Source organism: Lutra lutra, chromosome 4, assembly GCF_902655055.1.
Source record: "Lutra lutra chromosome 4, mLutLut1.2, whole genome shotgun sequence".
NCBI classification, from domain to species: domain Eukaryota; kingdom Metazoa; phylum Chordata; class Mammalia; order Carnivora; family Mustelidae; genus Lutra; species Lutra lutra.
The window spans coordinates 164,333,941-164,404,765 of NC_062281.1; the positions used below are offsets into that span (position 1 = coordinate 164,333,941).

General features: G+C 50.5%; 1 protein-coding gene across 1 annotated transcript; it reads left to right on the forward strand.

Annotated features, from left to right (window-relative positions):
• The first annotated feature begins 27,429 nt into the window (after positions 1–27,429).
• SLC2A1 (solute carrier family 2 member 1) lies at positions 27,430–55,720 on the forward strand. The gene is made up of 10 exons (XM_047726072.1): positions 27,430–27,595; positions 39,266–39,361; positions 50,237–50,397; positions 50,546–50,786; positions 51,422–51,584; positions 51,682–51,869; positions 52,126–52,230; positions 52,694–52,795; positions 54,030–54,233; positions 54,644–55,720. Exons 1-10 carry the CDS (start codon positions 27,578–27,580, stop codon positions 54,842–54,844), a joined length of 1,479 nt encoding a protein of 492 aa, XP_047582028.1. The 5' UTR covers positions 27,430–27,577; the 3' UTR covers positions 54,845–55,720.
• Positions 55,721–70,825: the final 15,105 nt, after the last annotated feature.

Genomic DNA, 70,825 nt, shown 5'->3' on the forward strand with positions numbered 1-70,825 from the left:
GAGGACTCCGCCCCAGACCTCTAAGCGGAATTCGATGTACAATTACATCCAGGTACACAGTATGCGCTCCGGAATGTCTTATCTAAGAGCCAACCTAGATGGACCGGTCTCCGAGCGGCTTTTTACGCAAGATGGGCCTGTCTTGTCCTCATCAAAGGGAGGGGGAGGGTGGCGCCGGTGGAGGTTAGTGGGGAAACGGACGCCTTCTGAAGCTAGCTGTGTCCTCGTGCCCCCAGGACGCCCCGGTGTTCGCTCACAGTCCCGCGTGCACGTGTGTGTGGTCCCACAGACCCGCGCCCACCCCTGATCTCATACACGTACACGTCGGGTGGTGGGCCCCAGCAAGAGATCCGGCTGTCCAGAAGGGTTAGAGGATGAATCCCAGAAGGATCCTTTGCATTAGTCCTCCCAATTCCCTGCCCCCGGCCTCCACTCTCCCTTCACTTTGTCCTCGGTGCAGGGCAATCCAGGGGCAGATGGGGGAGAGGAATCTCTGGCTCACCGGAGATCAAAAGCAGTTTGAGAGGGAATGTTTTCTGGACCCAGAGCAGCTGCTCTCCCCCGCCACACCCAGGGAACATCCCCCATCAAAGCAGCTAAAGGGAAAGCCAGAGGACCACCCAGAGTAGATTTGCAGCAGGGCCCCTTCCATCTGGGGGAGGCACAGTCGTTGCTTCTGCCTTATCAGTACAGTGGGGAACAGGGCTGAGCCCTGGGATCTGGCCCCTCCACTTCTGCCTTTCTGCTTTGGACCTAATCTGCAGACCTACAGAGTGGGGCCCTTGTGTTCACAAATACCTCCCCCTGACAACCTGGCATAGAGCCCCTGTTCCTTGGAGAAGGTGCTCTGGGAGCAGCAAAGAGAAGGTTCAGAGAGGTCAGCTAGCCTGGTCTCCCTTAGGTCAGCCAGAAAGACGAGGAGACCAGGCCTCCCCACCCTGTCTGCCCCAGGTCCTGAGCCACGGTTGCAGACTGAAGTGCAGATCCAGGACAGCAGCCCAGGCGCAGGGTCCTGGATATTAGTGTCCAAAGAGAGAGGGAAACCTCCCCAGACAGACACAGGGCTACATACACAGAGAACTGAAAGAACGAGTAAGTGGATGATTGAGTGAATGTCCAAGGCCTTGAGTTTATCTGGGTTGAAAACCCTCAGTAGGTTGAGACTTTTTGTGGTTTGTCACTGCTCTGATCCTGGTGTGTGCTACAGCTCCCCAGGGGCTAGGGAAAACACTTGGATTCAGCCCCTCCACTCCTGTGGCCAAGGCCTGATGTCCACAGGTGGGCAAGCTGTGCTCTCGGAATATCCGGAGCTAGGGGTGTGTTGAGGGTCCGTCATCCCAGACAGAGAACTGTTCACAGGCCTCTGCAGTGCCTGGGTCACCTTCCTTCCTGTCCTCATCTCAGTGTCCCCAACAGCATAGGACAAACTGTGCCAGAAGACAAGGACCTGAAATGAAGGCCACTTCCCAGCTGCGTGGCCTTAGCAGTCATTTCTCTCTCTCTGAGGTTTAGTTTCCTTAACTGTAAAATGGAGGAGACAAAAATGCCTTCATTGCGTTCCTGAACGTGGGGTCACCTGCAGCTCTGCCCATCCCCCTCTGCACCCAGGGCTCTGAGTTCACAATGAACACCTTCCTACCCGCTCCTCCCTGTCTATCTAACTTCATACCCCCACTAGCAGTCCTCCGAGGGCAAGAATCAGGGCTCCCCCACCTCTCCGTGCCCTCTGTTACCCGGCGTTGCCCAACACATGGGCAAGCACCTGGCAGGGGAAGTAAGTGTTCCCTGAATAGCAGTGATGAGTGAAAGCACTGTTAGCCAGATAGCTTTGGTCGTGTGATAGTGTTTGAAGTCACAGAGCTTCAGGACTGAAATATATTTTACAAATGAACCGAATCCCCCATTTGACAGATGAAAAAACTGAGGTCCAGAATGTGAGATTGCCGGTGATCCTCTATGGAGGTTATCATGCTTGGACTTCAACTGAAAGTCTACTACTCCCCGGCTTGGGGTAAGGGGGAGAGAAAGCCTCTCCACAGGTAGTTCTCATCGGACTCTCCCCCCTCCCATCCCTACAGGGCTCCAGCCAGTGCAGACATGGGGAAGTCCAGCACTGTCGTCCTCCTTCAGTGACTGCCGACTTCAGGACGCCTGAGAGCAAGGAGCAGATCCGGGCTCTGGCGGGCTGGCGGTGGGGGCACCATGTTATAGGGGCTGGGAACTCTGAGTTGGTGATGAGGGAACAGAAGGCAAGCGGAGGACAAAGCAGAAGCCGACACCCCACAACCCCCACCCCCCATGGGATATATGTGACATTCCTCAGGCATTCCTGGCTGCCCTAAAGGAAAAAACAAATAGTTAACTTGTAGAGATCACAATCCTGCAAGACCTGAGTCTCCCTCAGTTTACAAAGGTCCTAGAACAAAGCATTTCTAGCAATAACTAGCTTCCAGAAGGAAATGTAGATAAAATTAAAATTCCGTATAACCCGCAGCCCATTGACAGTGAAGTGGGCAGAGTGTAATGTTGCTCCAGGAAGCTCCCAACTATCTTCATGTTAATGCCTTGCCAAGGGGAAAAACAACCTTAACTTGACAATGGCAAGGCCTCCGTTCTCCTGTGAGTCTCCATTAACATATGAAAATCCTTTTGAAACCTCCCTTTTCCTTACCTCCCCCAACCCCATAGTATATAATCAGTCACTCCTCACAACCGGGGTGCAGCAGCTATGTCTGCCCAGGGCCACCGTTTTGCACCAAAGACGTCTCAAGAATCCTTTCTTGGTCATTGGCACCAGACTCCACCCCACCGAGCCTTACCTATATTCCAAAACCTCATCAGCTGGTGGTGCCGGGGGTGCAGACTCCGTGCTGTGGTGTGTGCTGGGCAGAACTGGAGTCCTACTTCTGACTTCCGGCTGAGCCTGGGCAGGTGGAAGCAGTGTGGGCTTCAGGGGCGGACCAGCCTGACTTGGAATCTCCACTCTGACACTCATCAGCTGGATGAGTTAATAGGACAAGTCACTTCATCTGTTAATCCTCAGTATCCTCACCTGTCCCATAGAGTATTAATCTATAGTTGAGAAAATTCCATAAAGACATAAGTACAGGGGAGCCTGGGTGGCTCAGTGGGTTAAGCATCCACCTTCGGCTCAGGTCATGATCCCAGGGTCCTGGAATGGAGCCCCATGTTGGGCTCCTTGCTCAGCAGGGGCCCTGCTTCTTCCTCTCCCTCTGCTGCTTCCCCTGCTTGTGTCCTCTCTCTCTCAAATAAATAAAATAAAACCTTAAACAACAACAAAAAAAGTGTCGAATACTTAACCAACTGAGCCACCCAGGCGACTGTAAGCTAAGGATCATGAGAAGAGAAGCTTCTCTTGAATTGTCCAGGAGGCCCTAAATGCCATCACATCACAAGTGTCCTTATAAGAGAGAGACAGAGGAACAGAGAGAGGAGAAGACATACAGACCCAGGAGAAGGAGGTGTGAAGACAGGGGCAGAGACTGGAGTGCTGGGCCACCAAGCCAAGGAACAGAAGCTGGAAGAGGCAAGGAACAGAGTCTCAAAGGGGAGTGGAGCCCTAATGATCCCTTGCTTTCAGATTTCTGGCCTTCAGAATCATGAATGACTGCATTTCTATTGTTTCAAGCTCCCTAGTTTGTGGTCATTCATTATAGCAGCAGCAGGAAACCAACATAGGTCTCTTGGTTCTGGCTCCAACTTAGCCAGTCCCCTGTCTCTGGAACTTCTCATCTCTTAGCCAAACCTGGACCTAGAATCTCAGGCCCTAAAGCCTGATTCTGGGTGGGGTGGGACAGCTGCCACCCACAGTGTCTGCTGAGTCCTAACTGCCACCTGCTCCTTGGCCCTATATCCCTCTGTTGGACTGTACCACCAGTTTCTGGCCCCATCAGACCCCAGTGGGAGTGGGAAGTGGGCATGTGGGCAGGGGTCAAGTACTGGTTCATTGGGCAAAAAAAGAATTTGGGAAAATCAGGAGACCCATACTGCAATTTTGCCTCTATACGAACTTGGACCACAGTTTGCTCACCTGCCAGATTTGTGGATTGGAACACATGCCTTTCCTGAGCCTTTTAGCTGTGACTGTGAATGAGCAAGGAAAGGAGTAGGAGGGTTTGGGAAGGAGGATGAAGATAATGAATGCTGAACATAAAAATGTTCAGTTCTATAAATGAGGTTTGGGTTTCTCTCATGGATTGGATGATGAGCCATTCTGAGGTCACAAGTGACTCAAGGTTTACCAGGAGACAGGTCTGTAGAAAAGGCATTTGCACCATCACAGGACCCACCCAGCCACACTTCTTTCAAGGTAGATCACTCTGTCCCCAATCTTACAGATACACGTAGACCCAGGGACTTTGACCCCGTAGACAGAACCAACCGGAAGGAAGAAGGGGGATGTGACCAGAAGGCTGCCTGGCAACCAGTGACATGGAGGGATAAGATGAGACAGGCAAAAGCAGACTGTCACACTTGGGAACTTAAAGAAGGAAACACTGGAAAACATGGTAGGAAAATGGAAACAAAGGAGTCATGGTTGGGATAAGTCCACAGAGCTGAACCTGTTCAAGCCAGTGGCTGAAATAAAGTATTAAAAGGAAGTGAGTTAGGGGGCCCTGGGTGGCTCAGTGGGTTAAGCCTCTCCCTTCAGCTCAGGTCATGATCTCAGGGTCCTGGGATGGAGCCCCACATCGGCCCCTCTGCTCAGCAGGGAGCCTGCTTCCCCCTCTCTCTCTGCCTGCCTCTCTGCCTACTTGTGATTTCTCTCTCTCTGTCAAATAAATAAATAAAATCTTAAAAAAAAAAGAAAGAAAGAAAGGAAGTGAATTAGTGGGCAGAATAAAGTGAAGCAAAGCCGGGTGCTAGTTGGGTTGTTGAGTTAGTGTTGAGATGTGAAAGTTAAAGTCCACACACTCCCACTGCTGGTCATCCTAAAGTATTAAGAGAGACCACAGACTCAGAATTAGAAAGAACGTGGTTTATTAAAAAGGCACTGCTAGAAAGAAGGAGGAACATGCCTGCCAACCAGACACTGAGGACAGCCTCCTAGTTTCTGAACACATCACTAAACCTGAGTTTAGTAAGGTCACAGGATACAAAGCCAACGTTCTAAATTCAGTCAGATTTCTTTCTTTCTTTTTATTTTATTTATTGGGGCACCCGGAGGGCTCAGTTAGTGAAGCATCTGTCTTCAGCTCAGGTCATGATCCCAGGGTCCTGGGATTGAGCTCCCTGTTGTACTCTCTCCTCAGGGGGAGCCTACTTCTCCCTCTGCTGGCCACTCCCCTTGCTCGTGCTTGTTCTCTTGCTCTCTCTTTCTGTCAAATAAATAAATCTTTTTAAAAAGAGAGAGAGAGATTTCATTTATTTATTTGAGAGAGAGTGAGAGCCAGAGAGATCACAGAGGGAGAGGGAGAAGCAGACCTGCCACTGAGCAGAGCCTGATGTGGGGCTCCATCCCAGGACCCTGAGATCATGACCTGAGCCAAAGGCAGATGCTTAGCCAACTAAGCCACCCAGGCACCCTCCATCAGATTTTTATATAGTGGCAATAAACAACTAAAAACTGAAATTTTAGAAACCTCTTGAAGTTGCTTCAAGGGGTGCCCAGCTAGTGGGCAGTCAGTGGAATGCACAACTCTTGCTCTCTTGGGGTTGTGACTTCAAGCCGCACATTGGGTGTAGAGATTAGTCCAAATAAAATCTTTAAATAAATAAATAGAAATTAAAAAATAAAATTGCATCAGAAAATCAAATAGTATTACATTTAACAGAATAGATGCAAGATGTGTGTATTAGTTATCTATTGCTGTGTAACAAATGATCCCAGACTTAGTGGTTTAAAACAACAGACATTTGTTGTTTTATTTCAGTTTCCATTTCAGTTTCCACAGATTAGGAAATCAGGAGCACTTTAGCTGGATGGCTCTGCCTCTGAGTCTCTCCTAGGCTGTACCCCAGATGTTGGACACAGCTGCTTCATCTGAAGCTTGCTGTGGCTGTCATCAGGTGGAACCCTCCATAGGACTGCTTACAACATAAGCTGGCTTCTCCCAGAGTGAATGATCTAAGAAAGAATGGCCCTATAGGAAAGCCACACTATTTTTTTTATGATCTGATCTCCACTGTCCCGCACTGTGACTTCTGCTTTATTCTCTCACTAGAACAAGTCCAGTCACACTCGAGGGGAGGTGAATTAGTTTCCACCTTCGGAAGGAAGGTGTATTAAATAATTTCTGAATGTTTATTTAGTTAGTTAGTTAAGATTCTATTTATTTATTTGACAGAGAGAAACACAGCAAGAGAGGGAACCCAGGCAGGGGGAGTGGGAGAGCGAGGAGCAGGCTTCCCATCGAGAAGGGATCCTGATGCAGGGCTTGATCCCAGGACCCTGAGATCATGACCTGAGCTGAAGGCAGACGCTTAACAACAGAGCTACCCAGGCGCCTCCATGAATGTATTTTTTTAAACCACCACAGCCAGTATGCTGTAAACAACAAAACACTGCTGACTAAAATTTTTAAATGCAAAGATAAAGTGTGTTTGTGGATGAAAAGACCTGACATTAAATCGATCTTGGACTGATCTATAGATTCAGTACAATCTCAGTCAAAACCAGCAGGATGTCTCTGTAGACATTAACAAGCTGGGCACCTGGGTGGCTCAGTTGGTTCAGCATCTTAGTGGTCTCAGTGTTTCTTAACCTGGGACAGTTTTCTCCAGGAAATATTTGGCAATGTCTGGAGACATTTTTGGTTGTCACAACTGGAGGGCTGATGCTTCTGAATTAGTGGGTAAAGGGCAGGAATCTGCTCAATATTCTGTAATACACAGGACAGCCTCCCCCTACAAAAAATTATCTGGCCCCAAATAACAATAGTACTGGAATTAAGAAACCCTGAGCTTGGGGTGCCTGGGTGGCGCAGTCCTTAAGTGTCTGCCTTCAGCTCAGGTCATAATCCCAGGGTCCTGGGATCAAGACCAGCATCCTGCTCCGTGCTCAGTGCGGAGCCTGCTTCTCTCTCTCCAGCTCCCCCTGCTTGTGTTCCCTCTCTTACTGTGTCTTTCTCTGTCAAATTAAAAAAAAAGAAAGAAAGAAACCCTGAGCTAAGCAAAGATTTCTTAGATAGGACACAAAAGTCAGAAACCATAAAAGGGAAAAAAAAAAAAAACCCTGATAAATTAGATTTTAAAATGAAAAACTTCTGCTCTTTAAAAGAGCAGAATCATCATTAAAGGGGAACCTGGGTGGCTTAGGTTAGGTGTCCAACTCTTGATCTCAGCTCAGGTTTTTTTGTTTTGTTTTGTTTTAAGAGTTTATAGCATGTGAGAGAGAGATCATGAGCAGGGAGAAGGGGTAGAGAGAAGCAGACTCACGGTTGAGCAGGGAGGCCCGATGAAGGACTCGATTCCAGAACCCTGGGATCATGACCTGAGCTGAAGGCAGAGGCTTTAACTCACTAAGCCACCCAGGCGCCTCAGCAACCACTTATTTTAATGGACAAAAGAGTTGATCAGACACTTCACCAAAGAAGATACACAAATGGCCAATAAGCACACAAAAAGAAACTCAACATCATTAGTCATTAGAGAAACATAAACTTAAATCACGATGAAATGCCACTACACATCCATAAGAATGACTAAAAATAAAAAAGGGCAAGAATGTGGACAGCTAGAACTCCCCTACACGGCTGGTGGGAATGTGAAATGGTGCAACTTTGGAAAACAGTTCGGCGATTTCTTGTAAAGATAAATATACACTTACATTACATCCATGCCATTCCTTTCTTAGGTATTTATCCAAGAGATGTTTACCGAGAGATATCTACCCAAAGAGTTAATGAATGAATGTTCATAGCAACTTTATTCCCAATGGCCAAAAGCGGAAAAGAACCCAAATGCCAATTAACTGGTAAGTGGGTTAACAGTTGTGTATATACACATAACAGAATTTACTCATCAATAAAGAGAAACAAGCCACTACAGTTGTGATATATATATAAGAAAATGGATAAATTTCGAAATCATGCTGGATGAAAGAACAAAGACATAAAACAATTCATATTATATGATTCCGTTTATAAGAAACTCCAGGAAATTAAAAATTATAGTGACAGAAAGCAGATCAGTAGTTGCCAGAGGCTAGGAGTTGGGAGAGAGGACTGACTTCAAGGGGGCACAGGGAAATTTGGGGGTGATAGAAATGCACTATATCTCCATATATCAAGGAATAGATATATGTTTATCTCTATATATAGGAATTACACAACTGTATACATTTGTCAAGATTCATATTTTACACTTGAAACTGGAGAATTTCACTGTGTGTAAATAGTGCCTAAATAAACCTATTTTTTAAAAATACTGGCTTCTTTTTATACATAAGGCCACCTCCCAGATTGGTTTTGTGGTTAGCAGTGGGAGAGGGGCCGCACAGCTCCGGAGTAGGAAAAATGAACCTTGGGAAGTTTAGCCAGGAAGGGGAAAGGCACTTAGCACTTTCCTTAGCAAAACTTTTAAATTCGAAAGAAGTTCTAATATCATACGTTTGAATGAGTTTACTGTTTTTGTCTGGTATAATATATATGAGTAATAGGATTTGTCCAGTGGAGATTGTTATTAAAGATCTATAAAGGAATCACAGTTTGTCCAGTGAACAAATTATTTCAGGACCTCTTTGTTAGTCGAGATTACTGACATTCAGACCCTGACATGAAGTCCCACTGATTAGATAGGGACCACCCTCATCATTAGGGCCCTTCCCATATGTGGACCTCCCCAAGGCTCCCGGCTGTAGGGTCTTCATAAGAATGTCCTTGGCATTTCACTTAGTGCTAGTTGCACCATACATATCCTCATACTAATGTCCCTTCGTCCTTTGTTTCTTGCCCCTGAAAGCTCTTCACCAGAAAAGGATCAGAGTCGTAGTTTATAACTAAGGATTAGGTTGATTAAATTTAGGATTATGGGCATGGAAAGCCTAATTCACACTGCTCCTCCCAAGTGTGTCTACCACATAGGGAGTGGTGAGTATATATTGTTCAAATCAATGAATGAATGAAAACTGATTGAAATGGAAGGAAGCTGTTAGTTGGCTTCAGGTGGCTCAGATAACATCATGAAGGATAGAGAAGGGGTTGCTCTCCCTCTATCTCTCTGTGCTGACCTCTATCTACAGTGTCATTTGAAGGCTTCCCACCACTCACCACCCACCTCTGTTCTGCTAAAAGCCTCCTTGTGCTCCCCTGTGCTGTCCCATAAAGGGGAGTCTCCCTGGTTGCACCACGGAGAAGAAAAGCCACTTCTCCTTCTCAGGAATGCCAGAAGAAGTCTCCTTGCTTTCCACTGGCTCTGATTTGGTTTGGGGCCCAGTTCGGACCTTGGCTGTGGCTGTATGGGCTGGCTAAAACCAATCAGAACATATTCTTGGTGCTGGGGAGTGAGCTGCTTCCTGCAGTTGTCAGGGGAATGGGTGTTTGGTGGTCAAAAATGACAACTCTCACAAGGATGTCAGGGTCTGGATTAGAGCTCCCAAAAGGCTCCAGTGTAGACTGAGCAGTGAAAAGGCTGAGTTGTGTTTCTTTTAGATCAGGATAGGGAGGAAAAAGCATAACACTTTGTGCCCTGTGTTCTGCTTTTCAGGACTTTGCCTGAAAACAAAAAAGCTACCTACTAAAAGCTGTTCTTCACGGTGTTCTTCAGGTAGAAGAGTATAAGACCTCGTAAACATGTAGGGTTGGGGGAGAGGGAACAAATTTTTATGTATGTTATTGAGTTACGGTAGTAAAAATACTGTCTTTATATGGATAAAAATATGGAAAAATAAATATCACTAGGTGTGCTAGGATATTTAATGACATACGGGGATTGTTGGAAAGCAATTTAACAGCTTCAGTTTTCCACATATATCATCACAGTGTTTGCCTAATCATAAGAATACAGCAGAACAGGGGCGCCTGGGTGGCTCAATCAGTTAAGCGTCTGCCTTTGGCTCAAGTCATGATTCCAGGGTCTAGGGATTCAGCCCGGCATCTGGCTCCCTGCTCAGGAAGGAGTCTGCTTCTCCTTCTTCCTCTGCCTCTCCCTCTGCCTCTCGCCCTGCTCATGCTTGTGCTCTTGCTCTCTCTCTCTCAAATGAATAATAAAAAAATATTTTAAAAAATGTAAAAAAAAAAAAGAACACATCAGAACAGAGTTTGGGTTAGGTAAGGGATGAATGCTGGGGCTGGGGTGCAGTCAGATGACCTTTCCCTGAGAGAAATGGTTTAGCCTCTGCAAGCTTCGGTTTCCCCAGATGTAGGACAGAGGCAATAGCGACAGTGACACCTCACAAGTGGTCATGAGGGTTGAATGAACACTGTCTATCCTGTGTCGAGCACACAGTGGTTGGTACACACTAACCTCTCTCGGTATGCCCTCGCGGTTAGGAGGAGGACAGGGGAGAGATGCCTTGTAAAGCTAGGACTAGCTGTGACTGCACATAACTGGCATCAGATTTGCAAAGCGGCTTTATTGAGGTATAACTGACATGCAATAAACAGCACATGTTTCAATTATACAATCGGACAAGTTTTGAGGATGTATCCACCCTTGCAACCATCACCACCACCAAGATAAGTCCCCTATCACCCCCAAATGGTCCTATTCCCCTTGGAATCCCCCCTCTCATCCCTCCACCCTGCTCCATCCAGATAACCATGGGTCTGCTTTCTGTCAACACAGATTAGCTTGCATTTCCTAGAATTTCATGTAAATGGAATCATAGACATTATGTACTCTCTCTCTCCCTTTTCTGGCTTCTTCCATTCGACTTGTTTTGAGATCTTCCATGTTGGTGCATGTACTAATAGCTAGCTCGTGCTTTTTTATCGCTGAGTAGTACCCCATTATACGGCTATCTCACAATTACTTTCTCCAGTCCTCTGTCGGTGAACAAGTGGGTTGGTGCCAGTCTTTGGCCATGACCCAGAGTTGTTATGGGCTTTTGCTTACAAGTCTTTGGGTGGACATACGCTTTCGTACGTCTTCTGTAAATAGCTACCAGTACGATTGCTGGATTGTAATGTAAAAAAAGATATATCTATCTATCTAGATAGATAGATAGATCTTTTATCTATCTATCTGTCTATCTATCTATCTAGATAGATAGATAGATCTTTACAAGAAACTTCCTGGCAGTAAATGTGCCATTCCAGGTGTGCCCCTTTGCAGGTGGAGCCATTCCAGAGTTCAACCTCACAGGACCTCGGAGCCACGGGCAGGACAGACCCACTGCGGACTTCGGGTCCCCAGCTCGGCAGCAGGTAGTAATTAGAGTTAAGATGAGGAGGAGTCTGAGGGGCGCCTCATCTGAAGGGGGGGCCAAGCATGAGCAAGAAAAAATAGCCCCAGGTGCGCATGTAGCCCATCTTTCCAGGTAGCCATAAAATTGAGGTGGTTCGTGACAAAGTTTCAAGAGCCCGGAGTCCTCTGCTCTTTGCCGCGTAGCCTCTCCCTTCAGAATCAGGGCCCCGTGTGACACCCTGCCTGGCCCATGGGAACGCTTTCCCAGAGCTGGAGCTTGCCACGCCCACTGGAGTCCTGCGGCAGACCAGCCCAGTCTCTAGACACAAGACCGGGTTGCGTCTGCTGACCTTGAGACTATGGAAGCCCAGAGCCCGGGGGTTCCAGGAGCTCCTGGCCGCCTCAGCCTGTCTTCAACCTCAAGCCCTGGACACACCCAGCCGCCGTGAGTGGGGCCGGCTCTGCAGCCTGGGTCTGTCCCACGCTCCCCTCCATTCTTAATGCCCAGAGGTACTCACACCTATTGAGCCACCCATCTGTCTCCACCCTGGTTCAGTCTTGGTTTCTCCCACTTGAGCTATATATCTGGTCCTCTTCTGGCTGCTCTGCCTGGCCTTCCTTTCTCCAGCCCATTCCCTTAATCCATCTTCCACACATCATCATTCTAAGATGCAAATCTTTCTTTTTTTTTTTTTTTAAGATTATTTATTTATTTGACAGACAGAGAGATCACAAGTAGGCAGAGAGGCAGGCAGAGAGAGAGGAGGAAGCAGGCTCCCCGCTGAGCAGAGAGCCTGATGAGGGGCTCCATCCCAGGACCCTGGGATCATGACCTGAGTTGAAGACAGAGGCTTTAACCCACTGAGCCACCCAGGCGCCCCTAAGGTACAAATCTGACGAGGTCCCTCCTCTGCTCCCCATTGCCTATAGTGGAAAGCTCTAGTTCCTTAGCCTAGCATTCAAGGCCCTCCATGGACTGCGTCTCTGACCTTTCCAGCCTCCACTCCCTCCATCCCTTGAAACTTCCCTGGGCTCTAGCCATTGCAAACCATCTTTCACCACCTTTACACCTGCTGTTCCCACTGCTTGGTACGCTGTTTTTAAGTCCCTATTCCTTCATTAAGAACCAGCCCTCCCTCACGGGCGCCTGGGTGGCTCAGTGGGTTAAGCCGCTGCCTTCGGCTCAGGTCATGATCTCAGGGTCCTGGGATCGAGGTCCGCATCGGGCTCTCTGCTCAGCAGGGAGCCTGCTTCCCACCCCCCCTCTCTCTGCCTGCCTCTCCATCTACTTGTGATCTCTCTCTGTCAAATAAATAAATAAAATCTTTAAAAAAAAAAAAAAAGAATCAGCCCTCCCTTGGTTCCTTCCTCGGTTTCTGGCACCCTTTGCAAAACTTTACAGTGACAGGGTGCCTGGCTGGGTCAGTAGGTAAGAGCATGCGACTCCTGATCTCAGGGTTGTGAGTTCAAGCCCCAACCTTGGAGACAGAGATTATTTAAAACAAACAAACAAAACCCCTTCCCGATGGCAACAGCCACACTGTGTTAGAGTTGTTCCATTGTGTTTGTTGGCCCACCCAGCTGGGGTTTCCACATGCCTATAACTCCATCTTTAGTAGCCAGCACATGGTACCTATATGTCGAATGAACGAGGGAAGAAATGAATGAATGACAGAGTGAGTGAGTGGGACAGTGACCTGGCAGCATGCACGGTGGTGATGGTGTGGGTGGGTTGGAGCAGGCAAAGGATGGAGATGAACCAAAAGAACAGAAGGAAGACACGAGGAGACAGATCCAAGGGGGAGGGGAGGAAGTCTCCACAACGATGTTCCAACCCTATCTCTCTGCATGGGTCCATCCTGTAACCGGGCTGCGTGCTCTGAAATCCCCCAGAATCCCTGTCATTTCCTCATGTTTGTTATTTCTGCTACCTCTATGAGGAAATGCTCCTTGACCTCGCCCTTGAGAAGAGTTGCTCAGACCTTACCCAAGGCTGTTGGCTTCTTTGCACACTGGGAGGTGAGGAGGGGACAGCACAATTCACCCCTCCTCTGGGCACCAGGACCCTCCTGGCAGGGGTCCCATGGGGAGGACCTGAGGGCTGAGGGAGCAAGGCCTGAGCCATATGGGAGAGGAGGTTGGGCCTGTGGACAGGGAGAACCAGAAAGCCATGGGGTCTGGAGGCTGGGCCGCTGGGCCATGCTGCTGTCTCTGAGCACACCCCCCACCCCCACCCCCACCCCCACCCCAGGTGGGTTTCCTGTCCTAGTTCTCTTGTACTTAGCTACATTCCTGATGACAAAGCACTCACTCCATGCTCAGCCAGCGAAGGGAAGCAGGACTGACGGAAAGTTTTTTGTGGGGTATAAAGTATCTGCCTCATACGGTCTTCACCACTGTACCTTCAGGACCCAATACCATGCCTGGCACATGGTGAGGGAGCTCAAAACTCTGTCTGATGGATGGATGGATGGATGGATGGATGGACAGATGGAAAGTTGTCTTGCCTGGGACCAGAGGGCTATAGGGGAATAGCATCTCCATGGTCCATCCCTGTTGGCAAATGTGGCCAGGAGAGTGTGGGACCCCCTTGGAAAGGGGTAAGAGGCTGGGGGTCTGAGTCGGGGGGTCTCTTATGCTACCTCCCCACCTTCTCAAGCTCTCTGCTCCAATCGTAGAGTTCGGGGATTGGAATCTCAATGAGGCCTATCCCTGCTTGGAGAAACCCCTCCCCCACAGCAGAGGTCCCCATGCCTGGCTAAGCATAAGAACTTCAGGGCTGTGTTTCAGGGGAGGTTGAACCACAGTGATTCCTGGGTTCCACCTGAGATCCACTGCTCAGAATATTGCTGGATGGGACCACAAATTCTGTGTTTTTTAAAGTGTCCTGAGTGATTCTGCCATGTAGACAGGCATAGGAGTTCCCCCACCTACCGGATCAAGTTTAAACCCTCAAGTAAGGCATTCTGGGCCCTTTGCCATTGGGACCCAGTGCGCACGTGCACCCTCATACCTTGCCCTTCACCCCAAACACGTAGCCCAGTGAAATGGCGCCATGGTCCCCAGTCCTGTTCAGGCTCTCTCGTCACCTGAGCCTTCACTCAAACTCATCTCTCTTACCTGCCCCCCTCCGCTACCTGGGGAACTTCCATACATTCTCTGAAGCCCAGAAAATGCCACTTCTTTCCCCAGGAAGCCTTTCACACCCTTCTTCCAGCCAGCCAGGCAAAACTTCAATCTCCTTCCCACAGTCCCTCCCACCACCTAGACCATAGCACCTGTCACCCTGCTTAGTCATTATCTGATAATGTTTGCACCAGCAGCCTTGTTAAATCCTCCCAGACATCCTCTGAGGTAAAGGATGACAATGACAGTGGTGGCAGCAAGGACCAATTATGCAAAAAGCCTGCTGGAAGCCCTTAAATCCTCACAAGAGCCTGGTGAGGTAAGTACTGTTATTACCAGGCCCATAATACAGATGAGGAAACCAAAGCCCAGAGAGCCAAACACCCTTGCCCTGGGCCACACTGGATGTTGTAGAGCTGGGATCTAACCCAGGCAGAGCTCCACATACCACAGTCTAACCCACCACACATCAGCCCTTTTACACTTAAGGCTCAGGGAAGTATTTGCCCAAACTCACCATTCTCATAGGAAGCCCAGACATTCTTTGCACCTAGGAGCACCTGATTCCCGAACTCCACACTCCCACATGGCCCCTTTTTGGTAAGTAATTGCAAGCCAAGCCCCATTCCAGGCTCTCTTCCTCATCCCAGCACCCTCCCCCCGCCCCCCAAGGACCTGCCCTCTCTTCCTGGCCTGGCCTGCCCTCTCAGCTCACTCCTGCTCATCCTGCCCCACCTCAAGTTATGAGTTCCATGGAAGGAACGCCCAGCCCTTGCTGAGGCCACATCAGCTGGCAGGCTGAAGTCTGACATTGCTGGCAACTTTTCCTCCATGACTTCCCCGTCCAGCATTCTGGATCGAGCAGTCTGGGACAGTGGAGGAAGCAAGCCTCCTCCTCCTCTCCCTCGGCCTCAGTTTCTCCATCCATAAGGCAGACAGTGGCCTTGCCCTGGTTGTCTTCCAGGGCTGAGAAGAGGCTCTGGTGATCACAGGACAAGGGGCTTGTCAGGGCTGGTGGGCCAGCCCTGAGCACCTCACTCCTGGGCCTGGTTAGGAGGGCAGGATCCCCAGTCAGCCTGCAACCCTACACTGCCGCCCTGGCAGGTTACCTACCTTCCCTGTGCCCCAGCACCCCATTCAGCAAATGGGATCCCATGAGGACCTTTGCACACAAGCACTGTGGGAATGGACTGCAGAAAGGCACGGGGTACCTATAAAGGGTACCTAGACCAAGGCAATACCTCCAGACATAAACGGTAGTAATTCCTAAGAGCCCTGTCTCCTTCTGAGGGGCAAACAGACCAAAGCAGAATCACAGCTGGGAAGTCAGGCACCTTTGTAGACAAAAAAGTGGTAACGTACATGCAGTGGTAAACTTGGCTCTCTAAGGCGGTCCCCAGCCCAGCCATCCCACGCACTGAGAATGCTCTACCAGTCCAGCCGGGTGTCTGCAGGGCTTCACAGTCGTACTGGGTTAGCAGATGGTCTTCACGACGTGGCAGAGCTCTTTCATATGTCCTTTTCTCACCCAATTCTTTACAGAGCCTGTAAAAGGAGATTCCTTGGGCTTTGGTTCCAGGCTGGCCTGAGCTCATGTTTCCAGTTCTGCTACTTATGAGCTGCGTGATCTTGGGCAAGTTATTTCCCTCCTCTGGGCCTCACTTTGCCTCATCTGTAAAGTGGGCAGGTTACTCCCAACCTTTGAGGATCCCGTGAGAGTTACAGGTATCAGGCATAGAGAAGGTACGTAATCCTTAAAGCTCTATAACCCCCTTGTTCTAGATGAAGAAACTGAGGCTCAGAAAGCCTCCACTGCCTGCTCCACAACCAGAAAGAAGCAGGCTGGCTCTAGCTCATGAGCCCTGCTACCGCACAGCAGGGTGTCTCCCAGTTCACAAGTTTAGAGGTCATGAGGGATGGCTCTGGCTGTTCAAGGTCAAGGACACGGGGTCCCGCTTTACAGGCTTCTTATAACTCTCGTTTGTCAGAGTGGGCCAGGTCCAGACCTAATCATCAGGGCCCTCCGGAGTGGGTCAGAGGGGAAAGGACAGACCCAAGATGGCTGTGGCAGACGTGGCAGGTGTGACAGGTGAGGCCGTGCGCCCTGTGACTACTGGAAGACCCGCAGACACTGGGCCAGAAAGCAGAGCCCTTGCCCCAACCAACTGCACCGTGAGGACACAGTGACCTCATCTCTACCGTCAGGAGCTCAGCTATTAACACTGTTCCTTCTTAAGCCTCAGTCAGTGGACAGAAGCACATTGCATCGCACTGGCTTTGCGTCTGCTGATTTTATTAGGGCCACTTCTAGATAAAGCAAGTTATATTCAGCATGATTTGCATGGATACCAGCAGGCTTGATATGTTCTTTCCACACTGGGGTTTGTCCTCTTGGAACCCTCCTTATTGGCCCCAGCTCCAGTGCTGTAAGGAAGCCCAGGCTATGCTGCTGGAGACAGAGGAGAATGTGACACCGTGTGCTGAGGATGGCCCCCACCAAGCATCTGGCTGAATGTCACTGCGTGAGCAAATTCAGCTTCACCACGGGGAGCAGAAGTGCCGAATCCACAAAATCGTGAGAAATAATACCTCATTGCTGTTCAAAGTCACTGACTAGGTTTGGAGTTGTTCTTCCATTCCATGGCAATGGAGAGCTGAAACACCCCAGTGTCTTCATCTCCTAGATTTTCAGAGTGTATATAGACCATTAGAGCGGAAGGACCTGTGTCTGAGCGCCTAGTACCCTGTGTGCCCCCCACCCTGAAGGCAGAGCCTCAGCCGTCCCGTGATGATTGAGCCTCTACTACTGGCCAGACATTGTGCAGCTTTCCCAAACACCATCACGTCCTAGATGTGTACTACTTATTGAACAAGCAAATAAATGCCTTAGCACACACTGCAGTCCCGTAACAGTTGTTTTATCATCACTCAACTGAAACTGATTCTTTAGAAAAAAAATCAAAAAGATGCAGATATTACAAAAGAGGGAAAAAAACCATGACCCCTAACTCTACTACCCATAATTTCAATTAACATTTAGCATGTATGTCTAGAGATTCGATTATATTACGTATGTATCTTTACTTTGAAAAATGTTGTTGGGGCACCTGGATGGCTCAGTCGGTTAAGTATCTGCCTTTGGCTCAGGTCATGATCTCAGGGTCCTGGGATCGAGCTCCAGGTCAGGCTCCTGGCTCGGCGGGGAGTCTGTATCTCCCTCTCCCTCTGCCTCTCCCCCTGGCTAATGCTCTCTGTCTCTCTCTCAAATGAATTTTTTAAAAAAATCTTAAACAAAACAAAACAGAAAGCTCTTTACATATTCCCAAGATAATCCACACAGACCATCCTGGTGGCTACCACCTCACTGAGTAATGGTGGCTGAAGTTGGCTCAAATGCATTTATGCTTGCAACCAAAAATTTGTCACAATTACTACTCTATGGGTTTGAGAAAGAAGGGACTCTCCACCACAAGGCCAGGCCTCTGGGAGCCAGTAAAAAGAACAACCCAAGACAGAAGAATATTGCCTCAGCACCTTCCATAAGCAGAGGCTCTACCAGCCACCGTAAAAAACTGGGTACACAGGGGGCTCCCGGAGAGCTCAATCAGTTAAGCATCTGCCTTTGGCTCAGGTCATGATCTCGGGGTCCTGGGAGCAAGCCTTGCTTCTCCTTCTCCCTTTGCCCTTCCCTCTGCTTTGCACTCTCTCCCTCTCTCTCTTAAATAAATAAAATCTTTAAACAAACAAAGCCAAACCAGGTAGGCAGGATGGAATACGAGCTGCCTGAGGGGAGGGCCCCATAGCCCAGCAGTCAAGGCCCTCTCTCTATGCCATGGCCTCCACCTTCCAGCTTCAGCAGCAAATATCTGTTGGCCACCTGCCTCATGCAGGGCACTGCGCCCAGGGCACAGATGTATACGGATGCATAGATGTCCATGTGTGACTTTGAACAAGTCATTTCCACCTCTCTGGGCCTCAGTCCTCTCATCTCTAAGTAGGCTGAAATGTACAATCTGAGTATCTTTCCAGCTCTTAACCTATACATCTAAGCCTGTCCCGGTCCCAGGGCTCCAGGAAGGAGACGAGCTCCAGAAGTGGCATTGGACTTTCCAAACGCCTTCACCCATTGTCTCCTGTGATCCTCCCAACAGCCCCGAGGCAGGGCTCTCAGGCCAATTTGAGGGATGTGGAAATGAGAGATGAGGACAGATGAAGCAACCTGCCCGAGGTCACACAGCTGTTGAATGGATGAGCTGGAATTTAAATCCAGGTCTGAGCCAACCGCCCCACAGAGAGAAGAAGCAAACAACCCTTGACTTTTATTAGCATAGTTAAAGATGAGAAAGTTTCTATGAGGTCCCTAGAGCAATCAAATTCATAGAGACTGGAAGGGAAAAGGTGGTTGCCTCAGGCTGGGGGGTTCAATGGGTAAGGTGTTTCCCTTGGGGAAGATGAGAAATTCCAGAGATGGAGGGCGGTGATGGTTGCCCAACTAGCACGAAAGGACGTAATGGCATGGAACCATACGCTTACACATGGTTGACATGGTAAATTTTATGTTCTGTATATTTTATCACTTTTTTAAATGAGAAAAATGAGGTCTAGCAAGACCAACGGAGTAGGTGTAGAGCAGTTTGTGAGAGCTCTAGGGACAGATTGGGTTCAGTTCTCAGATCTGCCACTTGCTCACTTGCTTGACCTGAGGCAACTTGCTCTGGAACTGTGCCTCAGTTGCCCTCCTTGTAAAATGGAGTAGCACCCGTATATCTGGGATTGGTTAGAAGAATGAGAGAAGACAAGTCCATGCCAACCCCTTAGTCATGTGCCCGGCACACAGCAAACTGTCCATACACGTGACTTCTAATGACAAGGCCTCTCAAACAGAGCCACAAGAGCCTTGCAAGACACCTGTTAAAACCCCTTTGTTACAAAATGGAAGAGACTGAGACTTAGAAGGGCTTAGAAAGCGACTTGCCTGAAGTCACCCAGCAGATCTGCAGCAGAGCCCAGCGAGCAGCAGAACCGCCACCCCTCTCTGAGCGCAGAGATCTCCATCTCCAGCCAGCCCACAAGACTTTTCCTTTCTTCAGAGCTGAACTGCCATGGATTTGGGATATTAATCTCAAGCCTCGAGGAGGAAGGGAGGGCTTCTCCGAGCTCCCAGCTGGTTTTTACTCTCCCTCTTCTGAAGTGTGAGCCTGCTCTGGTATAACCGCTGTGAGTCAGCTGGCATTCTGTGATGAATTCGCATGTGACTGCCAGGTGGCATCCAGGTGGGGGCTGGGGGAGGGGGTGAGCACCGTGTGACACCTGCTGGGTCATGTGGGCTGCTTGCTGCTTCTGGAACCAAGCAGCTGCATGGTGGTATCAGCAGTTAAGGGGTCCACGTTTCATACCTTTAATTTGCTACCAGATTTCTCCTTTGGTGTGACCTCCAGCAAGTGCCTTTAACTTTCGTGTGCCTCAGTTTCCTCAACCGCCCCATGGAAATGTGAATATAGTCTTACCCTCAGCACAAGGTGTGAGGAGTAAGGGAATGATATGTGAGAAGGTATTTCTTTTTAAGATTTTATTTATTTATTTGACAGAGAGAGAGAGAGAGAGATCACAAGTAGGCAGAGAAGCAGGCAGAGAGGGGGGAGGCAGCCTCCCTGCTGAGCAAAGAGCCTGATGTGGGGCTCGATCCCAGGACCCTGGGATCATGACCTGAGCCGAAAGCAGAGGCTTTAACCCACTGAGCCACCCAGGCACCCCTGTGAGAAGGTATTTTGCACACTCAAAAAGTTGTATTAGCATAAAGGACAGTCAGTGTTATTTCATTTCTCAGGAGAAATAAGGTCCTAAGAACAAAACAGAGCCCAGCCAAGCTATTTATTTGTTTTTTTCCCATCAGTCCTTGGACTTCTCAGGGTGGCTGAGACCCACCGGTCTCCTAGCTGATCCTATCTGAGGGTGCCAGATTAATTCCTCAGTGTCAACTTTAATGGAGAGTCTACTGGGCACCAGGCCCAGGGTCAAGCCACTGAACCCTCCCCAGAACCCCACGGGGTCAAGACTGTTCTGAGCTCCATTTTACAGAGAGAAAACCAAGGCTCAGAGAGAGAGAGAGCAACTTGTCAGAGACGGCACCACCGGCAGGATGGAGCTGGGCCATGAGGCCAACTTCTGACTAAATCCCGCACTCTCTCTCCCTGTAGGCTTGAGGAAGAAAACCCTGGGGGGCTGCATGGGGTCTCCTTCTTCCAATTCCGGAGACCTCCAGAAAACAGTACATGGAAACTGAAACAGGTCGATTCCTGCCACCCTGAAGTAACCCAGGCTTTGCGAATGGAAAACACAGGCAATATTTATCATATTTACCATTTTCAAGTATATATTACATGCCAGTCACCCGACAACCATGTTCTCACTTCCTGTTCTCAATAAATCTTTGAAGTAAGTACTGAGTCTCTCATTTTGCGGTTGGGGAAATGGAGACTCAGAAAGTCCAAGTAATATGCCCAAAGACACACAACTAGCAGATCTGTCTCCAAGGCTTGTGTTCTACTCACCCCATATCGCTGTCAGACCTCTCATTCATTCGTCCTTTGCTCCGTTTCTTTATTAAACAGAGCCTCTTCCTTGTGCTAAGTAACTAACGGGACAGAGGGAAGACGGGAGTGCTTGAGCCTGGGAAGAGGTCATTACCTGGGGAAAGATAAGGCTCAAATAAATTGTAATCTAAGTGATCGGAGCCAGACCCAGGTCCAGTGCCGGTGCTGGTGCTGGACCAGGTAAAGCGGTGCTTCTTAGAGTTTTGGTTTTTAATTTTTTTCATCAGAGGTGCTTGAATTGACACTCACTACCTGTTCACTATCCCACTACCTACTCCCGGATCTTGGCCAAATGACTTCACTTCCCTGAATCTCTGTTGACTCTTTGAGAAAAAGGGAGAGAGGGGCGCCTGGGTGGCTCAGTGGGTTAAGCAGCTCAGGTCATAATCTCAGGTCCCAGGATAAAGCCCCACATTGGGCTCCTTGCTCAGCAGGGAGTCTAATTCTCACTCTCCCTCTGCCTCTGCCCTCGTGCGTGCTCTCTCTCGAAATAAATAAATAAATAAAATCCAAAAAAAGAAAATAGGAGAGAAAAACATTCATCTCATCAAGTTCTTGTGGGAATTAACTGGGATGATACTGTACCCATTCATTCAACAAATATGTACTGAGTCCCAGTTTGTGCCAGGTACTGTTTTGGTGTTGCAGATGCTAGAGGAAGTAGATGGCAGACATTCCCTTGGAACCATGGAAGGATCTGGGATTTTTAAGTTAAAAAAAAAAAAAGTTGGGGCACCTGGGTGGCTCAGTGGGTTAAGCCGCTGCCTTCGGCTCAGGTCATGATCTCAGGGTCCTGGGATCGAGCCCCACATCGGACTCTCTGCTCAGCGGGGAGCCTGCTTCCTCCTCTCTCTCTGCCTGCCTCTCTGCCTACTTGTGATCTCTCTCTGTCAGATAAATAAATAAAGTCTAAAAAAAAAAAAGTTAATGGAGGCATACCTAATATGCATACAGAAAAGTGTAAAAAGTGGAGGTGTACAGCTTGATGAATTTTCACAAGCTGAACACACCTGTGTAACCAACACCCTGATTACAAAACATTACCAGCAGGGTCAGGACCAGGATATGGCAAGTGAGGCACCCACCTCCACAGTAAAATTTAAGGGGGTGTTGAAAGCACAGTCATCACGATAAACAATGCTTCAATGTGATAGCTTTTTTTTTTGTTTATTTTAAGGATTTTTTAAAAATTAATTTATTTATTTGACAGAGATCACAAGCAGGCAGAGAGGCAGGCAGAGAGAGAGGAAGGGAAGCAGGCTCCCCGCTCAGCAGGGAGCCCGATGCGGGGCTTGATCCCAGGACCCTGGGATCATGACCTGAGCTGAAGGCAACAGCCCAATGACTGAGCCACCCAGGCGCCCCAATGTGATAGCTTTTAAAAATCAAAATTCATGCCAAAAAATCCATGATGACAAAATATCAAAATTTTAAATAAGACAGGATTAGTAATAGTGTCGTGTTGAGTCGTATGGAAAGCTCAGGGCAAAAGGAAAACATCAGTAATGTTGACCCTGCCTTACCTTTGTCCCAGACCTGATATCAGCTCCCCTCGCAGTCACTGCCTCCCCTACAAGGGTAACTATTGTCCAGACTTCTAATCCCAGGGGTAAATTTTGCCTGTTTTTGAACTTTGGACGCATGAAATCACGCTCTTTTGCATGTGGCTTCTTTCACTCCAGATTATGTCTGTGAGACATAACCATGTTGAAGCATGCCCAGGAAAAATGTTTAAACAAGGGAAGGAGGTGGTGGCTGGGTGTTTTAGAGACCAGTGTGGCAGCAGGTGGGTGCATGGATACACAGGGGTTCTAGACCCTGCTGGCTCTGGGCCTGTGGGGATGAGGAGGAGAGGGTGAATTCCAGTGATATTTTGTAAGGACAGAGGTCACAGGACTGACTGGCTATTGGGGATGAGGGAGAGAGAGGAGGCAAGGAAGATGCTACATCTCTGGCTTGCCCAGTTTGGTGGACAGAGGAGCCATCTCTGGAGTGGGCACTGGGAGGGAGGGAAGATGAGTCTAGATTTAAACAACGTGAGTGCCAGGTACCTATGGGACATTCCAAGGGCTGACCTGGAGAGAGCTGTCCAGATAAGCCTGGCCCTCAGGAGAGGATGCTGGAGCGATATGTTCCCCCTGCCCGCACCCCAACACCCCACCCCCACCCCAAGCATCAGCGAGCTGGCGGCAGCCTTGATGAGAAGGTGTGCAGAGGCCTGGGGAAGGGCACAGCAAGGGTAAAGAAGGGAACTGAAAAGTTCTTTGAGAGCAGCTGCTTTGAACAGGTGTGCAAATCAGAATGAAAATATTAAACACCCAAAACTGTCCTGGTTGGTCCATCAGGCCTTCCTGGAGTCCAGCCCCGCGTTTACCTGCAGCCTGGGAGTATTTGAGTTGCAAAACATCCTGAGGATTAGCAGACCGCGCCGCCCCCCCACCCCCCCACCCCCGCATCCCCCCATCCCCGTCCCAACCCAGGCCAGCCCCTCTCGCATCCGCAGCGATGGCTGACTCAGCAAGGCTTTTTTTTCTCCGGGATGCTTGCCTTTAAAGGCAAAAAAGAAAAAAAGGAAACAAAAAAACCCTCTTCCCGGGTGCCTTACTCACACCAGACTCGTGGAGCAGCTAGGACCGCCCAGCACAGCGCCCCTGAGCCCACGTGCGTGCTCTCAGGCACGCACCCCAGCGCCGTCACTGGGCCACCTGGCACCGCCCCTCCAGTCCCTGAGAGCCCTTCCTCCCCTGGCTAGGGCTGGAACTGCTTGGAATCAAACCCAGAAAAAGTCCGAGTTCCTTCCAGGGCTGAAGGCAGCCTCTGGGGAACAAAGCGGCCAGTGTGAGCACAGTTAGGGGTTGGGGGGAGTGAGGGGGGCCCTTGGATCCTCCAAGCCCAGCACTAGGACTCCGCAGCCTCCTCCCAGCCTTCTTAAAAGCCTCAGGGTAGGGGAGGCTTGAGGGGAGGCTGAGATTTCTTCACGTCGTACCCCTGCTCAGAAACCCTCCGTGGCTCCCCACTGCCCACTGAATAACGTCTTACATCCTAGAACCTGGCAAATGAGGGCCTTTATGACCCCTGTTCTTCAGCTTTTTTGGCTCAAATTCCCCCTAACTTCATCTCCTCTTTCCCCAACTCCCTACACAGTGGACACAGGGGCTTTGGGGCTCAGGCTGCACCTTTCTGGCCCGCTCTAGGCATTCTTAGCTCCTGGTCTCTCCTCTCCTGCCTCCCAACCTTTCAGGCTCAGATGCCATTTAGACTTTCTCAGGCATTCCCTCTGGGGTTGGAGTTAAATTCTGTTTTCCAGGACTCAGCCACCCCAAAAATAAACTAGCCCCCCTGAGAGTCTAACCTCTGATCCAGTGTTAATAGCTTCTCATGAATTTACCTCGAAACTGTAGCGTCTAGGGGCTCATAAAACTTTTACAGAGAGAGAACACCTAGAAACGGAATTTCAAGCAGAGAATGGGGGTCTGTCTGGGCAGGTACGGTGAGGTGGGGCAAAAGGAAAGCTCTTTTTCTGGCTGCTCTTGCTTTGTCTTCTGGTACTACCCTGACCAGAGGAGGGGGATTTGATTTGACATCATGAATTAGGACTGTTTATTTCTTTTTTTCTTTTTTAAGATATTATTTATTTATTTATTTGACAGACAGATCACAAGTAGGCAGCGAGGTAGGCAGAGAGAGAGGAGGAAGCAGGCTCCCTGCTGAGCAGAGAGCCCGGTGTGGGGCTCAATCCCAGGACTCTGGGATCATGACCTGAGCAGAAGGCAGAGACTTTAACCCACTGAGCCACCCAAGTGCCCCAGGACTGTTATTTCGATAAACTTTTATACATATCCATTTTTTCTCAGGCTGATCCAGGAGAGAACTGTTATACCCATTTTATAGATATGAATCTTGAAGTTCAGAGAGAAGGGATTTGCTCAGTGATGATTGGTAGGTCAGTTGCAGAGCTGGGACTCCTGAGTCTGAATCCGGGAGTCTGCCCTTAGTCTCTGGGTGTGGTCTAGAGTCTGCCTTCCTTTCAGCAATTTCTCTCTGCCTGCTGTCTTTATGCATGTTCTTCCCTCGGCCAAGAATGGCCTTCCCTACAATCTACCTGGCTAACTCATATTTAGCCTTCTAAACCCTGCTCAGCATGCCCCGTTCCTTCCCTAAAGCTCTCTCTATCCCTTGTCCTTCCCCTGTGGTACGAGTTCTTCTCCAGTACACATTCTTATCCCTGTATTACTGCTGTCCATTTCCCCTCCTGTGTCCTTTTCAGTTTGGGAGCTCCATAAGGCTAGCAACAGACTCACATGCCCCTGACCCTGGGGGAAGCGACCCACCTGGGGCTGGCCTGGAGAAGGAAAGGGAGCCTGGTGGTGAGTGTGACCCAGGGGCAGAGTGAGACATACCCACAGCTGGGAAAAGGCACACACAACAGACTGGGCGTGCTTGGAAACAGAGCTATGGAGACCTTGAGCCGGGAAGTGACCAAACCAAAAAGGTACTTAAGGAAAGACTGCAAGCGTTGGCAGAAAACAGGCATGTTAGCTACTCATCTGATCATTCATTACTGCCTGCCTTCACGCCTTCCCCATGTGTCTCCACCACAGATGCCATCCTCCATCTGGGGGCAGAAAGACAGGACCAGCAGCGCATGAAGAAAACCCCGAAGGGTAAGATTCTGTCTTGGGGGACTCTGGGACACTTTCTGGAAGCCCCACTGCAGAGGTACTCTGTGCCATCAGAAGCACTGAGGCGGGGCTGGAGGGAGTCAGGCAGAGGTAACAACCCGAGCAAAGGCAGAGATGAAGAACTGCGGGTGGAAGAGGTGAGGCCCAGAGCTTGTAAACTAAGTGAGGGCCTACGCCCTCTCGGGCAGCGTCAGCCATAGGAGCCCAAGAGTGTCCATCAGGACTAGAGGAGGTGAGACCAGAGGATTGGAGGCACAGCAAACAGCAGGGAGGAAGGGAGGGAGGATGAGGTAGGTGGTAGAGAGAGTGAAAGCAGCAGGAATTGGTGGCCTCTGGTATGTGGGGCACAAGAGGAAGCCCCAGGCTTTGCAGGCTGAGCAGCAGGGAGACCATAGGAACAGAAGCTCCGGGCAGAGATATGCTGGGAAGAGGCCTGCTCCCTGTTCCGTGGGCTGCTCCATGCCCAGCTAGGGTGCCCTCTCAGCAGCACTGGACACACAGCCTGGACAGAGGAGTCCAGGAGTCACGTGGTCAGCTCAGCCTCCTCCTTTCCAGCCAAAGTAACCCCTCTTTGTCCCTCTCCACAGGGAAAGGGACACTTGGCCTCACCTCAGGACTGTGCACTGGGAGGGTCTTTCCCTTTGCTGTCTTAAGAAAGACGCTGGTTTAGAAGAGGAAATAAGGCTGAAATGATACCACTACCACTAAAAAAAGGACTCGCTGTGTGTCAGCAGGTGCTGAGTACTTCATGGACTTATCTGGAAATTTTATCTCTCATGACAGCACATGAGCCTGGAGGTGGTATTCATTCCGTTTTACCCGTAGTAAGGCGGGGGCTCAAAGGCCAGCGCGTTGCCTAGACTCGTGCTAGGACTGGTATACAACAGAACTGGCTCCAAACCCAAGGACTCCTGTGTTCTTGCCGTTCATATTTTTCACACTCACCTGTCGCCATAGGTTCACATGTACTGTCAGGAGTAGAGAAGAGTTCACAAAGGTGATAGGAAAGCCCAGAGAAGAGGTGGGTATGGATTTTCAGGCAGCGGGCCCAGATGGTGCCAAAGCAAGGATTGGCTTGCAAGCAGGAATGTCGGGGGTGGAGGGGGGTTAGGAGAAAATCTCCCAAGGAGACCTCCTGTAGTTTATCTTACAAATACTCCAGTACCACTTCCCACGAAGCAGACGCTGTTCTGAACACTTTATAAATTTTCACTAACTTACTCTTCATAACAAACCTATGAGATGGTACTATTATTATCTTTAGTTTGCCGAAGTTATCCAGTGGCGCAGTGACGACTCCAGAGTCCTCGCTCTAAAGCGCTATCCTACGCCGGTCCCAATTCGCTGTACAGCTCCACCATTTTGCTAGAGGTCGCTGAGGCTCAGAGAGGTGTGCACACTGGCTTAGCGTCACACAGCGAGCGCGCTTCCCCGGACTCGGGGCACAGGCAGCGGGGAGAGACCCCCCAGCCAGAGCGCGGAGCCGTTAGGGTGCCCTCCAGCCCCCCTCCCCCGAACCCCCTCCCCGCGGAGCCCCGCCCCGGACGTGCCCCAGGCCCCGCCCTCAAGCCCTGCCCACACGACCCCCCCCCGACACACACCGCAGCGCCAGCCAATGGCTGGGGTCCTATAAACTCTACCGCCGCGGGCTCAAGGCGAGAAGCTAGAGGTAACCCCGGCTAGCGCGGAGCTCGTGGGCCGCGGGGCTTGGGAGCGAGCTCGCCAGGGAGCAGGAGGCCAAAGGACCGAAGTCAGAGTCGCAGTCGGAGTCTCCGAAGCGGAGCAGGAGCCCGAGCCGGAGCGCGCCGCCTGTCCGCCCGTCCCCGCCCGCGCACCCGGCGCTGCCAGAGCCTCCGGCGCAGCGCGGCCATGGAGCCCAGCAGCAAGGTGAGTCGCGCGCCCGCCGGCCCTCCCCTCCCGGAACAAAGGCGCGGACCTCTCCGACCCTCCGCCGGCCCGAGCCCCCCCGCCGCCCCGCCGCGCTGTGCGCCCGGGGCGGGCGCCGCGCCTCTCTGAGCCTCCTTCGGCGCCGGCCTGCAGCGCCGCGCTCTGGCAAGGCGGGGGGCGCGGGTGCGGATGGGCTCGGGATGTGGCGGGCGCAAGGGTGCAGCGTGCGTAGTTGGCGCCCGCACCGATAACTGGCTTCCTTCCGGGGGCGCCGCGCCGTCCACGCGGCCCGGCGGGGCCGGGGCATCCAGGGCCCAGGCGCTGCACGTCGCTCACGCTCTCCCCGGCGGAGGCCCCGCGCCGACTCCTCCCGGAGCGAGGGAGGGGGCTCGAGCGCGGCGCCCATTGGCTGAGCGGGCCGAGCCCCCGGCCCGGCCCCGGCCTCGGCGCGCTGAGGCGGCGGGACCCGCCCCCACTCGGCGGGCTCGGAGCCGCTGCGCGCTTCTCCCGGGGGCCGCCCTACGCGCGCGGCCTGCTGTTTGGCGCTAGACGCGGCCTCCCGCGGTCTCCCGCGGCAGGGCTCCGAGGCTCCGAGGCGGAGGGCACTTTTTTCAGGCGGGGGCTCCAACTCCAGAATGCCCGGCTCCGGGGCGGAGACGGAAAGCCGGCCTCTGAGGGCCTTCTTGCCTCGTAGTGCAGGCCCCAGAGCTTTGCCAAGTACCGGGGAGAGGTGCTCCGAGGTGGCACGTTTCCCTGCTGGGGCGGGGCAGGGCCGAGGGATCTCCCGGGGGGCCGCCGCCGCGAGCCCCGGGCGGGTGGGGGGGTGGGCCGGGCCGGGAAGGGACCCCAAGCCAGAGCAGATCTGGAGGAGCGCACGCCGGGATCCGGGTCCTGGGGTCCGGGGGACACTCCGTGCTCTAGATGTGGCCTCTTCCCCTGGGGACAAACAACTGCCCAGATAGGGATCTCTTTCTTCGTCTCGTAGAGAGACTCGTCCTGCAGGGGCTCTTTGTGACTTCCAGAACGGTTCCTTTTCAACAAATATTTGTCGATCCCCTCCTGCGTGCAGGGCATTGTTTCTTTCTTACCCTCCCTTTCCCCTCGCGACGAATATTTTAAAGTGACTTTTTTCTTTGAAGCTCCCTCCCCGAATTTTCCCAGCTCCTTGGCAAGGGAGGCACAAGGGTCCCCCCCCCCCCCTTTTAAAACGTGGAATGCGGGGATAGGACTGAACTCTATCTGCACTGCCCTTCCTTTGGGCCGTGGAGGTGTCCAGTGGGACTGAGCGGGGTCTTGTCTGGCCAGAGTGGCGCCTGCCCGACGCCTGGCTGTCCTCGGTCGTACATACCTGTTGAATCCACGGAACTTGTATCACCCACGCTGGCCCTTGGGCTTTAGGTGAGACCCTGAGCCGCAAACCCAGCAGTCAGCCGTCAGTCGCTGTCTTGGCATATGGATATGACAAAACAAAAATAAAGCAAGTGATTTTGGCGAGTGGGAAGGCCTTGAGACCTTTGCTGTATTATCTCTGTGCTCTGACAGCCCACTTCACCTCTCTGGGCCTCAGTTCCTCTGTCTGTAAAAGAAATCACCTTATTTTCCCCTTTTTCTTTTTCCTTTTTACTTCAAAAGTAAGAACTGTCCTGTTGGGCAGGACCTGGGTGTTTATGAGTGGGTAAGTGAGTATTCTGAGCAGACACAGAAAAGTGGGGGAGAAAATCAGCAGCCACTTAGAGTTTCCTAGCCTCTTGGCTAAGATGCCGCTGTGTTACTGACCCTCGTAGGTCTGGAGCTCAGAGAAGAGAGGTAACTTTCGCAAAAATCACACAGCTAGTCAGTGGTGGAGCTGGATTTGAACCCAGGCCAATCCAAAAGGGCTTTCAGTCTCCGCTGACCCCTTTCACCACACCCTTTCTTGAATTTTGGGCCAACGGGAGATTCTGCCTAAACTCAAAGGCTGTCCTTATACGTAGGAGCTGGTTCTAAATGCTGTAACCAGTGGGTGTTTTCATGCAATACCTTCCAGACTTAGGACTGTCTGCCCATCAGTAAATTACTTTGGAGCACCTCCTTCTCAGTGGTTTATCTATATTTACAAATTCATGTGTATACACTCTTATGCTAGTAGACTATATGCCTGCCTAAGGTAGAAATTTAAAAAGACACACAGATAATAGTTATGGTTAAAAATTTTTTTCATTTTTGCTAAACCCTCTCTGGGTCATTAGTATACATTCTAGAATAAAGCCTTTCCTTTTAGAGACTGCTGATTTGGTCAGCAAGCACAGCCCTTTTGTGCACGATGTTAGACTAAGGCCTGGAGAGGGTTTGTCCTTTGCCTGAGGTCTTTCAGTCAGGTGTGTCTGACTCTGAAATTCTCTCTTTTTAAAAAAAAAAAAATACTAAAAAAAAGGGGGGGGGATCTCTGCATCCATCACGGGGCTCCAACTCACAACACCAAGATCAACAGTTGTACATTCTACCAACTGAGCCAGCCAGGCGCCCCTGAAGTTTTTTCTGCTGTGTTCCCCTTCATCTCTTAGGCACTGAGAATAGACCCAAAGGACTTTGCTGTGTTCTCTCGTGTCCTCTGCACATTGTGCTGAGTTCAACTGAGTAGGAGGAAGTGGGGGACAGGTTGAATGCCTCCCCTCTCAGCCAGAGGTTCGCTCATGCCCCCTCCTGGGCAGTTGGCTAGGAGATCCCTGAGCCCAGCCCTAGGACCTCTCACCCTTTGTGAAGAATTCCTGGCTAGTCCCTTGTGGCGCCTGGGGCCTCTCCTGGGCCTCCACCTTCTCTGTCTTCCAGATAAAGGAGAAATCAGAGATCTGCAGGGCTCCTCAGCCCCTCAGTGGTATGAAGAGCATAGACTTTTAATTTTAAAGTCCTGTGTATGTATGTGGTTTTGAATTCCCAGTTTAGTTCAGTTGCCTCGTCGGCAGGGTGATGTCATTTTCATTATTAGAGTCTAAGATTTTAGGAAGAAAATGTTTCTGTCCCCATAGAGGTTCCATAAATGTTCCTTGCTTCCCTGGACTCCTGAGATCCATTGCACTTACCTGGGTCCCAGGTACTGTACCCGGGTTGTGGCCTCTGTCCAGAAGTTTGACATTCTGACAATGGGAGCTTTTGCCGGGATTCCCAGGCAGTGAGTGTCGGTCGGTTGAGTAGATCATTAAAGGTCCCACCAGCCAGTTCTTCTGTAACAGGGGTTTGTTGGGAAGCGGGTTTGCGGGGCCCAGAGCTGGGTCAACTAATGTCGCTGCCCTGCCCTCCCCTCTGAGGGAGATACAGGCCACAGTGACATCACTGTCCAATGAAAAACGACTTTCCCAAGGTCACACACTGAGCCTCCTACTGCAGAACATGCTGCCAGCCTCTCTGGGATGGCCTAAGAGCATCAGGAAAAGAGCCGGAAGGAACTTTCCAGTGCACGGCCCAGCCCTCCATTTGACAGATGGGGGAAACTGGGGCCCATGAAGGAAAGACGTTTGTCTAAGAGAAGGCTGTCACAAAGAATTGGAGATACTCCTGAGCATTTAAAAAAAAAAAGATTTTTTCCACAGCCCTGCCCAGTGTGCGCCCCTCCACTCACCCCAGAGCAATAGGAATTCCCACCCTCCAGGACTTCCAAGCTCCTTCTGGTGAAGTCGGAGTCAAAAAGTGGGATTAGACATAACTCGACAACCGAAATCCTTCTGTGAATGGAAGCAAAACATGTCCTCAGGAAAGTATGACCTTGGGCAAGTGACTCTCTTCAGAGCCTTGGAGCTGGAAACCTGCTACCCCATGGCAGGTATGATGAGACTGGCCCTGTTCCCCAACTCAAGGTGGTGGCTGTTTAGGTAGGAAGACCCTTTGCTTGGCCATTTTGGGTGCACAGACAGTGTAAACATCTCCATCAGGATCCTTGTCCCACGCTGAGCCCGTTGGGGACCCAGCCCTGCTTGCCACAGTACTGGGTCAGTCCCAAATCCCCCATAATCAGCTTGTGACTTCAGGGAGCTCAACTCTACCCAGTGCCTCCTGGTCATGGGGTGTCAGGGCCTAGAGTGCCTCTCTGGCTCTGAGGGTACAAGGCATCCAGTTCCCCCTCCCCTGGGGCTGGCAGAGCTGGGGAGGCCTAGAACAAAGGGGGAAGTGTGCAACATTGGCTTGGGACCTGCAGCCTCACCCTTCCCCCGCTTCACTTCTGGGCGCACAGGTGACAAAGCCACTCAGTTCGGTAACTGGCCTCCCCCAGATGGTGGAGGCTGAGAAGGCTCCTGGTTGGTCTCGTGGCCTCACAGAGAGGCTGTGACCAGGCTGGCAGGCCCAGGCCTGGTCACCAAAACAAACCTCTGATTGTTACCTCCCTCCGTGGGAGGGGTGGAACGGAGCCGGAGGCTGTGCCGTCCAGCCACCAGGCCAGGGAGGCGGTAACGAAATCATAAACGGTGGGGTTTTATAGGAACTGAGCCAGGCGCCCAGGCCTTGAACTCCGGGCACGATCAGGGCTCGGTTCACCCTCTCCAAGGCCTCGGCACCCACCCCTTGCTGGCTTTGGCTTCTTCAGGGCATCGGCACCCTGGAAGGGGAGAGACCTCTTGCCAGATCCAGCTTACGGAACCTTCGGCCACTGAGGCCTCTGCTGGACAGGACGTGCCCCCAGACTGCCTGTCCCAGAGCTGGCCTCCCGCTGGTATGTGCGAGCCGGCAGGAAAGGGAGGAAAGGGAGCGGACTGAAACAGCTCTACCATTTGACCTCAGGGAAGCCACACCTTCTGTTGGAACCTGTTTCCTCAACTGCGGTGGGGATAATATCTACTTCTCTGGGTCAGGTCATAGATTCTTTGAAAATGACAGAAACGAGAGGCGTCTGGGTGGCTCAGTTAAGCATCTGCCTTCGGGCTCAGGTCATGATCCCAGGGTTCTGGGGTCGAGCCCCACATCTGATGGAGAGTCTGCTTCTCCCTCTGCCATTTCCCTGGCTTGTGTTTTCTCTATCTCTCTGTCAAATAAATTAATAAAATCTTAGGAAAAAAAAATACAGAAATGATGGAGTCAGTGATAGAGAAGCATACAAAGAGAAAGAGTAAACATCTTCTCCTGGTTGTAACGGTTTGTTTGGTGTTTCTCCTCACAGACCTCTTTTTGGGCATGTGTGTGTGTGCGCGTGCCTATAAATGGATCACACTTTCTACATAGTTCTGTGTGCCCTGCACAGCCCCTTCTGTTTGCCCACCATCCCTCAGACATCAGTATCTACAGATGTATTTGCTCTGCCCATACAAGCAAGTATCATCTCTACAAGTACATTTTCTCCCGCTTCCTTCCACAAAATGTACATCTGACACCTTGTTTTTCTGCTTGCTTTTTCCCTTAACAGTCGGTCCTCGCACTCCCTTCCTATCAAGGACATACAGATGTGTTGCATTCTTTCCAGCAGCTGCATAATATTCCATTATAGGCATGTCCCACCATTATGAAGCTTTGGCACCCGCATCACTTTTTCTTCATATCATGTGCCACCTGAGGTATTGAGGTTTTATTTTCTGCCCTCCCACCCCTAACTGAAATACCAAGTTTCAAGGAGGCAGGGGGGTTGGTTTGGTTTAGTGCTGAATGCCCATTGGCTAGAATAGCTTTGGGAACAAGCATTCCTAAGTAACGGCTTATTAGGAAACCTCTCTTTTGGAGAAAAAGAGGTCTGGAGGGAGTGGGCTTTCTCGGGTCACACTAGTAGGGGGAGCTGGGACTTAAACTTGTCCACGGACAGGGACCTCTGCATATTCTCATGGTCTGACCCAGTGAATTTCATCAGGGTTGAATTGGTGCCCATCTCACCCTTTAAATGGGTATCGGCTTTTCCAGATGGCTGGTACCTGCACACAGCCCCGGGAGCGACTTAGGTTTTGTTTTAGGACAGATACCTTTGGGTTATTTAGAGAGGATGATTTGGTTTTACCTGGAAGGCTTTGAAAATCCTGTGCACATGGGCTAGGTTTGTACAGAGCAGTTCTCTTTCTCTCTCTCTCTTTTTTTTTTTTTTTTTTTAAAGATTTTATGTATGTGAAAAGAACACAAGCACAGGGAGCAAAAGGCAGAGGGAGAGGTAGAAAGCAGGCTCCCTGCCCCTCGCCCCAGGAGCAGGGAGCCTGAAGGGGGAGTAGACCCCAGGGACCCCAAGATCATGACCATGACCTGAGCTGAAGGCAGACGCTTAACTGACTGAGCCACCCAGGCTCCCCAACACAGAGCAGTTCCAAGGACCTAGGGCTTCAAGCAGGAGCTGACAAACTTTTTCTGCTCTGTGATCCCCTTGTGTCATTGTCATGCAGAAGCAGCTGTAAACAATATATAAATCAATGAGTGTGACTGTGTTCCAGTAATATGTTTATTTGTGGTCACTGAAATTGGAGTTTGATAGCATTTTTATGTGTCACAAAATATTAGTCATTTTTTTTTTTTCTTTTCCAGCCACTTAAAAATGGAAACTCCGTTCTTAGCTGGCAGGCTGGGTTTGGCCAACAGACCCTAGTTTGCCAACTTTGGCTTAGAGCAAGATCCAATCAAATGGCCAGAGGTTTCTGAGCTTTGGCCTGGGCTGTCCTGGCTCAGACTGGGCAAGGCCCCAAAAGTCTCTAGAATAGAAGTTGACCTACATAGAGAGTACCAGGTAGGAACCTTGTTTCCTTCAGGGACCGGTGCCCGGAAGCAAGGGGGAGGACATGAGCAGGAAGGGCATGGGATTTGGCGTCATAGACCTCCTGCCGGAGGCATTACAGAGGCTGAGGACCTTCTGGTTATCTGCTTTCCCCTCTCCCAACGCCCCATTTTCTCATCTGTGAGGTGGGAGCAGTGTCTCTCCCATAGCGTGTCCAAGGTGGCTGAATCGGGGCACGCTAGCAGCCGCTGGCATGGGACCAGGTACCTTGCTGGGGCAGCGGGTGCTGAAAGGCAACAGCTCCCTCCTCCTCTCTGCTTGCAAGACTAAGGAGTGCCTTCTGCCCCCAGGGCCACCGCGGGATGCTGGGGAGGCCCAGCCAAGCATGCAGAAGTCCTGACCTCACTGGAAAGCCAGAGGGTATGGCCTCCAGAGGAGTTGCCTGAGGTCACCAGCAGGTTAGGCTTTGGAAGGGGGACCCATCCCTCTTCTTTTTGAAAAGAGTTGGCAGGATGGAAGGGGCCAGAGGGTAAATTGCCAGTCAAGGAATCCAAAGAACTCAAGGCCCAGCCCTGGCTTTTGTTTGCTAACGATCCTGGGAGTCTGCCCTCTGACCTTAGGCTCCTCATCTGTCACATGAGACTGTTAATAGCAATTGGGGGGGGGGGGTCTTTCTATTTTAATGCCCAGAATTTTGTTCAAATGCGATCTTGGGAAAAACATACACAAAATAAATAAAAAAGGAGGGGAGCTGTTATGGGTTTCATACTCCCCTGCCTCACCCCCTCCTGTCCTCCTTAGAACTTGGGGACCAAGCTGTTAGAAAGACTATGTCGTGTGCTTCCGTGCCCGTCAGGAAACCACCTGAGAAGCTGTGGGAGGAGGATGGGATAGAAGCAGCGTCTGGATCAAGCCAACACGGGACCCTACTCCTACAGGGAAAGCCCTCCCTCTGCCAATATTGACTAAGGGCCTGCTGCCGGCCAAGCCCAGGGCTGGAGCACGGTGCTGAGGAAGGGCACCTGGGCAAGGGTCAAAAGGCCACAGTGCTTAGCAAGTTACTCGACATGGCCAGTGTGCCATCTGGCATCCCGGTATGTGGGAGGAGAAGTCCTCAGGCTGACCCTGCATTAGGACCCTTGCATTAGGATAGGGCTGATGGGGGTGGGGGTGTGAGGTCCTCCTCTGTAGGCTGGTCCCTGAGCCTGGGCATGTGCTGAACTGAGAGGCCTATGGCACTCCTAGAAGAGCCCAAATTTGAACTTGAGGTCTTTCCTCTCAAGTCCCGGGCCGTGGGAGTTACTGTTAGCCTGTTTGTGCCTCTCAGAGCTGATGTTCCAGTGCCCACCCAGGGTTCGATAAATGGCCGAGGTAAAATCTGTTAGGAAGAGCGCTTTTCTGGCCAAATAAATACCCTGAAAGGTAAATTCGGAAGCGGTTACGAATGAATGATCTGTACTGTGCCCAACCCTGGGCGCTCTGGCTGCAGAGCTGGGTGAGACTCAGGCCCCATTCTTGGAGGGAGTTCCCAGACTGGTGGGTGAATTGCAGGGGACGAAACTAGGGCAAAAACCCTGTGAGAGGGCAGGTTCTTCTAGAAGGTAGCCTCAGCCCCAGGGTGGTCCCAGATGGGTGACCAGGGTGGGCTCCTGGGGGTCACAGATTCTAGATTCCAGATTCCACATTACGCTTCCACTCTTAAAGAAGGCTTCACAAGAAAGCCACAGCCGTGGGTTTGTTCCCCTTCTCCAAGTCGCCACCAACTAGTTGGTCAGCTTGACACCTAAATAAAGGTGCGGAATGAATGGATTTCATTGTGGCACCTGGATGAGCCACAGGTGGCAGGTGGGGGTAGGTGGTGCTGTGGTGGCCCAAGGGAGAGTAGCTTCCCGTGCTTCCCAGGTCAGCAGATGCTTGTCAGGTGAACCCTGCCAGGCTCCCTAATGGCCATGGATACTGAACTTGACAGCAAATCTTTAGGGAAGGAACTCGGATCCCCCATTCTTCTCTGTGAGGAACCTGAGCCCAGAGGTCTCTTCTTGTCCCAGCTCCGAAGTGAAGAGAAGCTATTCTCTGCTTTCCCGCCTGGGTCTCCTGAGCTCAGCCCAGATCCCGCTGGGTGTGGTGGGGGTGTGCCTCCTTGCGGGGGCGGGTGGGGGGGGATCTCCTCCCCTGCATCTAACATCCAGCCACACTGAGCACTGCCTGTTTAATCCGGCAGAATCAGGCCCCTCTTCTTCTTCCCACTTTACAGACTGTTCTGTCTACCTGGAATGCAGTCTTTCCACTGCTTCCCCGCTTGGCAGACTCTGTATGTCCTTCATGGCCAACTTCAATGTCACCTCCTACGAACCTGTCTTCGATTGTCCCAGGCAAAATACCTTGATGTCAGGACTGGGGTCTGTGTCATCCAGGGCCTGGAGCATGGGTCACTGAGCATGCCTGAGTCCTAGGGCAGCAGCCTGCCGCGGTGGCTGTGGCTATAACCAGGAGTGGGTAGGCAGGTTTTCTAAAGCGGAATTTGACCTTGACCTGCCCATGGCAGTTCTAGCCCAGGGGTCTGTCCTTGGCTCCCAGTAGCCCCCACTGCCAGAGGCCACAGCTGCTCAATGGGGGCCCCAAGAGTAACTTCAGAGTTGCAGACACCCCTGGGAAGTCAGAGCCAGATTGAAAACGGGGTCTGTGATAAGACGACTTAGCGCTCACAGCTCTGCTGTGCTGTTCATTTCCTGATCATGGGTCATCTGTATTGCTGTTCACTTCATCATCTGTGTGCTGTTCATTTTTATTTAAATGCTTTGTTCTAAGTAACAGGAAACCAAGGGGTTTATAGGTAATTCTTTTGAGTAGGTGATACAGTCACATGGTTCAAAATTAAAAAGCATGCAAAAAGGTGTAAAGTGAAACCTCTATGCCACCCAGCCTCTGCCATCCAGATCCCAGGGTACATACAGCATTACCTTCCTTACGTGTTGTTTTAAGTAGGTAGATAGGTGTGTTCTGCCTCCCATCCCATCCTCAGCCATTTCTTCTTCTTTTCATACCACACACAGCATGCAACACGGCATTGCTATGAAGCTAGCTTTTTCCTTAATACAGCTTGGTAAGTGTCCCAAATCAATAAGTAAAGAGCTTTCTGGGTTTTTTTTTTCTTTTAAGATTTTTCTTTTTTTAATTCATTTGAGAGAGATACAGAGAGAGCACAAGCCAGGGAGAGAGGCAGAGTCCTTGATGAGCTGGGACCCTGACCTGGGGCTTGATCCTAGGACCTGGAGATCATGACCCAAGCTGGAGGCAGACAACCATCTGAGCCACCCAGGCGCTCCTAGAGAGCTTTCTCCCCCCCCCGCCCGCCCCGCCTGTATTCTATGATATAGCTGTGCCACATTTTATTAAATCATATTTACATTTATTCTAACGTGAATTAGAGAAATCTCTCTCTGGCACACCATTAATACTGTACTCTGTGTGGAAAACCCCGAGTTCACACGTGACTCACCACAGGCAGGGAGCCCTCACATGGCAGCCTTCAACGGCTGCTCTCCAGCCCTCCTCCGTCCATGCTCAGTGCCTTGTGACCGCCTCTGCCTTCATCCCAGCAGCCACCCGATGATGAGTTAGCTTGGCTGGGGCCCACAGAGTGCGTCAGTCAGGTGCTCCCCACGCACACAGGGCCCACAGCACTGGGTCTGGAGGCTCCCTGGGGAGCTAAGGGAAGGGAGACTTTGGAAGGCGTGCAGTCCGCTGTGAGGAGAGCCCCGGCCCAGGATGAATGTCCAGAGTTGGGCCAGGAAGAGGCCAGGTGGCCCTGTGGCAAGGACGGTCCCAGCACTCACCTGCTGAAGAATGGACTCCGCCTGAGCGCTCAGGCTAACTAATGAAGTCTCTTCCTCTCTCTACCTCTGATGTGAGAACCTTGGCTTTTGCAGTTGTTGGCCTGGCAGCTTCTAGAGAGTGAAAAGACCATGCTAGGAACCAGTCTGAGTAGCCATAAACCCAGCGCTGTCTGTGAGGATCTTAAAGTCGGGATCTTGAAGATCTTGAGGATCTTGAAGATCTTGAGGATCTTGTTTCTGGGTTCTGTGGGGAAACCGAGTCCAAAGGGTATGGCACCTTGTTCACCCAGGGCTCTCCTGTCTGCGGCCTTCATGCCCCAGGCTGTTGGGGGGTGGGGACAGAGACCCACCATGCTTTTCTTCCCCCAACCCTTTGCCCCTTGAAACACCTTGGCCCGACGCTCTTACTTGCCTGGTGTCATGTACTTTTCCAAAGCACATTCCTGCCTGTTATGTCATCTGTGTCCACATACCCTGGGAAGCCCATGCTCTGCGGATGGTTGCCATGAGAGGCATGAGGTGGGGAGTCAGGAGCCCTGAGCTCCAGCCTGACTCTCCACAGACCCCTGCGTAATCTATCTCTGCCTCTCAGGACTCAGTTTCCTGCTCTGTGAATGGAGGGGAGGGGAGGGCAAGACCACATCTCCAATGCTACCAAGCATGCTTGCTCCTGCCTTGTACACAAGCAAATGGGGGTCCGGACAGGACTAGGGAAGGGTGGCAGCCTGCTGGGACTCAGGTCGGCTGGAACCAGAAGCCAGCACTTTCTGGCCCAAAGTCAGGGTGCTTCCTCTGTATGCTGTTCCTCCCACGTAATCTGCCCCCCCACTTGCATAGGGGATTTGATTACTGGGCCTCCCAGACAGAGTCTGGAGCCCCCTGGACCTGGGCAGGTCATGGTTCCACCAGAGGAATGAGACTCCAGAGAGCCAAGACCTGGCTACAAGGAGAGAAGACCTGACTTCCCTTCTCCCCCAAGGAATGAGTCTGGCCAGCCCAGTGTCTAGAATTTTGCGGAGCTGGTTCAGGCATCCGAGGTCAGGAAGTGGCCGAGTTTCCTGGGAGAAGGACTGGTGTGGTGCCAGGAGCCAGGCCAGATATCTGAACACAGGAACTTGCCCGCCTGTGCCCTGGAGTAACCTGGGCCCAGACATGCCTGTAACAGTGTGGGTCTTCTTTTCTCTGCAGAAGCTGACGGGCCGTCTCATGTTGGCCGTGGGAGGGGCAGTGCTCGGCTCCCTACAGTTTGGCTACAACACTGGAGTCATCAATGCCCCGCAGAAGGTGAGTGCTATGCCTTCCCAGGTTTATCAACGCCAGCCTGCTCTGCTGGGCACCGCACATCCCACAGGCTCCCCCTGCCTCTCAGGTGTCAGTCATTTACATCAGTTCACCATCTGATCCCACCAGCCAATTGTCTGGCCCTGAACAGGTCAAAAATTCTTGACTTTGGCCTTGGAATCCTGGAGCTGCAAAATCGTGGGGGCTTGTCATCTTGACCAGCCTCCTACCCAGCACAGACACTTGTAGTCATCAGAGCAACGTGGGATACAATGATGCTGCATTTATGTGACAACTCTGGGGTTCCAGAGGGCTTGGTGGTGCTTATCTCCCTTGCCGCTCAGTTTGCCCAGGCAGGCCGGCGGGCTGGCAGGCTGGCAGGAAGGCGACAATCACTGCTCCCGTCCTGCAGGTGGGGAGAGTGGCCAGAGAAAGAGAACCTGCCCTGCATCACCCAGCGAGGCAGGGATGGAGCTGGTGTCCAAGCCCAGTCTACCTTGGAACCTTCCTGACCGGGGAGTCCCCAAGCCTGTGCTCATACCTGTCCACAAACAGCACCCTACCTTGTAAAGGTCTCCTGTTCCACTTGGAAATAGCCTTCTTTCCCTGGAGGCCTACTGTCCAAGTAAAAATGATGTCTCGCCCTAGGGAACCATAGGGAGGAGGGGTCTGCGCGTCCTTGCTTCTCCCTGCAGCACATCCCAGATCTGTCCTCACTTGTTCCTTGGATATCAGGACCGGGAGGGACCCCCTCGACCACCTCCAGCTCAGCACACTTGCTTTAGGGAGGAGAGAAGAGGAGAGGGGTCAAGGGGCAGAAAGGAAACTGGAAGGCGTCCCTTCTCTATACCAGCCTTTTTGCATATGTTTATGAGGTTAAGTTCCATTGTAGAGACCCAAAGACTGAAGCCCTGGGCAGATGAAATAACCAGCGGGCTCCACACATAGCTAGTGAATGGTGGATTCAGAAGCCAGACGATTTCCATAATCTCAGGCTGTCTTCCTGACCAGCCTCCTCGGTTGAAAACTCTGTACCTTCCTGGGGAGGGCGAAATGAGAGTGGACAGTCCTGCCAGGGTCACATTCTGCCCTCCAGAGGGTGAGGCTAGAAAGTGAGTGTGGCCAGCTCCCAAGGACCAGCGGCCAGTCCAGGGGCACTGGGCACTGTCGGGAGTCAGAGCTGGTCCTCCTCCCAGTAGGCAGAGGGTGGCTGTGGGGGGCCACGCCTGATACCTGGGAGCAGGTTACCAGGAAGGCCTGGCCTGCTGAGTCATGCTCAGCTGCAGCAGAGGTAACAGGACTTCTCCAGACTTGTCTGAAATGGCGCCCATGCTTGGAACAGCCCCAGGCCCTGCTTTAGCTAAGTGTTCTGAACAGCTCTTGCCAAGGTGTGTGCCTCAGAGCTGGCTCCATCTGGGGATCGCACAGATGGAAATTCTGCACGGTCTTAGAGGATGGCTGAGTTCTGCAGTTGATTGCCCCTTGGGGGCCCCTGATTGCCCCTTGGGGGCTCCTGATTACACCTTGGGAGCCCCTGGACACACCTATCCTGATGTGTTCAATCCAGGGTGCTGTTTGGCCATTTTATGTTTAACGCACCTCAGCTGATGCTCATGTGTGGCCAGAGTCGGGAGCTCCTGAGTTAAGTGATGTCTTGACTGGGATCACCTAGTGAGTTAATGAGAGGATGAGGACTCTGAGATCAGGATAGCAGCGTTTTCCAGAAACAGAACAGGGCTGGGTAGGCAGAGAGAGACAGTCCAGGGTAGGGTGAATGGGAGGAGAAAGAAGTCTGGGGAGGCCACCACGGGAAGCCCAGGACTGACTTACAAAGGGCTTCATGGGTTGATTTCACCCACAGAGTGTCACCCACTGGTGTGTCAATGGCCCGGCGCCATCAGGACGGCCTGTGGGCACCAAGGCGTGGGCCAAGCTAGGAGTATGGACTAGAGTGAGAACAATAGGGCCTCATTGAAGAGGACAAATAGAATCAGATTTGCATTTGAGGGCAAGGAGTCGGGCATCTGGGCAGTGGGAGGGTCTGAGAATGGGAAATGAGAGATAGGGAAATTGCGAGAGAGCGGCTCCGAGTAAGTGGGGATAGGAAAACAAACACCGAGCAGGAAGAGTGGGCAGGATTTGGTCATCAGTTCAGTGTGAGGACAAGAGTAGGGTTTGAGAGTGGCTTCTGGGTTTCTGGAGGGGGAGCCGGTATGGGAGGGACCGAGAGGTGCGGGAGGGACATGCCAGAACTGAGGTGCGGTGAGACACAGCTGGAGATGTGCAGGAAATATTTGGACATGGGGGTCTGTTCCTCCCGCGGGTAGTCAGCTGGAGAAAAACTAGGAGCTGGTCACCGGTATTCAGACAGCAGGAGAGGGGGATGCCCTAGAGAGACTGGGATAAAAAGAGGAGTTGGGGGGGCGCCTGGGTGGCTCAGTGGGTTAAGCCGCTGCCTTCGGCTCAGGTCATGATCCCAGGTCCTGGGTTCGAGCCCCACATAGGGCTTTCTGCTCAGCAGGGAGCCTGCTTCCTCCTCTCTCTCTGCCTGCCTCTCTGCTTACTTGTGATTTCTCTCTGTCAAATAAATAAATAAAATCTTAAAAAAAAAAAAAAAAAGGAGTTGGGGAGTAGGGTGAAGGAGTGCTATCAGGAGCCCCAGAGGGTGAGCTGGACCAGCTGGCCCCTTATTGCCCAATACCCAAGACCGGATGTTGTCGCTGTGGTGACCAAAGGTTGACTGGGTGGGACTGTGTGGGTAGAAACCTCCATCCTGCTGGTGGGGGTGGGGGGATGGGAAAGAGTAGGGAGGGTCCTTCCAAGAGATTCAGTGGTGAAGGGAGAAAAGAGGTTGGTGATTGGAGGGGTGGCCCACCTGAGATGACTTTTCACTTGGGAAGACTTTATTTTGTTTTATTTTATTTTGTTTTATTTGGGAAGATTTCATTTTTAAAATGTGCCTTAGGGCATCAGCAGAGGGGGTGAGGGCAAGTTGGGGGGAGGGGTCTCAGGTGGCAGGGGCTGCGGGGGCAGAGGCACCAGGGTTGCATTTGGCCATGAGGAGCGACTGAGAAACTTCTGAACTTGCAGATGGGGACAGATCCACGGAGCAGTTCTCCCGTTCTTGCGGCCTCCTGCCTAAAACCTAAGACAGGCAAAAGGCGAGAAAGCTGGGGAGGGCTGGTGGGCGGCATGGAGGGTCCAGCCAAACTGGAAATGTCATTGATGGTGGCATCTTTGGGCCCCTGTCCAAAGATCACTTGAGGAGCTCGCTGCCACGAGGTCCGCAGTGAGGACCCGAGGGGCCAGTGCTGATTGCCCACACCCTGCAGTGGAGCGGGCTTTCTGGGGGTGGCCATCTGCGCCCCTGTGTTTACACCTGCACTTTGCACGTACTTCTCGTCAGCCTGGCCCAGCCCTTCCAACCAGGAGTGGACTTGCTGTGATTCACCTAAATGGTGAAGGGGGGATAGGATGGCCAAGAGAGTTAAGAGATAATGGCTGGCCTTGGAGCTGCCCCTTTGTGCCGGGAGGCGGCCTGTGACTCAGTCCTTCCAAAACTTTCACTCCTGCGCAGGGCACTGTCCCAGACAGTCTGGGAGGGTAGAGCTGTGACACATGGTCTAAGCTGGGCCCCACCCCGTCTAGCCCTAACTTAAGACTACGAAGGGGCGGGGGAGACTTGGGAAGCGCCAGAGCATAATTAATTGGAGGGGGGGTTCCTAATTAATGGAGGGCTTCGGGGTGGCTCTGGATGGAGCAGGGAGGAAGGCAGGCTAATGCTGGCGTAGGATTGATGGGGGCGGCCTTTCAAGGAGGAGTTGGCAGCTGGGCAGACCTGAAGGGGAGTTGGCCCCTTGCGGAAGGAGGGACAGGTGAGGTGGCCCAGGCAGTGCACAGATGGAGTGGCAAGAAGCGTTGCCCTGATGTGGAACGGCGCACACCCCACTGCCCGTCTTCGTATGATGCAGCCCTGGGCTGGTCCCTTCGGCCTGCTCTCTGAAGGAGACTGTACCCCACTAATGGTGAGGACGCCCGAAGCTGGAGCTTATAAAACAGGCCCCAAAGGGCTTCCTCCTGGAAGTGGTTAATTAATCATAACATTATCTTAAATGTTTACAAAGCACCTCCCGGTAAATTATCTCCTCACAGCTGCCCCCGCAAGGCGGGTGGGGCTGGGTTATCTCCTCCTAGAGGAGGAAGCTTTGACTGGTGAGGTCACTTGGAAAGTGAGAGGCTGAGCTATGGGTGGCCTCCAGGCGTCACCAGGGAGTGATGACCACATCCCTATGGCGCCCCTGCCAGGCCTCCTGTCTCCTGGGGAGGGGAGAGGGGGGAATCCCGGCCACAGAGAGCAAAATAAATGAACAGGGCATCCTGACCACTGTCCTGGGTGGAGAAAACTGCCTCTCCCTTCCCCAAATGGCCGAGCTGCCCACAAGGGATGACTAGAGGCCATTAAGAATGCATGCGTTCCTGGCCAAGGGACATTGTTGGGCATGTCTCGGAATAAGGCAGCATCAGAAACCAGAGTTGTGGCTGGAAGGGACTTGATGGTCCACTGGCTCATCCATCCCTTGTTTGACAAAGGAGGAACTTGGTCTGGAGAGCAGACAAGGTCACCCCAAGATAACCCAGCTTGAAGAGGGTCTCTGCCTACTGGGGCTGCGCTGGGCTCCAGGCTTCAGGCTCTCAGCTCCAGGCAGCCTCTCCTTAACTTCCATCAAGATCCAGAGAGTTCCAGGTCCTCCCCTCTCCCCTTCACCCATCTCCACTAACACAAACCCTTACAGCTTACTGTGTGCCAAGTCTTGCTCTCAGTGCTTCAAAAATCATCCTTTAGTTTCTTATAATAACTGTATTAGGTAGACCCTAGAATCCCTGTTTTACAAGAAAGTGGGGGCACAGAGATTTTAAGCAATTAAACGAAAGATACCCAGCTAGTAAGCGGCAGAGCTGGGATTTGAATCCAGGGAGTCTGGCTCCAGTCTGCATCCTTGCCCACCACAGTAGGAATGGCAGTTCCATACTACAGTCGGATGGGCAGCCAAACACACTCTCACACACCTACAGCTGACAGCTGGTCCCTCTTGCTCTGACTTCCAGGCCAAGTCAAGCTCAGTCATGTACAGACCTCTCAACGGTCTCCCACACACAGTTGTACAATCCCGTACACCATTACAGCCTGTCTGAGCTGCGTGGTCACTTCAGCCCTTCAGAGAGGTGGCTCATTTATTAGTTAGTGACTACTAATTAGTTAGTGACCCAGCCCTGTTGCTGGGACCTAGTGACACAGATGAATCCTCCCCCTACCCCATGTTGAAATTGAGACTAGAAGGGGATACATGTCTCCTGATGATGAGCTGTCTCCGGGCAGCCATGGAAGTGTGCACAAGCCCTGTGGGAGCAGAGAAGGCGGAGGGAGAAAGTGCGTGGCCCGGGGAGCAGGGCTTTTCTCAAAATGAACTTCAGGGCGAGATCTTTGGCGTTGGTGGTGGGGGGCCAGTGCTGGCCTAAGTGGTGTAGTTTCGTTGAGCAGCGTTCCCACCAGTGTGACAACCAACAGTGCCTTCACACATAGCCAGATGTCCTCTGCGGAGCCAAGTTGCCTCTGTTTGAGAACCACTGTGATGGAGCGGGGTGGGGGTGGGGGTTGGGGATGGCTCTTGGAGTGTTTGTGTATACTCTGAAAGGTGATGAAGGGCTCATCGGGGAGAAGACAGGGAAAGGGCATGGGAAACTGCAGAGATGCGGGGTGCCTGGGTGGTCTGGGGGGGTGGTGAGGGGAGGGCAGTGGGGAGCCAAGCAAGGCTGTGAGCGGGGCCTGCTATGGGGACCTGAAGATCCCTCTGCTGGCAGGGGAGGCCCTGGAGACCAGGGACCTGTGAGGAAGCTAGAGCAAAGGCCAGGCCTGGGTTTTAGAGAGAAGCCATCTCAGGGCTGTCTCAGAGAAGCAGCGTGGGTGGTCGGAGCTTCTACTGGGGGGTTGTGACCCAGCTTCTAGATCCATCTGGCTTCTCTCAGTCTCCTCTGCAGGCCCTGGGAGGTGCCAGGGGACCAAGCAGGTGGGGCTATCTGTCCAGCCCCACCGGTAGCATCTGCTGGAACTCCCCGCTGACCCTGGGGTGTGGCTGAGAGTTGCTATCAGGACAGAAGCTTTGAGGAAGGGTAGCTCTGGGGGAGGGGAAAGCAGGTACTAGGAAGTCCGGGTCAAGGCCAGGCTGAGGGACTGAACTGGAAAGCTGGCCCTTCTCTCTAACTGGAGCTCAGAGCTTAGGTAGCTCTTCAGCCCCTTCATACCCTCCACCCCCGGGAACATCTAGGACAAAGAAGAGAGGCTGGAGAGGGAGCTCTGACTCTCCCTCCCAGGATGATCTAGAAGACCCTGGGGTAGAGGAAATCTACAGGGAAGGATGTTGAGACCAGCCAGAGGTTCCAAAGCCGTCCCCTTCTCTTGGCAGTAGTCGAGAATTCTAGATCAAGGGTTGGCAGGGAGGCCAAGTCCAGCTAGCGACTGTTTTTGCAAGGCCCTTGCACTAAGAATTGTTTTTGCATTTTTAGAGGGTTGGGGGTGGTGGAGAAAGATCAGCTGTGCCCATTTTTGATTTTTTCTGTCTAGCCTTTTACGTAAAATGCTTCACAATCTCTGCCCTAAACTTAGACTTGTATGCTTCCTGCTGACAGGGAACTCACTACCTGTGACCTGAGCATTCCCATCCTTTGAAGCCTAGGAAGTTCTTCTTCTGAGAGCTAACGTCTGTGTCCTGGGGCTCTGTAGAACTGCTGGGTTTCTGTGCCTGGGGCAGCCAGGCAGGGTCTGAGGAAAGACTCCCAGAGGCAGGTCGGTCCCTAGTTCCTTCAGGTCCTTTCTGGCACTGAATTCCTTGGGATAATCTTTGTCTTCAGGTGGCTTGAGTAGCAGCTTACTCTGTATGCTGGGCAGCAGACGCTGCCTCATGCCCAGGGCCTGACTACCGACACTACCCAGACACAGAGGAAGTCTGAACTTCCTCCACAGACAGGCACACATGTGGTTCTTCTCCCACAGTTGCCTGCGCCCGGGGAGCGGGGGGGGGATTCCCGAGGAGTCAGATCTGTGATGCAAGCCTCCCCCGCCACCCCCAGGAAAATTGCAGGCTGAGGAAGAGCTTTTTACTGGGAACCGTCTAGTCCAAGGATCTCAGCTGTCCAGAGCAGGCCCGCTTTGCCCCCCTGACCCCTGCGGTGTCCCCGATGGGCATCTGCCTTCTAGGGTCAGTCAGTAGGGTGATTGGACAGAGATCCTTCATAGCCCTCAACTGCTGAGAGCCTGATGCCATGGTAGTCCCCGTTCGTGTGGGAAGGGTTGGGAAGGGAGCAGAGCTGCGGATGAATGGCTGAGGCTGGAGCATTGGAGGTGCAGGGCTTTGATGGCATGATGGGGAGTAATTAATCATGGGAAGCAGAACCGCTTCAGTTGATGGGAGGGGTCAGGAGCAGAATCCAGCGAGACCTAGGGCAGGTACTGCACCGGTAGAGAATAGGACAGATCAGGAGGGATCTGTTTGGTGGGACCTAGTGACTGACTGCCTGCAGGGTGGCAGCAGGGTCAAGGCTTGTGAGGAGCATGTGAGGTGGAAGCTTTCAGAGAAGCACGAGCCTGGCCTCACCTCACGTACGAGCTGGGCTTTTGGAGGCTGCCAGTGACCCTGTTGCGGAGCCTGGGTCTGTGGGGTCCTTTTGGGGGACTGTAGGCTGCTCTTAGGGGCACCCAGCCACTGCTAGGATGGACGCTGAGGGCACAGACTAGGTTGGGGGTAATCCCAGAGCTTCTCCCTGTGCAGGTTCTTCTAATTCTCCAGGGACTCCCTGCCTTTCCTGGGCCCAAGGCCAGCTCAGGCCCATGTGGGCCATGGACCCCCCCAGGGGGGACGGACACGGAGTCCCCACACTAGCAGCAGAAATGGAAAACCAGACATACCTTCTTCCCAGAAATCTCAAGTGCCAGATCCAGAGGCAGGAACCCACTGTGCAGCCTCAACTTGGCCAGGAAGTGCCACTGGGGAGTGGAAAGGATGAGCCTGGGGCTGGGGCTTCGGGGACGGGGAGGGAGAGGGTGGAGGGGGCTGGTGCCTCACCCTCAGCCATCCCCATTGAGTGGTCTGAGTGGCCGGAGCTCATGAGCTGTTGAGCTAGCTCTGGACAAGGTTGGGTCCCTCTGACTTGCTACCACAAGCAGCACACTTAACTGGGGGCGGGGAGCCTCTGGAAATGTGGTCCTCTCATTGGCCACCTCAGCATCCCCAGCCAGCCCTCAAGAAGAGGGTTAAAGACCTGAGCTGCTGAAAGAGCTCAGCCTCACATCTTTAGGCTCATTTAGGGAGTAAGCCCTTACTCAGCGCTTGTAGACTCTGCACGCAATTCAGGTAATTCCATTAGCTGGCTTCTTGGCAAAAATCAGAATGATCTATGTGGAGCGTTCTCTTGAGACAACATCTGAACCACGGGGGGGCAGAGGAAGACCCTGTGAACTACAAAATGCAAACATTAAAGGTTATCTGGGGCAGAGGGGTGGTCTCCCTGCCCCTGGAGAGAGCCCCAGGGGCAGCAGAGTGAGACTGACAGAGGGAGAGAGATTTCCACCCCGATGATGGGTTCTCGGTGGCCTGAGTGTCCTTTATCTGGACAGTCTGCTTATCCAGGACAGCCTGTTCTCTGCAGAGCCTGATAAATGGAGCATTACTTCTCCCACCAGTCCTCCTTGGGGATTGGTGTTAGCCCTTGAAGAACAGAAGCACTTTGTTTTGTTTTGTTAAAATCTGCCTTCTTTCTGCCCCCCTCCCCCACCAGCAGAAGCAGAAGCTCCCAGGAGGAGAGCCTGAGGCTCTCTCTTCATTTCAGCCTCCCATTCCCTCACCAGGTGTCCCTGACACCAGCCCTGGGATGGGCCCCAGTGTGAATCCTTGGGGTCCCTGTCCTCAGAGAGGACAGACTCCTAGGACCCTGTGAGCTGGATCTCACAAGTTCTCAGCATGGTTAAGGCAGGATGGTCCTTTCAGGTGGAATAACCGTGGAGAGTGTGGAAATGAGTCCTAGAGCTGAGGTAGAGATGGTGGGAAGTGGGGAGGTCGGACTGGTATCTGACCCGGAGCCTTCACTTTGAATTATGGGATGCAGGGTTGGCTGGACCTTGTCATTGGTCTGCACTGCCCTCGGGCCAGTCCTGGAATGTGATGGGGGTTCCTTGGCTCAGTCCCCAGGCACCACGCAGGCACTCTGACTCATTAGTTCCTTGCAGCACTCTGAAGTAGATATTGCTAATGTTGCCATTGGAGATGAAATAATTTGCCCAAAGTCAACGGTTGTGATAACAGGGTAGAGCTGGGACCTGAACTCAGTTGTTGTCCAGGTTCGTAACCCCTGTGCTCTCTGGCTTCCCTGGGACAGATGGGGGCTGCCTCCCTCTGTTCCCCAGGCCCATGTCAACCCATCCTAACCCCCTGGACCCTGGCCGCCTGTCAGCCATCTCCAGAGACCTGGGACCGATCATGGCAGCAGGGCAGGAAATGGAGAGGCCAAGGACCCATTGCACCCATGGGGCCAGGCCCAGCATACTTGATGGTCCGTCCTGGTACCAAGGGCCTCAGTCCCCCTCCACCCCCAACCTGGGCAGTTGTAGCTGCCTACCATTTTCTCCTCTGCTAGACCCCTGGAGCTTGGGAGGGTTAGGGAAGTCCAAGAGCAGTGGCCCGGAGGTGGTGCGAGTGGCAGCACACTGCTGCGTGCAGAGGGATTTCACTGCGTGTTTCGGGGAGGACTGCCTGGACAGGCTGGGCACGGGCTAGGTGGGCAAGGAGCCGAGTTTGAGCTGCAGGTGGTGGAAGCAGAGAGAGACATGCAGGTTTGTGACTGGCTGAACCCAGGAATATTCAGACTGTGAGCACCAGTGTGTGTGCGAGATGGTGCGAGTGCACAGAAGGCCTTTTCTGGGTACGTTGGGTCCATGCCCAGCTACGCATGTGGCTGGATGGGTCAGACCGGTCCCGTGGCACTGGGTGTGTGGCCGCATTGCCTGAGAGTAGGGTGAATGTGTCCAGGTAGAACCGGTGGATCAGGCCAGGCCCTCCTTTGGGTGGGGGCAGGGCTGTGGGGGGCAGGCCTCTAGGGCAGGTGTTTCCAGTTCCTGGAACTGCTTCCTTGTCCTTAGCCTTCCCCATACATCCCAGCTTGGCACCTGGCACAGGGGAAGAGGTCATGGGTCATCCTTCGGGGTGGAACTCCCACAAATAGCTGGGCCAAGGGGTCAGAAGGCAGTTGTGTGAGGTTCAGGAGCACATCTTGTATGCCGGTGCTGAGGGTAAAGTCAGTGAGTGAGTCAGTGAGCTGCCCTTCCTTTATCCCAGAGCGTCTGGAACCAGGAGCCATCTGTCCAGCTGTATTTCCTCCCCAGCCATGGGGTTGGGGAGAAGGCACAGAGGCCAGGAGAGCCTTGGGGGCCATGAAGAGAAGAGGGGGGCAAGTCGAAGGAGACACTTTCTCCCTGCACCTCTCCCTGCCCTGTGCCTGAACTTCACTGTGGGTCATTTGCTGTATCCCCCTCCCGCTAGCAAGTTCTGTTAACCTTGTGACCCCCAAGGGTACTGGAAACTGCATCTGGGAGAAGCATAAAAGCTGGCTCCCCTCTTGGAGATGGAGCCCAGCCCCTTCTTTCTCACCTGGGGAAACCGAGGCCCACCAAAGGGAGGGACTTGGCTTAAGGACATGCAGTGAGCTTGGGGCCCAGCCAGGTGCTGGGCCCTCTCTGGCACACTGTGGTCAGTGGCCCCCATGGAGGGGACCACGCAAGGGGAAGAAGGGCAGCTGCCTCCCCTCCCCAGCAGGCTGCTTCTCCTCCCGCAGGTGATCGAGGAGTTCTACAACCAGACATGGATCCACCGCTATGGGGAGCGCATCTCGTCGGCCACGCTCACCACCCTGTGGTCCCTCTCTGTGGCCATTTTCTCTGTAGGAGGCATGATTGGCTCCTTCTCTGTGGGCCTTTTTGTTAACCGCTTTGGCCGGTGAGCAGAAGGGGTTCTGGCTGTGGCCAGGGGGTCCCAGATGGGGGGAGGAGAGACTTCCCTGCCTGTTCAGGGTGTTGTCTGTGACCTAGCCCCTGGGACTCTGGGGAGATGCAGGCACACACCTGACTGGTGACCCCGCCCCCAGGCGGAACTCCATGCTGATGATGAACCTGCTGGCCTTCGTGTCCTCTGTGCTCATGGGCTTCTCGAAACTGGGCAAGTCCTTTGAGATGCTCATCCTGGGCCGCTTCATCATTGGTGTGTACTGTGGCCTGACCACAGGCTTCGTGCCCATGTACGTGGGGGAGGTGTCCCCTACGGCCCTCCGCGGGGCCCTGGGCACCCTGCACCAGCTGGGCATCGTCGTCGGCATCCTCATTGCCCAGGTAGGCCGGGGCGGGGTCTGTCTGCTCACACTGTCCACTCCCCGTGCGCCCCACAGCTTCCATGGCTCTCGTGTCTCTGTCCAGATATCTCCCCGATGATAATTCTCACCCAGCCTTCCACAGCCCTGCAGTGAAGGATGGCCTCTTGGCACACATCCTAGTAGGCCCAGATCCCAGCGAACACTCCGCCACTGATGACTTCCCCACGGCCTCCCAGGCACGAGAGCCAAGTCCAGATGACTTGGCCCTTCTTGTCCCAGCCTCCTCAGCCTTGTGTCCTGTCCTGCCCCTGTATCTCCACATGCCGGGCTCTCCCATGCCTCCAGGCCTTGATGCCTTTACATGGACACCACCTTCTCTCCATAAGGCTTTCCCTTCCCCATCCCCATCCCCAAAGCCCCCATGCCCTGTGACTCACCCTTGCCACATGTGTCCTCCCAGTTGTGCTGTGAGGTAGGTCCTGCTTTTCCCTGTGTGACGACTGAGGGAACGTGAGGTTCGGAAGAGCCTCGCCTCGCCTGACTGGCAGCCCCTCTACAAAGTGGGCGGAGGCCATCGGCTGGAGCGGGCCTGGGAGCAGGGGTGGCTAGGGTGGGGGTGCCCAGGGCCGCTTCCTCCATCCCGGCCTCCTCCAGGTGTTCGGCCTGGACTCCATCATGGGCAACGAGGACCTGTGGCCCCTGCTGCTGAGCGTCATCTTCATCCCGGCCCTGGTGCAGTGCGTCCTGCTTCCCTTCTGCCCCGAGAGCCCCCGCTTCCTGCTCATCAACCGCAACGAGGAGAACCGGGCCAAGAGTGGTACGGGCAGGGCCCTGCCCTCCTCCCCAGCCCCCGGCCCTGGCCGCCTTCCTGCTCTGAGCCACCCCCACCTTCCCTCCGGTCCCTCCCCCCGCAGTGCTGAAGAAGCTGCGCGGCACGGCTGATGTGACCCGCGACCTGCAGGAGATGAAGGAGGAGAGTCGGCAGATGATGCGGGAGAAGAAGGTCACCATCCTGGAGCTGTTCCGCTCGCCCGCCTACCGCCAGCCCATCCTCATCGCTGTGGTGCTGCAGCTGTCCCAGCAGCTGTCAGGCATCAATGCTGTGAGTGCCCCCTCAGCCGCCCTTGCCCGTGGGCCGCAGCCAAACCCTGCGGTCAAGTGTGTGCTGGGACCAGATCCCCCACTGAAAACAAACACCCCTGCCGCAGGAATGGCTTTCCTGCAGAGCCAAAACCCCTCAGGGCCCTGGTGCCGGGTCCCCTTCATCCTTTCCTTGCCCTGGGTCCCGTACCCGCAGGGACAGCAGCAGGAGAATGGCTGTGGCTCGGCCAAACCCCAACCACTTGTCCGTCCCCTAGGTGTTCTATTACTCCACGAGCATCTTTGAAAAGGCAGGGGTGCAGCAGCCTGTGTACGCCACCATCGGCTCCGGCATCGTCAACACCGCCTTCACTGTCGTGTCGGTGAGTCAGGGTTAGGGCCCGCCCCCACTCAGCTGTGTGGGGTCTGGCTTAAGGTGGCCTCAGGGCCTCACTGCCGAACAGCAGCGTTTACTGTGAGCCGAGCACGTCAGGTTCTCGAAAGTGTGTGTTGGTGCATCCTCCCAAGCCTGTCTGGTTCATTGCTCAAGTCTAACAGCCCATGACACGGATGCTAAGAAGTGCACTGGCTGCCCACAGTCCCAGCCAGAATGCTCTGCGCCCTCTGGGGCCAGCCGTCACCCCAGCCTGCCGTCCGGATCTGGCGCTCTGCCCCTCAAATCCTGTGTAGTCCCCAAGCTGAGCCCCAGGGGGGAGGCGGTGCAGTGTTCCCTGGTGTCTGCAGTGCCGCGTGGCTTTCCCAGCATTGGGGACGAGCCTCTGGATGGGGTTGGGGGTCAGAGAGGCAGCAGGAGCGGGTGGCGCTGACCCCCGTGTCTGCCCACAGCTGTTTGTGGTAGAGCGCGCTGGCCGCCGGACCCTGCACCTCATCGGCCTGGCCGGCATGGCAGGCTGTGCCGTGCTCATGACCATCGCGCTGGCGTTGCTGGTGAGTGACCACACTATGGGAGTGGGGTGGCACGAGTTGGGGGATAGCACCAGGAGCTTCGGGTCCCAGAAGGAGGATGACAGCCCCAGCCTGGCCAGGGGCATTCAGAGCCCCGGTGGGAGCTGCCCTCTCCCTAGTTCTGCCCCTTTCTTCCCAACCCCACTCGGGCTCAGGTCTGACCTCCTGGCCCCCTAGGCTGTCTCCTTCCACCCACTTACAACTGGTCGTGCCCTGGCTTTCTCCGGGTTTGGTGCATTCTTGCCACAGCACCTCTGGCCCTATAACCTAAGCATCCTCTGCCCAGGAATTGCTCTGCCAGTACTGAGCCTTTCAAAGTCTGCATCCATGGCCTTAGTTCATCTGTAGAAGAGCCCCAGGAAATAGGAGCCCCCGCAACCACCAACACGTGGAAGCGTGCTTTCTCTCGTTCTCAGCCACCGCCCCATGGGGTGCAGTTAGTATTCCCAGTTCCCAGGTGCGGTAAACGTAGTCCAGTGAGGCGAGGAAGGCAGCAGATAAAGGACAAAGCTAGGAGCTCATCTCAGGTCTGCTGGTTACAACGGTGACCGTGTGCAAGCCACCTTCCCTGCACAAACCCTCATTTGTCCACCTCCGGGGCAAGGAAGCAGTGGTTTGCTCATTTGACAGCTTAACCAAAGTCTGGAGAGTCTGGTGATGGCTGAGAGGTCTGGCACGCTGCAGGGGATTCTTAACAGATCTGGGATCAGAACCAAAGCCTATGACTTTTCCACGGTGGCCTCCTGGAAGACAATGATGATATCTGGCCACCTGCTTGGGGCCTGTTCTGCTGGTCCTGAGCTGAGCACCTTACAGTCCTTAACATTTACCCCAGGAATGTTCTTCCCCATCATTCAGCTTCCGGCAGACTGCTCTGCATCCAGAGCTAGGGGACCACAGGAACCTCTTCTTAGCCCCTCCCATGTGTACCCTGTGTTACTGTTCCCGAAGGGTACGCTCCACTGCACACCCGCCCTACAGGACTTAGGTCATTTTGTTCAAATGAGGAAAGTGAGGCCCAGTGGAGAGTCTATGTCATGTAGCCAATCCAGGATCAGCCCCAAGCCTAATGTATCCAATCCAGGATCAGCCCCAAGCCGCCTGCCTCCCAGGCCAGAGCTCTTAGCCCTGCCCTGGGCTACATCAGCAGTGTGTTTTCTTGGAGCGTCCTGTCACCGCCTATTCCATTTTTCCACCCCTCTCTCGTCCTCAACAGGAACAGCTGCCCTGGATGTCCTATCTCAGCATCGTGGCCATCTTTGGCTTTGTGGCCTTCTTCGAAGTGGGCCCTGGCCCCATCCCGTGGTTCATTGTGGCTGAACTCTTCAGCCAGGGTCCTCGCCCAGCTGCCATTGCTGTTGCTGGCTTCTCCAACTGGACTTCAAATTTCATTGTGGGCATGTGCTTTCAGTATGTCGAGGTGAGAACCACCCGTCTCCATGCCCATCATTCCTCTCCTGCTTGCAGGCCCCCCTCGCACTGCTGTGCCAAGTGCTCTCCCAGTTCTTCCCATCAGAAGCCTGCTGAGGAGGAAATGGGAGGCTCTGAAGCCCAGATCACACAGCTAAAAACACTGACCTCCATTCCAGGGTTCTTTCTTAGCTTTGAATTGTCTCCATTCTGCTCTGCTGGGGGGGGGGGTCCCTGCTCCCTGAAGCCCGCTATGTGCCAGGTGCAGGCAGTGTCATTTAATCATCCCAGCACTCCTGGGTTGTGCGTAGTTGTTCCCTTTTTTCAGATCAAAGGCCCCAAGTCATACAGGTCAAGCAAGACCCTACAGCCATGGGGAAGGGTCAGTGCTCCAAGCGAGTGTATCTGTGTGTCTTTCAGCAACTGTGTGGGCCGTATGTCTTCATCATCTTCACCGTGCTACTGGTTCTCTTCTTCATCTTCACCTACTTCAAAGTGCCTGAGACGAAAGGCCGGACCTTTGACGAGATTGCTTCCGGTTTCCGGCAGGGGGGAGCCAGCCAAAGTGACAAGACACCCGAGGAGCTCTTCCACCCCCTGGGAGCTGATTCCCAAGTGTGAGGCGCCCCACACCACCAGCCTGGCCTGCTCCCAGCAGCTCCAAGGATCTCTCGGAGCACAGGCAGCTGGATAAGATTTCCAAACTGACAGATTTCAGCAGAGCTGGGCCTGGGGCTCCTTCCTTCAGCCAACAATGATGTCCAGAAGAGTATTCAGGACGTTAATGGCTCCAGGATTTTAACAAAAACAAGACTGTTGCTCAGATCTATTCAGACAAGCAACAAGTTTTATACTTTTTTTATTACTGATTTTATTATTTTTTTTATCAGCCAGAGTCTCCTCTATCTACACCCCAGACTTCACCCTGAATGGCTCAGTACCTGAAGGTGGGGACCAAGCCCTGCCTAGACACTTGCCTTCCTCACCATGCTAATCTGTAGGGCTGGACCTATGACCAAGGACACACTAATCGAACTATGAACTATGAAGCTTCTATCCCAAGAGGTAGCTGTGGCCACTGTCTTCTGAGGCCTGGATCTCCCTGCCCTAAGTGTCAGGCTCCATTAGGGTTCACCCTTCCTACCCAACCACTTAAAGTAATTTTGCCTTGCCTGAGACCAGATGGGAGCACTGGAGTGCAGGGAGGAGAGGGGAAGGGCCAACTGGGCTACCAGCTTCTAGTCTCCTTTGCACTGAGGGCCAGACGATCATCACGAGAGGAGGGCCCTGGGAGGCTGAGAACCCACTGCGCAAGAAGACCACAGACACTCCTGCCCTGCTGTGTATAGATGGAAGATATTTATATATATTTTTTGGTTGTCAATATTAAATACAGACACTAAGTTATAGTTTATCTGGACAAACCAATTTGTAAATACACCACCTTACTTCTTCTGTAACTTACCTAAACAGATATAAATGGCTGGTTTTTAGAAACATGGTTTTGAAATGCTTGTGCGTTAAGGGTAGGGAGATTTGGATGGAATGGGAGAGAAGCAACTGCCATAGTGACCATGACCTTTTGGACTTCTGACTCAAGATCCAGTCCCATCCAAGCACTTCTGATCAACACCCACTTCCTGCTTTGTCTGTCTAGGGCCATTCCTCCGTGAATGCACCTGACCTCACTGATCTCCAGAAGCCAAGCAGGGTTGGGCCTGATTAGTACTTGGTTGGGAGACCCCTTATTACCCAGAGAAAATCTAAATAAGCTGGCATTCAAGGCATTCCTCTTTTCCTTCACATGATAGCTGATTTTCAGAAAATGATGTGCTAAACTTGATAGGCATTATCTTGAATGTGAGGTAGGTACTATATCTGCATTTGACAGGCCCAGAAAGGCCTGAAACCTCACAGCAAATCCTTCTAGAACTCCTAACAATTACACTACACATCTCTTTACCCATACCTGAGTCGTCCACGTCCTACACCACCACCAATGGGCCCAGTGAGCACTGTCAGGCTGCCTTCATTTCATTTGGAAATGCCCCCTCTGATCAGCTTAGATGCTACTGTGGCCTCTCAAGACTTCTGACCCCCCATTCCTACCCAGGAATTTCAAGAACTTTCCTATATACTCTTTCCTATATACTCCTTTCCTATATACTCTTCCTCCTCTTACCTACAACTCCTGATTTCTCCGTTTAGTATCAATTTCGTGGAAAGAAGTCAATTTCGTTCATCAGGGTGTTTGGCATTAAAAGTGGGCTTGGCACACAGCGGGCACGTGGAGAAGAGTTGTGAAACAAAGCACCAAGGAAATTAGTCCCTAGAGCTTCAACTGAGAACATTGGACGCGCGGGTTGGGGGTGGAATTTGCCTGTAGAAGTCTTCGTAACCGCACGCAGAACTGTAATTCCCTCGGCGCGGAGAATGGTTGTAGGACGGAATGAGGAGGGGAGAACAGGTACTTAGTAAATGTAAATGCCTGTGGCCATCATTAGGTACAAAGAATCTGAGGCATCCATCCCCAAGTCACAAATGACTCTGGTTCAGAAAAGGGTTAGCCTTGCCGGAGCCTGAAGGCTTAAAGCCTGAAGGGTTGGGGCCAGGTGTTAAGTTTGACGGAGGAAGCTTTTTGAGCCTCCAAAGACGTTCCGTTGAAAGCAGTTATCTTTATAAGCTAGGGAGAGCCTGGAGGAGCAGTGCAGAGAGGGGTCCAGGATGCAGGGGTGAGCTCTGGGGTTTTAAAAGCTCATGGCGACACCCCTGGAGGCTGTTCCCGCTGGGTGCAAGGAAACCATCAGGGGATGGTTGGGGAGGGAGGAGCGCACGAAAGATGACAAGTCGGTGGCGCCACCAGTCCGAGGCCCTGAAGCGGGACAGAACCGACAGCATCCCAAACCCGCCCCGCCCCAGGGCTCTAGACCCGGGTGTGAAAATGCCCGAGAACCCACTCGCCTGTCCCCTGCCGGCACCGGAATCGCCCCTACGCGCCGGGCGCCGGCCATTTCCCACAGTGCGCGGTGCGCGCAGGCGCCGGGATCCCGGACCCGCCCCAGCCGTGGCCCACAATGCCCCGGGAGGCATGGCTTCCGTCCCCTCGACGCCTGTTCTCCCGGCCGCGCAGTCCAGCACCGCCGGGGTATCCGCCATCCACCCCGGACCCCAGCCCCAGTACTCCAAGACTCGCTCGGATGTCGCTCCTTTCGTCGCCTCGCAGGAAGGGCGGGGCTCTGCACCGTCTCCACCAATCGGCCGCACTGTTGGCTGGCGAGGGGCGGGGCCCCAGGCCGCCACCAATCACAGCCTGGCTGCCCGGGCCCCGGTGCGGGACCCCCTCCGAGGTCTGCGTGCGGGAAGGTGTGTGTGAGCGGCTGGAGTGCCGGCCCCCGGCGAGTGTAGCCCCGCTGGGATTCCTAGCGCACACAAGGTGACGTGTGCGGTCTCCGACGGAAGGGGGTAAATAGGTAACGAGGCTGCACTCGGCCACCTTCTTTTCTAGGACTTAGCTCAGTTCGCTGACAGCTTGTGAGATCCTCCATCTGATACCCTCGGCTCAAAAGCCTCCTCTCCCTGAAAACCTGCATCGGGTTACCGCGCTGGGCCCCGCGGCGTGCTCTCTTTCCTCCATCGCCGACACAGGAGGTGGCTATCCTTCCACCAGACTGGGGAGGCCCCTGCTAAGTCACTCCTTTGTCCCCAGGATGCCACCGCAGACTCAGCTCAGGGCTGTTGAGCGAATGAACTAGAATTTAGACTCAGTGACATTCTACAATCTGAGTTGTTCCAGTGCAGTTTTAGGCATAAAATCCAACAATTAAGAGTGTGTATTTAATAATAGAGAAAGAATATTAATTCTCTTCTGTGAAAACAACATTTTGAAAGCCCCCTTTCTCATCCTAGGATATTTATTTCCTAAATCACCTACAGATCTGACCCATCCTGTCCATTGCAGTTGCTGGCCCTGCTGTTGGCTACTCATCGTCTTTCTCCCAGGATCATGCAGCATCTCATCTCATCTCATCTCATCTCATCTCATCTCATCTCATCTCGCTGTTCTCTCTGCTTTCTGTCTCCTCTTATTTCCCACACTGCAGATCTTTTTTTTTTTTTTTTTTAAGATTTTATTTTTAAGTAATCTCTATACCCAATGTGCGGCTTTAATTCACAACCCTAAGATCAAGAGTTTCATGCTCTACTGACTGAGCCACCCAGGCGCCCCCCGCCCCACGGCAAATATTTCTAAAATGCACATCTGGTCATGTCTCTCTCCTACTTAATACTTTCCCTGGGTCCCCATTTCCCTTGGGATAATGCCCAGCTTCCTTGATCCAGAAATTCAAGGCCATTCAGGATCAGTGCCTAGAGCTCAGATGCAGCCTCATTGCTCACCACTGCCCCCACCTCACCTAACCATCCTCTAGGCAGTGATCTCCACATACTTCTGACCTCCACATACTCCTTCTCCTATGAGCCTTTGGGTTCCCTCCACTCAGATCACCCTGCCACCTAATTTTTGTTTTCCACCAGGTGATACATCCCATCACAACCCTGGGAAAGCTGCTCCTTGGGACATTGCTGCCAACTAGTGGCTGTTGTGTGAACTCTTTGGGCAGGTGATAACCTCAACCTCTCAGGGGGTTCAGAGCCCTAGAGATAACCCCTCACTAGGACTATTACAACAAATCTACTTGGTGACCCTATCCCTGGCATCCCAGAATGACCTTCCTAAAGCAGTGCATGACCACATTATTCTATGGCTTAATACTCCCCACTATCTCATGATAAAGCCCAGATTCCTTAACCTAGCAGGCAAGATTTTGGAAACCTTGATTTCCACTATGCTTCTTCAGCACTCAAGGATCCAGCGACAGTGATGTGTTCAGTGTTTCCTGAACAGCTCCTCACCTAACTAACCCAAAACTTTTTGTTCAAACTGCTTTTTTCCTGGTCTGCCTTTGCTCTCTCTGAAAGGCCATTTGATCTCACGTAGAGTAAATTAACTGTCACTTTCTCTACAACGTGTCCATTCATTCCTTCAACTGTTACTTAACTGGGCACACACTCTTTGCCAAGCTTTCTCCTAAGCAATGAGGCATCTTGGAAAGAACGTGCTATTTAGCAGAATAACCTTGAAGAAATCACCTTTCTGATCTTCAATTTCCTCATCTGTGGCAATATTAAGATGAAAGAAGATAACATATGTGTAAAGCCAGCATCAGCTGGAGTTAGTCCACATTCCCCCTTCTACCCTATTGGGAAAGTCTAGTGCTCACCGTCGAGATTTCTGTGGTTTCCTGGGGATTTCTTCCATTCTCAAGGTTATCTCTGGCTCCGACATTGGACATCTCCTAAACCGCCTGTTGATAGATTCCCAGTGCAAGCTGTTTCCTGTCTTGGAACTCAGATCTTTTGTTTTGCTTCATTCATTTACTGATGAATTACTGGGAGTCTAGCATTATTCCAGGGCTGGGAGTTATTAATGATAGGTAATAATGATTCTGAGGGGAGGACCCAATAAGCCATCAACAAATGCATAATAAGGTATCAGATGGTGATTTGTGTTATGGGGGGGAAAGGCAGTCTAAAGAGAGAGGATGATGGATTGTGAGAGCAGGTGTAGATAGGATAAGTTTTAGATGAGATAATTTGCAGGTCTCCCAAGGGAGTGATATTTAAACACAGATGAGGGATGGAGGGAGCAAATCATATACATGCCTGGGGGAAAAACCTTCTAAGTCAAGGTACAGCAATTTCTGAGGTGCAGGGGCAGACCATGTTTGGCCTCCAGCAAGGAGGTCAAGGCCACTGGACTAGGGTGACAAGTAGACGTGATCAAAGAGGTGACAGAGAGCTAGATTGTGTCGAGCCTTTAGATCACGTGAGAACTTTTTTTTTTTAAAAAGGTTTTTATTTATTTATTTGATAGACACAGATCACAAGTAGGCAGAGAGGCAGGCAGAGAGAGAGGGGGGAAGCGGGCTCCCCGCTGAGCAGAGAGCCCAACGTGGGACTCGATCCCAGGACCCTGAGATCATGACCTGAGCTGAAGGCAGAGGCTTAACCCACTGAGCCACCCAGGCACCCCAGAACTTTTGTTTCTAAATGTAAGATGAGACTTCCCTGTTCTGATATTTTGTGTCAATTGTAATCCACAGTTATGGTCAGCAGGTTAGTTTTCATGGGTTGGTGAGCAGATCCAACCTCCTGTGGCGTATTTTACAATTTTGAGGGGACCAACACAGCTTTCCTCATTTCAACATATATAGTTTTCTGTAATAAAAATACAGTTGTGAGGTTACAACAACCCATGAAAGGTAGTTATGAAATGAACCTCTATTAAAAGAATTTCACTGCCTTTCCTCATAAGGGGTCTTCAGAATTCAGTTGTTCTCTATGACAGAAAGAAGTATGAAGGATAAGGATCGATTTAACCCAAACTTTGTAAACACTGGCAGGTAAATATTCTCTCACCACTTTCCTTTCTTTCTAAGCAGAGGATAGAAGATTTTTTAGTGTTTTGTATTTCAAAAGCGCTTGTGGTGACAGGCTGCACTTAAGTTTCCCATGAAGTATCACTGATACTTGGGCCTAAGGTTTAAAATCTAATTTTAAACAAGGTATATGAAAGTATTCGAGGCTAATAATTTATTTCCACACAACTTTATGCAGATTGTGATGTAGTTTACAGTGTGTCTCAGTCCCCCTGCCCCCGCCTTGTTAACATTTGACCTTGACATCTGGTTCTCAGTGGCAGATCCTTAAGGAGCATGAGGATAAGGGATAGAAGTACAGGCTTGGGGGCCATATTGCCTAGACACAAACCCCCATCAGTTTTTATTGTCTTTTTACAGACGTGAGAGTAGAAGCTAAGACAAGGGACACAGGTAAGAATACTTACCACAGGGATGTCTGGGTGGATCAATCAGTTAAGTGGCTGCCTTTGGCTGAGGTCATGGTCCCAGAGATCAGGGATCAAGTCCTGCATTGGGTTCCTTGCTCAGTGGGGAGTCTGCTTCTTCTTCTCCCTCTGCTGCTCCCCTGCTTATGCTTGCTCAATTGCTCTCTCTCTCTCTCAGACAAATAAATATATAAAGATGTTTACAAAATATATACTTACTCCAGAGATCTGCAAGGATTAGATAAGACCAAGTGATATACTCTTCATGCAGAGTTTGATCAGAGGAATGATAAAAAATAGGAACTATTATCATTTCCCAACACTTTCTTTCTTCATCCATATCATATCTTTGAATTCTCCTTTCTGTTTGCCTAGATTATAGCTAGCTAATCCTCCCAACTAAATTCCAACTGAGAGGAAGCCAAGGTGAGTATGGGCTTCTCTCCTTTCTCTGCTTGGAGGCTACATATGTGTATGGCCACAGTGATCCCTGGTAGCCTAGTTTCTATCTTTAATACCAATAGCAGCTGGTGTTTAGATAATGAGTACTATTTGTCAAGCACTGGTCTTTTTTTTTTTTTTTTTTTTTTTAAGATCTTATTTATTTATTTGAGAGAGTGCACTAGCATGGGGGAACGGCAGAGGGAGATGGAGAAGCAGGCGCTCCAGTGAGCAGGGAACCCAATGCAGGACTCCATCCCAGGACCAAGAGACCATGACCTGAGTCAAAGGCAGATGCATAACCATCAGAGCCACCCAGGCGCCCCTGTCAAAACACTGTTCTAAATCTATGACGTCTAGGGGCACCTGGGTGGCTCAGTGGGTTAAGCCGCTGCCTTCGGCTCGGGTCATGATCTCAGAGTCCTGGGATCGAGCCCCGCATCGGGCTCTCTGCTCAGCAGGGAGCCTGCTTCCTCCTCTCTCTCTGCCTGCCTCTCTGCCTGCTTCTCTGCCTGCTTGTGATTTCTCTGCCAAATAAATAAATAAAAAATCTTTTAAAAAAAAATAAATCTATGACGTCTATTAATACATCAGATCTTTAGAAACACCCCAGCGGGTAGATACTATTAAGATTATGCCGATTGTCTAGATGAGGCAGCTGCACCTGGGCTGCCAACAGATCTACACTCTCTTAACCAGCCTCCCATTTCCGTCATGGTTGAGCTGCCTCCTCTGAAATCCAATCAAGAGGAAAAACTGGCCTTATTTCCCATCACTCTGCTCAATAAAGAGGCAGTTTTTATTTCCATTTATTGCTGAACAAATTGAGACCTAAAAAAGTCAAGCAGTTCCTTTCTTGTCAGCCCATCATCCTGGGGGGTGGGGATGGGCAGTGCTATGCTCTCTGCCTAGTGCAACTGCTTATGTATGTGAAGTGTGGTGGCTGAGAACGTGACTGACTTTGACACAGGAAGCACAGAACTTTAAGTAATGCTACATATGATTCTGTGACCTCCCTTAGACTGCGTTTTTTTAATTTATGAAAAGAAGATAATAACATATATCACTACAGGGTCATTATGAGTATTGGAGGCTTATGGTACCAGGCTCACATCAAGTGCTCACTAAATGGTTACTATAATAATAATTATTATATTACTATATAGCCACCTTGTGCTGGCTTTCTTAAAAACCACTTAGCTCAAAAACAACTGGGTCAAAAATCTATAACGTTGTCCTTTCATTCTTTGGGCAATGAGTGCTGGAGCTTAGGCAAACTTTAGCCTTTCATTTTATACTTTCAAAAATCATGTCTAACTCTTCGAGATGTATCTTCAGAGGCAAGCTCTAGAAGGAATATTTCAAGTCAAGTCCTTTATGGGAAAATATTTCTTGTTCTCTGAGTGTAAACTGAAACACCTCTGCAACCAAGTCCACTTCCTCCATACTCTTCCCGTTTCAGTTCTTGTCATCAGATCTGGGGTTAGCAGTCCTCCCTGCTGGATAGCCTTGGTGACTACACACTGTGGAAGGAATACCTACCCTGTCATTTAAGAGTACCTATCCTCTGTAGTCACTGACTTGCTTTTTCTTACATCCTTACCTCCTGCTAATACCCCTAGTAATCTGTACACGTTTTTGCTTTCAAGTCTATTTTGTCTGATATTAGGAGAGCTATCTTTACTTCCATTTGGCTACTGTTTGTGTAGAATATCTTTTTCTTCTTTTCACTTTCAATCTGCTTGTGTCTTTGGATTGAAAGTGAATTTTTGGTAGACAGCATCTTAGTTGAGTCAAGTGTTTTTATCCATTCTGCCAGTCTGTCTTTTGATTGGAGAATTTAATCCATTTACATGTAAAGTAATTACCAATAAGGAGGGATTTACTTCAGTCATTTTGCTATTTGTTTTCTATATGCCCAGTAGCTTTGTCTCTTGTTTCCTGCATTACTGTTTTCTCTTGTGTTTAGTTGACTTTTTTTATTGTTGTAAAATGTTTAAATTCCTTTCTCTTTTCCTTTTGTTTATATTCTGTAACTATTTTCTTTGTAGCTACCATGGGGATTGCATTGAACATCCTAAACTTTTAACACTCTAATTTGAACTTATAACAGTTTAATAAGATACAAAAACTCTGTTCCTGTTCACTTCTATCCCCATCCCTTTTGGTTGCTAATGCCACAAAATTATATCTTTATACATTGTGTGCCCCAAAACATAAAACTTTTAAAATTCTTTCAAATTCTTTAGTCTTTTAAATTATGTCAAAAACAAAATTTGGGGACGCCTGGGTGGCTCAGTTGGTTAAGCAGCTGCCTTCGGCTCAGGTCATGATCCCAGCGTCCTGGGATCGAGTCCCACATCGGGCTCCTTGCTTGGCAGGGAGCCTGCTTGTCCCTCTGCCTCTGCCTGCCACTCTGTCTGCCTGTGCTTGCTCTCGCTTCTCTCTCTATGACAAATAAATAAATAAAATCTTTAAAAAAAAATTTGGAGTTACAAATCGAAGTTACAGTAACACCAGCTTTTAAACCAATAATTAGGGTTTTTTTTTCTTTAAATGTATTATACTCTTTATTTTTTAAATTATTTAAAAAAAGATTTTATTTATTTATGACAGAGATAGAGAGGAAACACAAGCACGGGGGACCTGGAGAGGGAGAAGCAGGCTCTCCACTGAGCAGGGATCCCAATATGGGCCTCAGTTCCAGGATTCTTGGATCATGACTTGAGCCAAAGGCAGACCTTTTATAATTAAGCCACCCAGGCACCCCTATTTTTAAAATTTTTACTTATATGTTTATTTAGCCTCATGAATACACTTCTAGGCACATGCATATTTTATGTTTATAAAAATGTTTTATTTAAATTCAGTTTAGTTAATATATACTATATTATTTTAGGGGTAGAATTTAGTGATTCATCAGTTACATATAACACTGTCATTTCATCAAATGCTCTCCTTAATGCAAATTATATAGAAAACACCAAGTGCAGTTACAAACCACTGTTAACAGTAATACTAACTGTTATAATTATTGAGATTTCTATTTCTGTATATGGCTTCAGGTTACTTTCTGGTATCCTTTAATTCCATCTTGCAGGACATCTTTGAGCATTTCTTGCAGTTCAGATCTAGTGGCTGCAAATTCCTTCAGCTTTTGTTTATCAGGGAATGTCTTAATTTTCCTTCCCTTTTGAAAGACATTTTTGCCACATACAGATCCTGGTTGACAGGTTTTTGTTTATTTGTTTGTTTGTTTGTTTTGAACACTTTGAATGTGTTAGGCCACTGCCTTCTGGCCTCCAAAGTGTCTGATGAGAAATCTGCTTATGATCTTATTGAGGATCCCTTGTATTTGATTATTTGTTTCTCTCTTGCTGCTTTTAAGATTCTCTCTTTGTCTTGGTCTTTTGAAAGTTTGATCCTAATGTCTCTCAATGTGGGTCTCTTTGAGTTCATTTTACTTGGAGTTCTGGAGCTTCTTAGATGTTTATATTCATATCTTTCATCAAATTTGGGAAGTTTTCAGCCATTATTTCTTCAGATATTTTCTCCATCCCCCCCCCCCTTTTTTTTCTCTTCCCTTTCTGGGATGCCCACAATGCCTATGTTGATCCAGTTGATGATGTCCCACATACACTGCACAATCTCTACTCTAGGCCCGAGTGTTTGTGATTGAGTTGACTCTTCCTCAAACTTGGAGTCAATTCCAGGCACAGCCAATTAAAGCATCACATTTCCCCAGACACAGTGATTGGTTCCAGATTAGACCCTTAAGCTAGTTAGAGTTAATGAGAGGCATTGATTCTTTGGGGGGAACATTTGGGAGAGAGGCAGCCACATTTTTTTAGCTGTATTTGAGCCCAGAGGCTCAAGTTCCAAAGTCTCCTGAATTTTTAGGGGTGTGGTCACTTAGAGAAGCCATACATACACTGGTTAAGAGCACAAGCTTTAGAGCCAGGCAGGCATGGTGTTGATTGCTGCTGTCTGAAACTTTCTGAGCTTCAGTTCTTAATTGGTTAAATATATATAATAATAACATCAGTGTGATTTTTTTTTCAGGTCCGAGGGCAGATTTTGTGTACAGAAAAGACGCTAAGCATCTTGGGTTTTAAATTAATATTACATTTATTCATCTATAAACTGAAAACTTGGTTTTATTTAAGCCTTAAAAGTTTTGCAACTATACTACTCTATTTATAAATGTATTGGACCTATATAAAAATATTAATTAAGTTGGGGCACCTAGGTGGTGCAGTTAGTTGAACATCTGACTCCTGGTTTTGGTTCATTTTGTGATTTCAGGGTCGTGGGATCTGGCTCTGCATTGGGCTCCATGCCTGTGGAGCAGAGTCTGCTTGAGATTCTGTCTCCCTCTCCCTTACCCCCCTCACTAGCACTCTCTAATAAATAAATATTTGATATCAATTAATTATTTAATAAATTAATTATTAATTAATAAAATTTAATATATATGTATGTATGTATACACACACGTATATATTTATTTATATGTATATAGATTAGGTTGGGGCACCTGGGTGGTTCAGTCAGTTATGCATCCAACTATTGGTTTTGGTTCAGGTCATGATCTCAGGGTCATGATTGAGAGTCTCTGCCTCTGCCTCTCCCTCTGCCATTCCCCCTGCTCTCTTTCTCTCTCTCAAATAAATAAATAAATAAATAAAATCTTTAAAAGTATATCTTAATTAGTTTTAAATGGATATTTTAATATTGTCAAGTAACAGGCAGAACAATCTAAACTCTTTTTTAAAAAGACTTTTTAAAAAATATTTTATTTATTTATTGGATAGAGAGCGAGAGCACAAGCAGAGGGAGGAGCAGGCAGAGAGAGAGGGAGAAGCAGGCTTCCTGCAGAGCCGTAAGCCTGATGCAGGGATTGATCCCAGGACCCTGGGATCATGACATGAGCCAAAGGCAGTCTCTCAACCAACTGAGCCACCCAGACAGCCCAGATCTAAACTCTTAAACAATTAATCCCATTTTAAAATTTATAATATGTAATTCCATTAAGCATTTCTTAAGACTTTATATTTAACTAATCTCTACTCTCAACATAGGGCTGAAAGCCACAGCCCTGAGATCAAGAGTCACATGTTCTTTCAACTGAGCCCACCAGGTGATGCATCCCCCCCATCAAACATTTTAAACTATATTTGTAAATTTCATATATTCTGTTTTCATTTTATGCCCTTCATATGCCTGATCAATCTAGTTTCCATCCCTAGTGAGCAAGTCTTTCCCAAGTACTTGTCAAAAATTTATTATATATATGTATATGTAACATAAATCTAATAGATCTAGTTTTCAGATATTCCAATACTATTTCCAAACTTAAATTATCTTACACCCATAGAATAATCTACCAGATTCTTCAATATGCCATATTATTTCAAAATTATGACACACACATATTTTAAACACAAAAGTATAAATATGATAGGTTTGATTTATTTATCATCTATCTCTATTTTTAATTTTAAGCCTTTTCTCATTTGAAAGCCACTTGATCACTGAGAAAGAAGGTCTAACATCTCTAGGAAGTTCAGATTACTGGGTCAACAATTCACAACCATTATAGAGTTACCATCTGGGAGGGTGACCTTGAGGTGACCAGCTCAGCAGTTCATGGTTCTGATACAGTTACCTTCTTAGGAAGGCTGAGGTTGACATTTTAAGCAGAGGCTATTGGGTTGACAATTTATTAACACAGTAAGGTCATTATCAGTCAGAGATTCAACACTGGGAAGCAGGACCTGAGCTTTGCAGGCTTCCAAGATGATTCAACCTGAGCCACATGTGGATACAGTGACCCCTTCTTATAGCTGCCATAACAGGGGACTTTTGTCCATACCATTCTCCTGGGTTCAAATTACATCCTTCTGTAATTCATCTGATCGAAATTTGCAACCTCATGCAGGTTGCAAGAAAGGAAACTTCTGTCTCAATTTGAGTGAATTCTTGAGTGCTCTTAAGATATTTTAATTCTGGGGGTGCCTGGGTGGCTCAGTCATTAAGGGTCTGCCTTTCGGTCCTGGGATGGAGCCAGCTGTGTGTTGGGCTTCCTGCTCGGTGGGGAGGCTGCTTCTCCCTCTTCCATTCCCTGTGCTTCTGTTCTCTCTCTCACTGTGTCTCTCTGTCAAATAAATAAATAAGATCTTTTAAAAAAAGAAGATATTTTAATTCTATTGTTCTTTAGAAGCTGAGGCCTTTCCACCCTTCTTCCATGGTTCTGATGTAATTAGTCTGGGTGCAGCCTGGGCATTAGGGTTTTTCAAAGCTCCTTCAAAGATTCTAACATACAACCAAGGTTGAGAACCACTGTTATGCCCTCTCCTCTAGCTCTAAAGACATGTTACTTTTAATGCACTGGATCTTCTCATTCCTGTCTTTGTCCACTTCAAGTTGTACTGGTGGCAATAAAGTTATAATATAAAATGTGGTTATAACTTAGGGCCCTAGGATTAGACTGTTTAGTTAGTCTTTAGTGAATTTCTTACCTCCTCTGCCCTAGTGTCATCAGCTGTAAGATGGGGACAATAATTGTACCTATACAATTGTATCTCCTAGAGTTTTTTAAAAAGTAGGATTGAGTGCATTATACATGTAATGCTTACTGAACAGAACCTACACATATTAAGTGCTCAGTAAATGTTAGCTCTTCTTATTTTTTATGCACATGGTGATAGAACCTGCATATAAATCTCTTCCTTTCCAATTCTCATACTTCTGCCTTCATTCTCTGGTCTTATTGTATTGGTCAGCACCTCCAGTATCATGCCGAGCATTAATGGTGATAGAAGTACCCCATCTTATTGGCCTGCTTAGATAACCAATGTTTAAAGAAATGCTTCTAAGGTTTAGAAGCTTACTCATAATTTTTTAAAATTTTATTTATTTGTCACAGAGAGAGTGAACACAAGCAGGGGGAGCAGCAGAGGGGGAAGGAGAAACAGACTCTCTGCTGAGCAGGGAGCCCCATGTAAGGCTCGATCCTGGGACCCTGAGATCATGACCCAAGCCAAAGGCAGATGCCTAACCATCCAAGCCAACCAGGTGCCCCTTAGTCATACTTTAAAGTATAAGTTCTGATAGAGATATTGCCATATATGCTCTTTTTCATTTTAAGGAAGTTTTCTTATTTTTTAAGGGGCACTGGGTTTATTTATTAAAAATATTTTTATTTATTTATTTGAGAGAGAAAGAGAGCACAAGCAGGGGGAGGAGTAGAGGGAAAGAGAGAAGCAGACTCCTGGCTGAGTGGGGGCCTTAAATGGGGCTCAATCTCAGGACTTTGAGGTCATGAACTGAGCCTAAGGTGCTTAACCAACTGAGCCACCCAGATACTCCAGGGGTGCTGAATTTTATTGCATGTTTTCCTCAAATCAAGGGAGATGATCAGATGGTTTTACACCTCCTTTAATCTATCAAGGTGGTTTCCATTTTTGAAAGGACAGCATTGGTCAAAGTGGGGGGGAGGGGAATTGAGAAGGGAAATTGTTACAAGGTGGAGGAGGATTAGGAAAGTATTCTCTAAACCGAGAAGGCCCTTTGAAACCCAAAAACAATGCAAACCACTCCCTACGGTTTATACAGTTCTAGCCAGGGTAACTTACTGACAAGAGGATTAGGCAAACAGACAGACAAACACTGCATAGCTATTTTTTGTCCACTCTTGACCTTAAGCCACAGCTTTTACAGAGTGAGAGGCATTGTGGTGAGGACAAAGGGTAATGCTATCTGAAGTGGCCCCATCTGCGTGCCTGAAGATCTCTACTAGTTATCTCAAGTGGGGTCTTCTGTGCACCAGTCCTTTCTACCAGTTATCTAACATGGTGCCTTGTGGTGGATGACTTTCGGGAAGATCAGGGCATACCTTAACCTCCATGGGGCCTGGAACATGTAGGCTCTAGGGAGGTCATCACACAGACAGGAACAAAATGGAGGGCCAAAGATGGAGTCAGTGTCGTCAGTGCTCCTACAGAAATGTATTGTACAGGAGGAGAGAGAAACCAAGGTTAACTAGAAAAAATTAAACTACGTCAGTAAATTCAGGAGAAACTATTCAGATTAGTCAGACCTTATGAAGAGAGAGAAGAGAAACAAGCACAGATTATGGAATGTTTCCATTTTTATGACCACAAAAGTGAGGATTTCAAGAACACAGTGAGTGATTAACCAATTAGGATTAAAGCCATAGTAACGGCTGCACTGGATTTCTTCTATCCCTTGCTGCCTTTACCTCTGTCCAATTGTGTTAGATGCATTTTTTAGGTTTTTTTGGTTTTGCTTTTCTCCCCAATTTTTATTTTGAAAAATAATCCCCCCAAAAGGTAAAATTATAGTATAACAAATTCATAGTTTATCTAATGCCTAGATTCACCAATTATTCACCATTATTACCATTTGGTCACATTTTATTTATTTAAGTACCCATCTATATATTTTTTCTTTTTTGTTGAACCATTTGAAAGTTCCAGACATCATGACATTTCATACCAGAATATTTCAGTATGTAACTCTTTTTTTTTTTTTTTATAAGTAGGCTTCTTGCCCAGCATGGAGTCCAACATGGGGCTTGAACTCATGACCCTGAGATCAAGACCTGAGCTGAGATCAAGAGCCAGATGCTTCACTGACTGAGCCACCCAGGAACCCCTACATGTGACTCTTTAATAACATGAGCATTCGGGCGCCTGGGTGGCTCAGTGGGTTAAAGCCTCTGCTTTCGGCTCAGGTCATGATCCCAGGGTTCTGGGATCGAGCCCCGCGTCGGGCTCTTTGCTCAGCAGGGAGTCTGCTTTCCTTCCTCTCTCTCTGCCTGCCTCTCTGCCTGCTTGTGATCTCTGTCTGTCAAATAAATAAATAAAATCTTAAAAAAAAAAATAAAATAACATGAGCATTCTCCTACACGTCTCTGATACCATTATCACATCTAAGAAATAACATTAATATGATGATATCTAATATACAATATTAAAATGTCTTCAGTTGTCCTCCTTGCTTTCTTGGTAACTTTTTTCCTTATTTGTCGAGGTTCCATTTAAGGATCCCATATTGCCTTTGGTTGTCAAGCCTCTTTTAGTATCCTTTAATCTTTATTTTATTTTATTTTTAAAGATTTATTTATTTATTTGACAGAGAGAGAAATCACAAGTAGGCAGAAGTAGGCAGAGAGGCAGGCAGAGAGGGAGGCAGAGAGGGAGAAGCAGGCTCCCTGCTGGGCAGAGAGCCCG

What these genes read in the sequence shown, in the direction of transcription:
- SLC2A1 (XM_047726072.1), top strand. An exon ending in GGAGAACCGGGCCAAGAGTG is followed by an intron (nt 51,585 to 51,681) that starts GTACGGGCAGGG and finishes CTCCCCCCGCAG; the next exon opens with TGCTGAAGAAGCTGCGCGGC. An exon ending in CCATCGCGCTGGCGTTGCTG is followed by an intron (nt 52,796 to 54,029) that starts GTGAGTGACCAC and finishes CGTCCTCAACAG; the next exon opens with GAACAGCTGCCCTGGATGTC.